At 37.8% G+C, this 72089-nt stretch overlaps 2 protein-coding genes across 4 annotated transcripts; one reads left to right on the top strand and one right to left on the bottom strand.

The window, feature by feature from the left end:
- Positions 1-20752: 20752 nt before the first annotated feature.
- TSPAN13 (tetraspanin 13) lies at positions 20753-49732 on the top strand. Its single transcript, XM_037836837.1, has 6 exons — positions 20753-21033; positions 43176-43343; positions 44036-44116; positions 44667-44780; positions 46458-46571; positions 48848-49732. The coding sequence occupies exons 1-6, from the start codon at positions 20971-20973 to the stop codon at positions 48920-48922; spliced, it is 615 nt and encodes a 204-aa protein (XP_037692765.1). The 5' UTR covers positions 20753-20970; the 3' UTR covers positions 48923-49732.
- Positions 49733-54491: 4759 nt separating this feature from the next.
- AGR2 (anterior gradient 2, protein disulphide isomerase family member) lies at positions 54492-65548 on the bottom strand. Of its 3 annotated transcripts, none has more exons than XM_037836840.1 (8): positions 65384-65548; positions 62629-62774; positions 62305-62368; positions 62128-62180; positions 60796-60869; positions 58628-58691; positions 56346-56429; positions 54492-54791 (listed from the first exon to the last, which is right to left on the bottom strand). In XM_037836840.1, exons 2-8 carry the CDS (start codon positions 62765-62767, stop codon positions 54742-54744), a joined length of 528 nt encoding a protein of 175 aa, XP_037692768.1. In that variant the 5' UTR covers positions 62768-62774; positions 65384-65548; the 3' UTR covers positions 54492-54741. The 3 variants fall into 3 exon arrangements, with proteins under 3 accessions (XP_037692768.1, XP_037692767.1, XP_037692766.1); XM_037836839.1 differs by having other exon boundaries at positions 62629-62779; positions 65366-65547; XM_037836838.1 differs by having other exon boundaries at positions 62629-62779; positions 65384-65545.
- Between the last annotated feature and the right edge of the window lie 6541 nt (positions 65549-72089).

The raw sequence follows: 72089 nt of genomic DNA on the forward strand, positions 1-72089 counted from the left end.
TATTTTAAGAATCTAATGCCACTTCACTTCTTTCATTGCCAAATGTAATATTGAAATTTCTGTGATAATGCAAATGGACTTCAAACCCATTTGAAACTTTTAAAATATCAAGTGTTTCAAAATACCATTGAAGTTTTCATTTGCAAAATAGATTTGTAGCACTGTCACACTTCAGCTAACCTAAACCACACTAATAGTGCACATCATCAGCCACACATGGAGTGAAGACTCAAAATATAGGGTGTCTCAAAAGTCTTAGTGCAGTTTAAGATTTAATAATTTCAGAAGTATAAATGCTTCAGAATTCCCAAAAACTCATTTGAAAATTTATTCAAACTTTTTTTACTTTTATGCCATTTTGAAATGTTTAAATAACACATTTAATTTTAATCTTCTTAGTCAATGTCTGCATTTCAGATGAACTGAAACAAAAAATTAAAAATTTATTTTTCAAATATCCCCAAACCAAATAAGTATAGAGAAATTTAAATAGTGTCTTCTAAATGATGCCTATTTTGCAAGTTTGCAGCATTTATGCCATTTACGTTATTAAAACTTAAAACTGAACCAAGACTTTGAGTATACCATGCAGTATGTAAAAACAGAGGTTCAGATTTGTTGTTTGGAGTTGCACCTGGCCAGAGCACATACTGGGCCTCTTGCCTCCACATTCCCAAACAGCCACTCGACTTGCTCCTTGCACACCTAGAATGCAACTCCTTCAACACCAACCTGGGCCCCTACCCATAACGGGCAGCTTCACCTCTGTAGCTGGCTGCTGTGGTAGAAGTCCAGATGGTAAATCACATCTTGGACACCCTTAGGGCATTGAAGAGGAGCAATGAGTGCCCAGATCACTCTTTTGGGGGATCACAGGCAAGTCCTTAGACTCTGCTCCATCCAGGAGCCCCTGAGGCTGCTGCTCGGACCTGGAGGCCACCGTCCTGGAGACTCCAACACCATCAGAGCCTACATGGTCATGTAGAAGCTGCAGATGTCCTTTTGCATTAGATAACTGAGTCTTCTTCCTTTGGGTTTGATTAATACTCGCCTTTTAATAATCTGTATGATCAGCCTAATTGTTCTCTTGTGAGCTGGTAAAACTTTCAGAGCTTCAGACTTCTTTGGACTTTCGAGTATTCAGAACTTTTGATCTCGTCAGAGAGCATACTAGCTGGCAGCTTTCTGTAAAGGCTAATGGACACAAACCCAAAGAAGTAAAGTCCTAATAGCATATTGAATCTACCCTGAGATATTATGTGCCAGTGGGTCCAAATCTGTAAAATGTTACACTCTAGTTCTTTCTAAATCATATGAATATCCTTAGTGGTAACACAAATAATTGAGTAGTGACTTTTAATTAAGTCTCTGTAGTGAAAGCTGCTTTACACAAAATTAAATTCTTTTTAAATAGCTAATTTAGAAGCCACTTTTTAACACTGGAAGCGCCACACCAGGAAATGGAACAAATTGCTAATTTGGTTTGGCAAGTTGTTCTCAGATCCAGACACTTAGGTTCAGTTTCTTTTCATAAATGAATGTTCCTTTTTGTTTAAAAAGCCCAAAATCTGTGTTGGAGAGGGTGTGGGAATGTCAAATGGTACATAACCTTGAGAAACAGTTTGGCAGTTCTTCAGAAAGCTAATTATAGAACTACCATATGACCCGGCAATCCCGCTTCTAGGTATATAACCCAAGGAATTGAAAGCAGGGACTTGATCAGATATTTGCACACTAATGTTCATAGTGACATTATTCACAATTGCCAAAAGATGGAAGCAACCCAAGTGTCCATGAACCAATAAATGGATAAAGAAAATGTGGTATATACATACAATGAAGATATTCAACTGTCAAAAGGCATGAAGTTCTGATAAATGAGACAACATGGATATACCTTAACAGTATTATGCTGAGTAAAATAAGCCAGACACATAAGGACAAACATTGTATGATCTCATACATAAGAAATAATAAGAATATGCAAGTTCATACAGTCAGAAACCAGACTACAGGTTCTGGGACCAAGAGGGGGTGAGGAAAGGGAGTTAATTGGTATAGAGTTTCTGATTGGGGTGATGGAAAAGTTTTGGTAATGGATGGTGGTGATGGTGTACAATATGTGAACGTAATGAACACCACTGAATTGTATATTTCAAAGTGAATAAAATGGGAAATTTTAGATTGTATATATGTTACCAGGATTAAAAAACGAAAAAGAACCCATAGCATTGTACACCTCAAAGAGTGAACCGTAATATTAATTATGGACTATAGTTAACAGTATAATTATAAAAAGATTGTTTAATCAATTCTAACAGAGTTACCACACTAAGGCAAAATGTTAATAACAGGGAAAACTGTGTGTGGGAGGAGGTATATAGGAACTCTGTACTTTCAGCATGATTTTTCTGTAAATCTACATCTGCTCTCACACACAAAAAAGCTCAATCTTATTTATTTCAATATTACCAATGCCTCTCATAGAAGAAAGTTATCAAGTGTGAAAAATTAGAGGACATAATATATTATATAATATTTCATAATAATGTAAAAAAGTAATATAGCCTATGAATGCTTGGAAGCTAAATAATATGTTTCATATTCTTATCTAAGCTTTATTGATATTAAAGGTAATTAGGTAAATAGGGTTTCCAAATTAAGTATGAAGCCCAAACAGTTTTGCTGGTTGTCTGAAGTCATTTCCTTAAAAATTTCTGTTACAGTATTGGAAATAATTATTATAAAATGTCACATTTGTAAGCATCCTAAAACTTGATCAGAAATTGCTTTTAGAGACAGATAAATATAACAAATGCTATTAATATGTAGTGTTATACTGTGTTCTAAAATGCTACAATTCTGAGAATCTCCACTCAGTCCTAATTTAAAAATCTGATAATTAAAATCTATAGTAATCAAATGAATATAGAGGCTTCTGTAAAAGTGATTAGGCAAATATAATTTTCATTTAAGTAATTAGACCTAATTCCCTATAGCCAAATAATCAATTTCATTTTTATCTTCAAAACAATCCTGTATGGTAGAACTATTACTAATATGATTTTTACAGTTGATGAACCAGTTTAGTAAAGCTAAGAATCCAACTTTATACAGATAATAAATCATAGAAGTCTGACTTCCAGGCCTGGGCACTTAAGAACATGCTATACTACCTGTAAAGAAAAAGTGTAAGTTTGAAAACATAAATTCTAATAAGATTTTCTTCTTTCTCATTGTTTTAATTTAAAGAAAGCTTAAAAAAGGAATGTATCTTTGGAATTTATCATCTCTAACAGTTAAGGCTGATTCTTTGAAGTGTGTAATTTTATTGAAATATATTTAAATAAAATAACTCGGCGAGATTTTTTTTCTCAAGTAGACTTCTAAAGGAAAAATTTAAACTTGTTGCGGGGATTCTTATTTTTTGTGGATTCTTAAATACACCATTACTTAGAATCTGTTCTTTAATTTTGCCATGTAGTCTTTTGAGAATTGTATAAAAGGGAACTAAAATGTGCATATAAATTGCTATTTTTATGACTGATACAATAGAATATCGGTACCATCTTAAAACAGAATCTCTAGTAGTATCTTCTGTTTAAGATCTGCTATCTTTCTTTACCAATTGTCATTGCAATGAACTCTTCTGCCCTTGTTTATCCAGGACTTTACCATAATTATTACTTTTCCACAAATGATTCCCAAGTCCCCTTTTGTTAATATTATATCGATTTTCATTATAAAAGTTTATTAATCTCTCACCAGGCTTGTTGTCACAATAGAATGAGATGATGCAAATTATTTCATATTTGCAAGATTGTGCAAGTTATTTACCCTCTCACAAGGTGTTAGTCACATTTATATGAGCTAATGCGTATAATGTGCTTAGCACATTGTCAGGCAGGTAGTAAGTACTCACTGAATATTAGTTGTTAAAAAACAATAATAAAAATAACAAGATGAGATTCTTTTAATAATGAGTAAAGAGATTTGTGTTGTAATAATAGGCCATTTAACATGAACACACTGATGTCATTTATAAGAGAATAAAATGTGGTAAATAAATCTTTCACCTATGCTTATAAAGAAATGGCTTGTTACTTTACCTATTCATCAGTAGGAATAACCCAGAAACTTAAGCCAAGTGACCCTGACTGCTCTTGGAGGGCTTGGGGAAGTGATGGTTCCAGGAATGCTGTCGGACTTGGTGTCTACAGGTATTTAATGACGTTGAGTGGTCCTCCGGGGCTGCCCTGGGACACAAGAATTGGATTGTAAGCTGTGGATGACTCTATTGGCTGGCTGTCCTGGGAGTTTTTCCTATGCAATATTTGCTGACTGCGGGTACTACCTAACTTAAAATGTGCAGCTCCTCATGCAGATGGTTGAGCTCATGATATCAGATGCCTGGAAGGATGAGGGTTATGAGTACTTCTGCTGGGTGATTTCTTCTGAAATCCCCAGCCATATCCTTGGTGGGTTCCGGAGCCCAGCTAATTGTGTATGTGCCAAATGCCCAAACCAGAGATACAGGAAATTTTGCCTGTGTTATCTCCCTTTATGGTTCTATGTACTACAATTTCACTCTTTTTTATTGTCATAAAAAAAAGGTAGATTTTTCTTTGGTGATAAGATGATTGGATGAAAGCCAAAAAAATAAAAGAGTAGATTGTTCTTTGATGAGCTTATCTGGCACATATACTTAGACCAGAAAAAGACTGCCAGAAGCATTTTATATTCCTATGAGTAGCCTCTGAAGCAGAGGTGACCCAACTTGTCAATATAATAGACAGTTGCTAACATAATCCATCTGGGAAATTGTAAAGATACTCTGGATTAGACATCTCCTCAAGAAGAGAGATTTATTAATGTTGCTAGACCAAGGGTGTAATGGCTGAGATATGTCAGTGATTGGAAATCTTCAGTTCTGTTGACATCAGTGGATGACTGAAGTGGTGTTCTAAGCTGTCCTGCCTCCCCCAGTGCTCATGTCTCATGATCCTCATCACACCCTATGCCAAAGTCCATGACTACAATCAACCAAGTACATTCTTTCATAGAGGAAGATAATCTTGAGATATAGAACTACCTCTAACAAATGTAGACTCGGTAGAAGGACACAGGTGATTAGGAAACCTCAGTACTACACCTTCACAGGTAGGAACCTACTTGAATTTTGTTGTAATCTTGATTTCCTCATTCTCAGCTCCTTCCTGTGAGGAAAAAAGCTTGGAATCATGAGAATCCAGCAAACCCCATGGATAAAGATACCTTGGAAATAGGAAGCTCACACTTTAATCCTTTGTTAACAAATATTTACCGTTGGATTACAGGGAGACCCACAGCATGTCCCACTTGCCTAGCTAAAATTTCTCAGTGTTGAAAAACAAAAACAAAAATTTACAATGAAGAAAATCAGAGCAAGACAATCAACAATGGAACAATTTGAAGGTTTAGGTAACTTGTGAAGAATTAATATTCAAAAGTCTTAAAGAAGGTGTGACCATGGAAGATGATACTAAACAAAGAAAGTTATGTGAAAAAGAACAATGCTATTTCAGTACTTTATACCATCTCTTTTCAAATGCAAACATATCAGATGCTGGGGCATCTTTTACTCATTCTAAAGAAAAGGTAGATGGTCTCAGACCTTAGCATGACTTCACCTCATCTCTTCCTGTGTCAGCACAACAGAAAGAATCATTTCCCTCCAGGAGAGTTGCTATGGCCAGGCCTTCAGAGCCCTCTAAAAATTTGAGTTGTGAGAAGTAATTATCAGTGAATTAGCATTTCAAAGATTATAGATAATAGACCTCTGATGTCTTTCTGGGCCCACAGAGCTGTCACCAGGCTAATAGTTAGATACTCCCTGATCTTTGTCCTTTCTTCTTTCCTTTCTCTTTCCTTATGTTCTGTTAATTAGCTTGTCTCCAATTTTAGGAATATGCTGTTTCTTTTCCCTAAATGGTTTATTCTATGTTTGTCTGTCTTTTGCTATTTTCTCTGCCTGTCCTCCTGTAACTCTCATTAAGTACTTAACTCTAATTAAGTAAATATTCATTGAGCTTTTGACTTCATATTAGCCCTGTGTTAAATTCTGGGTATTTAACAGAAAATAAAAGAAATATGATCCCTGCTCTCATATGTGTATATCATGCTTGAATTTTCTCTTTCCTTCAGTCTGTTAACTTTTTCTTTCTTTTTCTTTCTATTTCTTCCTTAGTATGGAAATAAATTTTTTAAAGACCACTTATATAGTGAAACTTTTCCTTCTATTTTAATGCCTTTTTCAAAAATCAAAGTAAAACGGTACTTCAAACTAACTAAAGCAGGGCCTAAGATATTACCCAGTTATCAAGCACATTAATAAGTCACGGCAAAATTTATTGTTATTCACATCAGGTGGAATAAATAAAGATTATACTTAGCCTCATGCCATGTCAGGTCAAATTTTGCTACACTTAGCACAGAGCGTTATAACAGTTTTATGATTTTACATGGATTTTTTATTTTAAAATTAGGTCAAAGGAATTTGGACTGACCTCTTATTTTCCTGGTTTATTGTAGGCAACCTCAGAAATTTTTGTTAAATAAAATTCCATCTCCTTTATTGTCCTGTAACACCTAAAATCAAATCAAAGTATGTGCATCAGCACCATGATATATTGGCCAAATTTTATGACAATGTCCAACTAATTTTTTTTCCTTCCTAATATAATTTTTGTTTGCTAATGATAATTTTTATTTAAAGTAAAATTAAGTCCTTGCATAAATAATGATGCCATACTGATGTTTACATGGGCCTTTTTATATCCTTGCATTAAAAGTAAGGTATTGATATATTGGTCCAAATTACCACTGAATCTGTGTCTGCATGCTTGAGGGGCAAGAACAAAACTGAGACTGTTTTACATCCCAGTCCAGGTAATTTTTGCCTGGGTCAATCCGAGGAATTAAAGTGTAGGCAGTTTATACATAACACTTTTTAAAGTAATGTTTGCCTTTTGAATATTGCTGCATATGACAGACACTAAGGGGGAATATTTGAGTAATTTGAAAGAAGAAAAAAAAAGAACGAGTTATGGTTCCAACCAGCTCTTGAAGAGCTTCGGTTGGCACAGCCCCAAGACCAAAGAACACACTAGTCACAGAGTGAGACATGAGTTTTATTAGGACCTATGAATAGGGAAGATTCTTCCTAGTGGCAGCTGCTGGAAAATGGAATTCAGCACTCCCCAAGGGCAGGGAGTGCAGGGGCAGCTTATTGGGGTTTAGGACAAAGACATTCCATAAGGTATGAGAGCAGAATTTCAGTAGGGTCTCCTGAAACAGGGGTCTGGAGGTTTGTTATCAACAGTGATGGGGGGGGGGGGTTAATGCTTTGTTATGATACTATCTGTAAATACTTTCTTCCCTGAGGAGGTCTGATGACCTTCAACTTCTGTCCCAGTCATGCAGGCTGCTACATGCTGCAGGGCCTTATTCCCTATTAGGGAGGGGGAGCCCAGGCCCTGGGTTTCCACAGCTATTCTTAGCAAGAGCTAAGAAGAGAAAGGAAACATATCAGAGCTGAGTTAGAGAGTTTATTTTATTCAATGAAACTCTTTACAGTGCTTCCAGTAGAATCATCAATTTTAAATCATTTAAGATCACCAATGCATGTGCTGTCATGTGAACTTGATTTTATCCAGACCTTTAAAAAAATTTCATTGGTCCCCTCACTGCATGTAGTTGAACTTCTTGTAAATGTTGCAAATCTGCACCAGTATTTTTGAAATTTGTTTTTAATCTGTTACAATGTCTTTGGCTGCACACAACAGAATACAGGGCTCAACAGCCTTGTGAAAAAATATGTCAGCTCACCTGTCTGGAAGTTTAGAGAAAGGGCAGGGCTTCATGGGTGGCTAAATCTCAGTGGCTCAGTCTCCATTTATTTTTCATTCCACTGACTGTGCCTCCTTGTTTATGTTATCATCATCCTCAGGCTGGTTTCCCTGCTTTCCATCTGCCTACCAAGAGAGGAGAATTTTGTTCCAATATTTCAATTAAGACTCTTGAGAGTCAGCTTAATTCAATCACATAGTTTATATGTCTACCCTTAAATCAAAGACTGTGACCAAAAGAACAATACTAAGTCACCCAAGACTCATCCTTTTAGATAGGGAAGGATCAGTTTCCTTAGAGTTACGTGTGCTGCTTGGGAAAATGGTGTGTACTTTTTGAGCGGGAGAAAGTAGGGAGAGGAATTGGATACTGGATAGGTGACCAACCTGTAATGTGCACTAAAGGCAAAAATATGTTTGTTACATAAAATTGTAAATAAGTAATCTACTATACAACATAAATTGTACAATAAATAATCTACTACACAACATACAAGTTAGGGAAAGCTCAGGGTGCACCTGCTTTGCATATGCACCTCTGGTTCTCAGGAAGACTTCCCAGCCCCTTGCAGTAATTTCTTCAGAAAATGAGCTGTGAGGAGGAGGGACTGGGGCATTTAAGAACAGGTGCAAGTTCTCCATGCTCCTTCATCCTGTGATATGACAACCTTAGGGGCTTCATGTTGAGGTGTTCACATCATTAGCTATAGAACTTTCTGCAACCTGAATTGCTGAGTGGACAATGTTGAGCAGAATGTCCTTCCATTCCCCAACAGAAACAGCAAATATAACCTTTGGTTTCATCAATTCATGGGATTTCCACCTCATTACCTAGCCTTTCCTCGTTAGATTATTATGTCGTATCATTATATCATACCTGGGATCATTTGAGGACTCTTGAAAGTTTCAAGTGCTTTACTCTAATATTTATAACGTAATATTCATGTTGATATGGGGTTGACCACTGGCTTACAGAAACATTTTGTCTTTATGGTCCAATCTCAGTCTCTTTCAGGACCACAAGTTTTTTGTTTTTTTTTTTTTTTTGGAAAATCAGGGTTCATTCAATTCACTGAATGCTTGTGTATTAGTCAAGGTTCTCTAGGGAAACAGAACCTATTATAGGAACTGGCTCACATGACTGTGAAGATGGGTAAGACCGATTTCCATAAGACAAGCTGCAAGCCAGGAATCCTCCAATGAAGATTTTGGATGAATTCCCCAGGAGAAGCTGGCTGGCTAAAGTAGAGATGGAAATTCTTCCTTCTGCTGCTGAAATTATCAATTCTCCTTTTAAGGCCTTCAACTGATTGGATGAGACTTCTCTCATTGTTGAAGGCAATCTCCTCAGTTGACTGTAGATGTAATCAGCTATAGATGCAATCAACTTACTGATAGTTTAAATCCACAAAATATCCTCAGAGTAGCAATCAGGCCAGTGCTTGGTTAACTAAACAACTGGACACTATGACTTAGCCAAGTTGACACATGAACCTAATCATCACAGCCTAAAATTTCCTGCATCCTAGGAGAGAATAAAACACTAAACCATACAAACATGTTTCCTCCTTTCATGGAACTATATTTTAAAGGAGGCTAGTAGAGAGAAAATTAAAAAGACCTGATGAAACATATGCTAAAAATCATGTTGGAGTTGGTAGAAAGTGTGATGGGAGTAACTCAGATGTGTTCTGTGAGAAGGACAGTGGTGTTCACCAGTTATTCCAGTCAATGGACTCTGTGCAGAAATTCCATAGATCACTTCTGCCTGGAGATTTTAAGAGCAAATATGTGTTTCCAGGCTCTCTCCCCATGATGTGATAAGATGGATGGATTTCTGGGTCACCATATGGAAGACAGCTGTTTTGACTTTCACTTTTTCATGTTTGAGAAACCTTTGTATTGTTACAACCATGAGATTTCAGGGTCAAATTTTTATTGCAGCATAGTCTACCATATCTAACTAATACAAATGCCTAACTCAGACCTAAGAGTTAGAAAGGCCCAGAAGGAAACTAACACCAAGTAATTAAAAATAGTTAAGTGTGATTGATTAAAAAGAATGTGAAGGTCAGTGAAAAGAATTGGGTCAAAAGATAGGTATGATGCAGGCTTTGAAAAGCCTTGCAAACCATGTTAAGTAATTTGGCAAATGGCAAAGAGCCAGTGAGGTTCCAGACCTGTGATGAGTGCGCCATTTTGTACGCTCAGCCCTCTTGGGACTTCAGATGACTTCAACCCCTACCTCCATCTGACTGCAACAGGAGACCAGGCAACACACAGAACCATGAGAGATGTTAATAAATTGTTGTTTTAAGCCTCCATGTTTTGGGTGGTTTGCCTGCTAGCTATAGATAATCAGAATAGAATCACTGCAGTGTAACAAAGATGACCACAAAACCTTTGTCATAATTCCCATTAAGAGATCAGGCCTGTTTCCTCTCCCTTTGAATTTGGGCTGACCTGAGATTTCTCTGACCAATGGAGTACAGCAGAAGTGATACTGGGCCAGCTCCGAGTGCTGTCTTTCAAGAGGCTGGACAGCTTCCACCTTGTCTCTTGGAGCACTGAGCTGCTGTGGAAGAAGCGTAACAATTCTGCTGGAGAGACCAATGGAGAGGTCCTGAGACCATATGGAGAAGGAAAAGGGCCCAGCTGAATCCCAGCATGTGAGGCTGGACCCTTCAGACCAGCCTGGCCACCACTTGAGTATCACCGAGTGACCTTGTCAAAACCATATGGAGCAGAAGAATTGGCCAGCTGAGCCTTGCCCAATTTCCTAATCTACAAAATAGTGAAATAAAATAGAATACTTGTTATTTTACGCTACTAAATTTTGGGGTAATTGTTATGCAGAAATAGATGATGGGGTCAAGGAGTTTCCCCCCAATTTATATAATATTACATATAATGAATTATGAATGTAAGTTGTAAAACAGATAAATGTTAACCTAAATTATTGATAATGAAACATTTTTCAATCCACTATCCTAGAGGAAATAGTGAGTTTCTTTTCTATCCTCTCTGTGAAAAATATTACAACACTGTTGTCATATAAAGAGGAGATTAAAGGATAAGCAGCTAAAAATAGTAAGAAAATAGTATGATAGAGTTGTGTCAGGCAGTTAATAAAAACTGTATGGTATTTTTCAGGATTTTATGAGATTTGTGGTATTTGTCATTTATTTGAACATCTGCAACTTTTTGTGTTTTCTTTTTCCATTTTAAATTAACATTGACTTTTGTACATAATTGTGGTTTTTGTAATTTGGTGTTCTTTTTCTTAAAGAGCACCTCCACATTTTCAGAACATTAGGTCAAAGAATTCTACAAACTTCCAAAAAGAAAGAAAAAAAATACAAATTATCAACAAAGTATCAGAATCAGAATGGCTTTGGGCTTTTCAATAGCACTGGAAACTAAAATAAAATAGAGAAAAGCCTTCACCTTTCTGGGTAGTAACAATTTCCAAACTAGAGTTCAATACAGTGTGAACCCCTCAATCAAATATGAGAATGGAATGACAATACTTTCCAACTGAGGTATAAGGTCTCAAAAAATTTACAATGTACCTTATCTCAGGAAGTAATAAAGAATGTGCTCTCTTACATTTGAACTTGTGTAAACAGGATATGACTCACTCTGACAAATTTTATTTCCAAAAACTACGTCTCTTTGCCCTAAACTGTATCTGGTAGACTGAGACAAGAAATATCATGAAGACACAACTGCCACTTTCAACAGTAACAGCCAATATTCAAAGTCCTCTGATATGAAATGTCAAAGATCATCTTGTTGGCTACATTCCTGACAGTTACCATTAAAAAGAAAAATCTGCACAAGAAAATAAATTTGAAAAATAAACAAATAGTTTTTTTTCCCATAGTAACATTGTTTATATGATATACAACTCAGATTTATGGTGCATTAGGCTGTAAATATTTCTCTCTCTCCTTCCCGCTCTTTTACAGTTTAACCAAAAAGTAAGCACTTGTGTACATTGCCTACACCCCTGAAAGCTCCTCTTGCCCGTTCTTGATCAATGTTTCCACCTCACTCCCCAGTATATGGATATTCTGACCTGTATGGTTATCACTCTGTCACTTTAATTTATAGCTTTATCCCTTAACGTGCAATCCTAAACATGTCCATCAAAATGATTTTGAACTTTATATAAATGGCATTCACACGATAATGCATTCTTTCATTTTTGGTTTCTTTTACTCAACTCCCTGTTGGAAAGACTCATCCATATTGTTGAGGTAACCATATGTTCATTTTAGTTTCAAGAGCTAAGCTGGAGAGAGCTGAACTGTGGTGTCCAGGAGGTCAGTTAAGACCAGGCAAACTGCAAGTAACAATTAAGACTTCACTCACTTGACTGCCATAGTATAAACAAGGGGCCAGAACAAAGGTGCTGGCTCCCCCAGTGTTCCTTTTCCCCCACTGAACTGCAGCCATGCTAGGATCGGATGTATCAGTGCAGGTGGGGGGATCACCTCCCTGCCCAGGAAGCCCTGAACAAAAGGCTCCTGCCATTTTATGGACCTGGGGGCCCTGGGATCTGGGGAGAGGGCAAAGGGCTAGGAGTGAAAAATGCTGAATCCTGGGTCAGAGTGGAGCAAAGGGTCTTCAAGGCCTCCCGGTAAGGTGGTCTCAGCAGAAGTAACTGAGAAAGGCCTTGGCCGAAGGTCTCTCTATAAGGAGGCCTTAGAGTGGGCTGCCAGGCTGGCAAGGCAGGTGTGCAACAGCAGGGCCAGCCTGGGAGGCTGAGTCCTTGACTGCAGCTCTCCCCAGAGGCTGCAGTGCCTGGCTGTGCACCAAGACTAGTTTGGGGAGGGCAGCTTTCCCCGATGAGGGTTGACCCTGAAAATTCGCACAAAGGATTTTGGTCTGGAGCCAGACACCTCACACAGATTTCCATTATGAAAATATACGATGATTTAGTTATCCATTCCTACTATTGTTGGATATTTTGAGTTGTTTCCAGTTTGGGGGATTACCAGTGCACAAGAGGCTGTGTTAGACTGTATCAATCTCACTTTTAGAAACTGTAAATTGTTAATAGGTGAAATTGTTTATTTTATAAAAAAAATAAGAACTTTTAGTCTCCCCTATAAATGTCAGGTTTCCTTCCATTTCCTCAAATTTAATGACAATTTATCTAAATGAACTCAGCTGACTGACCACCTTAATTTGACTTTTTCTGGTTCATTGTTATCTATTGCTCTCTGATATATGTGTATAAATTAAGGCAGTATTAAGAGCTTTCAGGTTAAAACAAAATAATGTAAATGTTGAATTGGCTACTGGACAAAATAATTACCGCACATATTGATCCATAATATTCAAAATGGAAAGAGATTCAGGCCTCAGAATTCAAATAAGGTTGATTTCCAGAAAGCTCTTTAGATGTGATGGAATATGAAAAATATCATCAGTTCACTCTCAATTATAATCTTATTGGTGCACTGTTAATATAGTGAGTAAAGAAAAGTTGGAAGGGAGAATGAGGAGAAAAGGCAAAGAGGAAGTTGATTATCCCTTCATCCCTTCATTAAAACTGATTGTAGAGTTAATTTAAAAAAAAAAAAAAGAAAAAAAATACACAGAGCCCCCTTGAGGAGCTGGTGGAGAATTCAGGGTTGTTGGGCTTCCCCACCTGGATGGTTGCTGATGTGCTCAGAGACATAGGGGACCGGTGGTTTGATGGTCTGAGCCCTCTACCATGGGACTTGCCCTTGGCAAGACTGTTGCTGCAAAGGAGATGCTAGGCCTGCCTAGAATTGTGCCTAAGAGCCTCCTCCTGAATGCCTCTTTGTTGCTCAGATGTGGCACTCTCTCTCTAGCTAAGCCAGCTTGGCAGGTGAAATCACTGCCCTCCCCCCTACATGTTATCTGACACTCAGGGGAGTGAATCTCCCTGGCAACGTGGAATATGACTCCCAGGGAGGAATCTGGACCCGGCATTGTGGGATGGAGAACATCTTCTTGACCAAAAGGGGGATGTGAAAGGAAATGAAATAAATTGCTGTGGCTTAGAGATTCCAAAAGGAGCTGAAAGGTCACTCTGCTGGGCACTCTTACCGATAACACTTTTTAGGTTCTAATGACTTGCAGTAGCTAGCAGTAAATACCTGAAACTATCAAACTACAACCCAGAACCCATGAATCTTGAAGATGATTGTATAAAAATGTAGCTTATGAGGGGTGACAATGTGATTGGAAAAGCCGTATGGACCACACTCCCCTTTGTCCAGTGTATGGATGAATGAGTAGAAAAACAGGGGCAAAAAAACAAATCAAAACAAAAAAAGGCCTCCAGTGTTCTTTTTTACTTTAATAGTTCTTTTTCACTTTAATTTTTATTCTTATTATTTTTGTGTGTGTGGTAATGAAAATGTTCAAAAATTAATTTTGGTGATGAACGCACAAGAATATAATGGTACTGTGAACAACTGAATGTACGCTTTGTATGACTGCATGGTATGTGAATATATCTCAATAAAAATGAATTAAAAAAACAAAAATAAACATTATGCAAATAAAAAATGGCTGATGAGTTTGCTGTAAAAAAAAAAAAATCTGATTGTCCTTCTCATTAAAGTCAGCTGATCAGTGGTCAGGCTTGATTTGTCCAAACACTAAGCTGGATCTTTGCCCTTCAAGCCCTGGAATTATGTGTAATGCTGTGATAGCTGAATTTGTCACTAAACACAGCCACTTAAGAATTTAGATTTTAGTGCCAGTATCATATGACAAGATAGTCATATATATGTATATGTTTTATACGTATATATGTATATGTTTTAGCCTGTGAGTATCATGTGGAAAAAAGAAAGACTAAAGAAGCATTTACATACAACAACTGGCTGGTAAAAGCAAGAAAAATCTTCAAGTTCAATTTGTGGTTGGAAGAAAAACATTTTCCTAAATTGGATTATGATTTTTAAGTCCTTTGGCATGAATAGTGAAACATCCTGCATAGCAAAAGAGAGGCTGAATATTATTGCAGGAAGGTTCAAACATGTTGCATTTAATTGCTAAAGTCTGGCAAGACATCAAAAAGAATAGGATAACACAGAGAAAATGGAGCGAGAGATAGAGTCGGAAGGAGAGAGGCTGCTGTTGATGAGTTTCTTTGTCTCATTGTTGGCCAAGAAACTCCCTGCTCATGCTTCATTCAATCTGGAAGGTCTCAAATCATTTCAAAGGAAAGTTTTCACAGTTCTTTCTTTTATTTGCCTTGGAGACAGAAGAGTATCAGAGGAATAACAGACAAAAAAAAAGTCATAAAAATTCTATTTGTTGTTAGAAATAGTTTAGATTGGATCAATTCCATTGCAATGTTAAAACCATTGACAGTCATTTTAAAAATGACACAATTTATTTAGTAATTATATTTTATTATCTAAGGAAATATTACACTGGAGCTTAGCTATAACAAGGTACATATAGCTGATGTGAGTTAATATTTATTCTATCACTGACATTTTATGTGATTATAAATTGTGTATGAACAACTTTATGTTTATCTAATTTTATGCTTATATTTCTGAGCAGGCCAGAAAGTCTTTTGGTAGTTAACAGTACTGTAAAATAGCTTAGGAGTAATTTTGCTTAGGATTTATTGCATAACCATCAATCCTAGTGTTGACCTTAAGCTTGAATAATAAAAAAAAAGAATTTAACAAACAATTAAGAAAAATGTTAACCTAAATCTAAACATCAAAGTTTTAAAATAAGGGTCATTAGAATCTGAAAAGAATTACTCAGATGAGGTCAGAGAATTTCCTTCCCTGATAAATGGAGGAGGACTGCAAAATTGAAAACTGTTTTGAAATGCGACTAGAGAAATATTTTTAAGATATAAGGGGAAAATGTAAAGTCAGAATTATTTTTCTAGAAGATGCACCTCTCAGATCTCCTATTGTGGAGCGCATAATTGAAGCTGACCCCAATGTGACACTCTGAATCCCATCATAATGTTTGTGTTGAGGCCTAGATTCTCACAGACTGGATTTTTAGGCAGGTTTGTTCCAGGACTCCCTTTTGGCCATGCTGAACCTTTCATTAAACTGCATTGCTGCCCAGGACCCTTCTGTGTTAGTTCGAATCTGTTATGTACCCCAGAAAAGGCCATGTTCTTTTAATCCATCCTGTGGGTGCAGACCTATTATGGGTGGGACCTTTTGGTTAGGTTATTTCCATTGAGATGTGGCCCACCCCACTCACAGTGGGTCTTAATCCTTTTACTGGAGTCCTTTATGAGAGGATAAAGACAGAAAAAGCCAGAGAGCACAGAGGAAAAAGGCCCAGAGAAGGTAAGAGAGGACTCACAGAGGAAGCCACTGGAACCAGAAGCTGAAAGCAACGAATCAGGGAGAGAAGGACTAGCAGACGCTGGCCATGTGCCTTCCCATGTGACAGAGGTGTCCCAGATGCTGGCAGCCTCTATTCAGAGTTCAGATATCATCGTGTTGATGCCTTGAGTTGGGCATTTGCATGGTCTAAGAACTGTAAATTGTAAGTTAATAAATCCCCACTGTAAAAGCCAACCCATTTCTGGTATATTGCATTCCGGCAGCTTTAGCAAACAGAAACACCTACTTTCCTCCCTCCCTCCCTTCTTTCCTTTCTCCGTCACAGAAGTTAGACCTACACTGTGGTCTGTTAGCTCTCCCAGCCTCACAGATATTTTCCCCCAATAAATCTCTTACATGTCTAATAGAGTCTGGGCATGTGCTTCTTGGAGGAGCTGGTTGCTCTGACTCAAAGAACCAAAGAAATAGTTTTAAGAAGGAGGAAAAGAAAGAAAAAAAATAAATTTCTAAACTATTAGAAATTTATGACATATTAAGATTTACTCAGGGATTAAAAAGTTATGTCTAAAACTGATAAGATTTAGGTTGTCTTTCTTATTCCTATTTAGAAACTTTTTAAAACAGTTTGCTTAGGACACCCAATTTAAAAAAAATAAATTTCCATTATCCATTGAATTGATTTGGTGGATAAATACAAATTGGATAAAGACAAATTTACTTCATGAAAATAAAATTTCATTTTCTGCTTAACACAGTATATAGTCACTTAGCACCAACATAACTCCAAGATGAAATACAGTCAATGTTCCATTCTTTTTCTCACTTAAAAAAAAAGGCAACTTGTCATCAGAGCAGCAATATGGAATGACACGGAGAAAAAGGTTATTACCTGTGGCAAATTTTATTTTCCAAAGATGGCCACTAAAATATTTCCCACCCTATATGCTCTTCTGCAATGTAGACTTACAGACCTCCTATCAAGAAGTGGGTTCTGTGCCCCTCCCTCTGAATCTGGGCAGACTTGTGATTACTTTGACCAGTTAAAAATGGCAGAGGTGATGCTTCTTCAATCTGTGGGCTGATATCTCTTACCGACTTTGGAAAATTCTTGACCATTTTCTCTTTACATATTTCTTCTGCTTTATTTTCTTTCTTTCTCTCCTTCTGGAAATCCAGGAACACACATATGAATGCTGGATTTTTTTCTTATATCAGATGTTCAGATCCACTTTTTTTCACCCTTCATTTATTTGTGTTTCAGTTTGCGTAATTTCTATTGACCTATCATCACATTCACTTTTTTCCTTTTTTGGTGTACAGCTGATAGCACATTTTTTTTCACCTCTGATTTTATTTTATTTTTTAATTTCTGGCATTTTCATTGTTTCTAATAATTTAGATCTTTCAGCTCAAATTCCCCATATGTTCTTCTATGTTTAACACTAAATCCTTTAACACATTTATCATATTTATTTTTCAGTGTCTGTCTGATTATTCTAACATCTAGGTCATCTCTGGGTCTGTTTCTATTAACCACTTCTTTTGACCATAGGTCCTATTTTCTTTCTTTTTTTTTTTTTAAGAATATAAAATTTATAAAAGTGCCTCATGCAACTGTAGGTATGCACAAAGGTCCTATTTTCTTGATGCTTCAGTTCTTTCATAAGTATTTATTGTGTGTACAATAGTGAGTATACAAGAAAAATATTTACTCCCAGAAAATGACACACCCCTTCATTCTGTCAGGCTACTAGTATGGGTGCCTGAGACAGTCCCAACTGTAGCTGAGGTGGGTCAGGATTTGTTGCAGGTTTAATTAGACTTAGCTCATCACTGGCTTCAAATATTTTGAGAGCATGATCAAGACTTTCTTTCTGTAGGAAGGAGGTCTGCACATAGAGATCTCTGTGCTTTATAGCCTAACCACCGGGTTTCTGAACCTTGAGAGATCTCTGTGCTTTGCAACCTGCCTGTTATCTTTCGGTTTGCCGGGGAGTATTCTTTGCTCTCTGGTCCTGTTTTTGGCTTTCGGTACTTTCGGAGATCTCTCCCTATCCTGGTGTCCTATCCCAGCCTTTGGAGGGCTTCTGCAGTAAGCCTTAGATTTTTCTCTTCTGTCACTCCCCTAGCCTTTGGCAACTGCTGCCTTGAATTAGGTAAAGGCTGGATTGCTTTGTAGGGATTTTCTTAGCTTTCCTGTCCTGCCCCCAGCTTTTAGTGAAGCACTTGGGGAAGGCCTTGCACTTGGGGAAGGCCCGTGAACCTTGGGGTGGTGGAGGAAGACGGGGAGGCTCAACTCTCTTGTCTGCCCACAGCCTATGGCTGTATCTGAGCATACAAGATGTATTTCTATATTAGATGGTCAATAAAGTGGTAATGAATTAAACAGGTGAAGATGGTGCACTGTACCAAGTGCAGACCCATAGGATAGAGCTGGCAAGTGGGTACAGACTCCCTATGAAGGTAGGGCTCCTTGGATTCTAAACTGTCACATCAGTCTACATATGGGCATTAAAAGATTGTTAAATGCTCTGTTAGTTTCTCCTTACCCCACTTCTTAATACAGCCACTCCAGAAGGGATAAAAAGAACTGTATTTTTTTTTTTCCTTCTTAAGAAGGTCTTGTCACTTTCTAGATTTTAGTTCCTTTAGATATCATTTTTTGTAGCTTTCCTAGCCTTTTCTCATTAGGTTGGGAGCAAAATGGTCTGTTGTAAATTTCTCCATCCAAATCAGAAGCAGAAATCCTACCATATCCATTTGTATCCTTATCGTTGTCTTGCCCTATTGGCAGTAGTTCCTCTGTTTTCTCTATCAAAGACCACAGCTCCTATCACACAGCCCTCCTACAATGACAGCGTATACCTAGCTTCAGTAACTGCTCCTTCAAATTGCCCCTTCAGGCCTAGAGGTAATTATAACTTCCTTCTCTCCCTAGCTCTGAGGTGCTTTACCATCCTTTGTTGGTTTCCTTTAACGTTGTCCAAACTTTTGAAAATTCATTAAATGCTTCCCAATTTGAATGAGCCACCTCCTTCCTGCTGAGCCCCTGACAGATGGTGGTACTTTTCTAAGAAAAACAAAGAGATTTAACCCCTTATGGAGATAATAGAAAGTATTAAGAAAAAGACAAAGAAAGAGTTGTCATAGTTGGTTGAACAATGGCAGAAGTGGTGGCAACGTTGGTGACACAGAGGAATGGGAAGAGGATGCAGGTCTCCCCACCAATTATCTCTTCTTTAATCAATCCCTCTGCCTTTAAAATAGAAAACTGAGCACCAAAGTATTGTTTGGGTTTGAGGGTCACTTTCCTGATTAATTTTTGGGACACTTTTGGATGTACATAAAAAGTTGATATGGAATTCATAGCTAAAGAATCAATGGGGCACTGTTAGTGTGGTGGAATGGGGGAAGTAAGGAGGGATAGGAAGATGGAGCAATAACTTGCAAGAAGACATTATTTTAATTAGCTGTAATGCTTTATTTAATAGACATTCAGCATTTGCAATTGCATAATTTACACTTTAGGAGCCCTTAGGTTTGATCTGAGCACTGCAAATTGGAAAAATCTCTTCATATGAATCTTTTTTGGTAGGAGGTACTAGGATATAAATGAACCTTTGTCAGCTTAGCTTAGTGCCTGGTATACAGTAGGTACTTAAAAAATGTTAGCTCTGCTAATCCTCGCTTACATTTATTGAGCCCACATCCTTTGCTAGGCACCATGCAAACTGCTTAACATGCTATGAATATCACAGTTTACAGGTGAGGAATCTGAGGATACAAGATGCATTTCTATATTAGACAGTCAATAAAGTGGTAATGAATTAAACAGAGGTGAAGATGGTGTTGTATAAAGATTTTCACAGTTCTTATTTGTAGAAAAAATAAGCTTATGGAAATTCAGGACTGGAAGGAAAAAAAGAAATCTCTCTGGATTTTCTTTTGCATGCATGTATTGAAAAGCTTATCAGTATTTGAAAATCCCCAAAGAATATCTTTCTGACCCAACACAACTAACAATGTAGGTCATGTTCCTTACCTATTTTCTAAGGTGCAAAGATTTTATTCTCTCCTTTTTTTCTTTCACGTCTTTTCTCCCTCTAATTTTCTCCCCTTATTTCATTCTCTCTTTTAAATCTTTCTCATAATTCATTCATTCATTCGTTCATTCATTCATTCATTCTAACAAGGTCAGATACTTAATTTAAAAATGTTATTCAAAATGGTGCCACGTCATTCGCCGGGGCCCAAACCCGGCGAATTTCTTCCTGCCAACGTGGATCTCGGACAATCCCAGCCCTCTTCTCCTCACCTGCTCCCGGGGAGACGACACCCAGCTCGCTGTCACACGCTCAGGCCTCCGGCCCCTCCCTCACGACCTCGGCCCCCCCCCCCTCGCCCCGTGGCCGCCCCGCCCTTCCCGGATCCCCGCCGGCTGAGCGCATTTATTTGCATATTTCTACCTTTGTTCCCTGCCTGCGGCCAATCAGCGCGCCGGGCGAGGCAGGGGGGGACTGGGCGGGGCTCGGGCTCCTGCTCTGGCTGCAGCGGCCGCAGGTTCCTGAGCGGGTCCAAGCCGCCGCGGGCGCGCCGCGCACTGCAGCCCCAGCCGCCGCCGTCAGCCGGCGCCCCCCCACCCCGGGTCCGCCTTCCTGCTCCGCCTGGGCCGGGCCCTAAAGGCAAGGACAAAGAGGCTGCCTGGGAGCCTCCGCAGGAGCGGAATTTACCTGCAGCTGCCGGGAACTACAGGCTCCAAGATGGTTTGCGGAGGCTTCGCGTGTTCCAAGAACTGCTTGTTCGCTCTCAACCTGCTCTACACGGTGAGTATCCCGAACCTGCTCCTCTCCGCCCCGGGGGTTTTGCACCTGCTGGGGCGCTCCTTGTTTCCCTGCGTGGCCAGCGAGTCAGTGGCTTCACCCCCGTGCCCCACTCTCGCCGCCCCCCGCTTGTCTCCCCACGCTCTGCGCGACCCCTGGTCTCGCCATCTGTCCCCGCCGGGGGCTGGGAGCTTGTCGTGGTCTCTTCCTTTCCCTCATTGTGAAGCTGCCGTCTTTCTGGCTCGCTGGCCGCGTCTGCCACATTACTCCACCCCGTCCCCTCACCCAACGCCTTTTTTTTAGTCGTTTGACCAGACCTTCCCACTTTCGCATCCCGGTTTTCTCTGCTCCTCGCTCCTCGCTCCTCGCTTCTAAACCTATCCGGGGCGGATCCCGCCTCGGGTTTGAGGACAGTTTTGCAACTGAAAAGGCAGCATATGGATCTTGTGTATTTCGGATAGCTCTACGTGCTCTCGTGATTTAATTGAGGCCACAGATTAGGTTCACAGGATATCCTCAGTTTCCGAAGTTTGTTTAGTGCTTACATAAAGGGATGTCTTGGGGGGAGGGATCAGATTTGCTCATACTTGATGCTTTTTCCCTGTGTCTCCTCTCTTGTCAATATCCTAACTCCATTTTAAGCCAAGTCCTTCAGTAAATAAGCAAGCTTCCACCCAAATCGTTTCTTCCCCACCCAGCCAGCTTTGGCCTCTTAGTTTTAACGTTGCAGGCTAATCTTTGTGGTTTTGAGTCTCAATTTGACGTTTATTGACTGCCTAACACATCCCCGGTTTTACATACACGATTTTAGTTCATCATTCTGACAACCATCCGAGGCAAGGTGCGTTATCTAAAATTTATACATAAGGTAACAGACCAAAAAGGGTTTTAATAAGTTTACATAGCTGCTAGCTGGGGAGGCAGGAGTGGAACTCAGGATTTGGAATCCAGATCTTTACATAGGCTACCCCAACAGGGCGGAAGAAACTTACTCTCACCATCATCCCTCGGTAACAGTCCTGCCCCCTTCTATAAATACACCTGGCGCTTTCCAGCACCCACCCTGAAAACAAACCCAGCTCCCCTGCATTAGCAGAGCTAGGCCATCTGTGCAAGCTTAGGTTACATCCCTTGGAATGCAGAGGCTGCTTTGTGGTCGCCCACTGAGGAAAGGCCGGGTCATTTTACCATCACTGTTCCTTTGTATGTGAACACGACTGCAAAGCTCTGAGGGCAATAGAGTGTGTTTTTCCTCCTAGTTAGTGGGAATCTAATCAATATGGTCACTAGTGGTAGTTTTGGGGGGGAAACAATCCTAGAACACCTGGTGATTCCACTCCTTGTAATTGGAGATCCACATTAAGTGTCAGATCAGAATCCACCTTTGTCTTACTTGAGGCATGCTTATCACATTCATTGCTTAGTAAGTAAATGCTGACCAGTTCTCCAGGTATTTTCTTTTATTGATATTCATATCCTGCTTAGAACTTCAAATTCCTAATTTTCTGCCCTGACTTTGGTCCCCCTCCCCCCCATCATTGATTTAGTCATCTTTTCACCAGTCTTACTGCTTACACACAGTTTAATATCTACTTTTCATGCTTACTTGACTGAGGGGCTTTATATAAAGTAATGCACAATATTTTTTTAAAAGACCAGTTATTTTTAAATCTATTTCTACTGCTTCCAAGATACATAATTTCTATTTCTATTTACTGTGTTTCAAGGAAAGCCAGGAGAAGGAAAGGTGATTCTAATTGGAACATATTAAGACAACTCAATATCCATTCTAAATTATTGACCTTTAAAGTATATTCTATTGATTTTAATAGCTATGCAGTAAAATAATCAATTTCAAATTCATGGGACTATAAAAATAGTTAGTCCTCTATAATCATAGACTTTTTAGATAAAGGGATGTTTCTTAAAATGCATTAGTGGCTACGTGTTTTATATTTTGTGAACAGGCTTAAATAGGGTCAGCAGTTTAAATTGGAAGCAAATAACAGGTAAAAGTTGGGCAAGGTCTAGACTAAGTCTAGATGCTGAAAATATATACCACAGCTATTATTAAGATTCTGTATCTTCCCTGTTCTTTCTCTGCATTTTAAGGTGGGAACTGTGAGAAAGTTGAGGGCTGGAATCGAGGTCAAGACCTGGGAGATATTTCTTTTTAAGGCATGAACAGAAGGACCCTTTGTATATTCCAGTCTCCTCTGGTCACTGCCAAAAAAGTGCTCGAAGCTGCAGAATTAGGTCTGCAGTCATTTCTAAAGGTTTTAGTAAAATGAGGATAACTTGGGAAGGGCAGGTGTAAAGGCTGTGGACCACTTTAAGGATCATCACTGTTGCCTTGAAGCATTTTCTTGAGGAGCTTAGGACTCAGCTGAATTGACCAAGTGGTCAAATGACCTGCTAATCCTCCTGAGATCAGTAGCGGAGGCTTCATCATCAGTCCAAAAAGCATGTCATTAAATCATGTTGGAAGGAACATTACCAGACTATCTCTAGGCCAAAGGTTACAGCCTATTTCTTTTTTGTTGCTTTATAGTGTGGTTGTTTTGATTAATAGGATCCATAGTACTGGACAACCTGAAGTTAGTGTTGTGTGTATAATCAGTTTGTACATATGGGAAGAAAGGAGGGAGCTACAGTCTCTTCATCAACTTTCATGATGTTGTAAGAGAGAGAATTTGCTTCAGAACTCCTTACATTTGAAGAAACTTTATTTTATTGAGTGCCTGCTGTGTGCCAGTCACTGTTCTTGGTTCCAGGAATAAAGCAGTGAATCAAACAGGCCTTTAAAATCAATATGCCTCTATGAAGTCTATTTTTATTTACTACCTTTTCTACAGATGAACTCAAGGCCTTCATTGAGCCAAAAAATATTTGCCTACTGTGTGCACTCAGTTGAGAGCTGTGGCAAATACATACAAAGCCAAATACCCTGTGAAGACAGGATCTAGTTGGGAGATGGGCGGGCAAGTGAAATGTTATATGAGGGATAGACTGACTTTAGGTGCTATAAAAGTTTAGAACTGAGGGAGATCTTTGTGGGTTAGAGAAGTTGGAGGGGAATGAAGAAGGTATGATTGAACTAGGAAAATGCAGAAATAGTGTGTGGGTCTTTTTGATACCATTTAGGATAGAAATACAAATTAAAACAATTTTTTAGAACGTGGCTTGGTTTTAATGGTCTATTTTAAATCAATATTTTCAGTGGAAAGTGTTTTGATAAATAATGAAAACCAATTTTTAAAAGTTTAGTTAGTAATTTTAAAAAATTTTAAATAGTTTTAAAATTAGGAATTTTTGGAAATATGAAATAAATATTATTAAAATATAATGTAATATTTTGAAACTTTATAATACATCTTCTTTTACCTCTTAACCAGAGAAGAAAACTCTGTTAAAAAAAAAAAAAAAAAAGAATTTGACTTTCTTAAACAGAACCAACTGAAAAAATGACAAAAAAAAGTCTTTACCAGCACTTTTAAGAATTGCACTGTCAATTTATTTATGTATGTGAATAGTTTTAATGAAGAATTTAAGGAACAGAAGATAACTTGTGGTCTTAAAATGAAGGAAATTTGAGAAGTTGAAGTTTTGTTTCTTTTTCTATGTGAATTCTTCTAAAATCATTATGTATGTATTTGTTTCTATTGATTTTTTGTGTGATTTTTTTTCCCCCCTATATGGTTGGTTGCTTTGGGAGGAGCCCCATGCAGCCTCAAAAATTGAACTGATTTACACTGATTCTAAGATGCATTGATTTACATTTTAACATCTCTGAAATTGGGATGCCTCTTTAAATAGATTAAAATAAGCCATATTTATCAGGTTAAAAAAAAATGCCCCTATAATTAACGAGGAGAAAAAGCATTGGGATTCAGGAAGAAAACAACTTTGAGTACCAACTCTACAATTTTAGAATTGGAATTTAACCTTAGGCAAACCCATTCCTTTAGTTTCTTCATTTATCAATCGGTGATGACATTTCCCATTCTTCCCTCATGGGGTTGTAGTAAGGATAAATGGGAGAATGTGCATATATGCTTTGGATGTACTACAGAAAAAAATTAAGTTGTTATAGCCTCATGTAGCAAAAGTTAAATTATTTCAAATTTCTGAATTACTGACCTGTATGTTGTAATGACAAGATTTTCAACTTATTGGGATTTTTAACACTTACAGGTTGATGTAAAGTCAAACAGATCCTACTGAGGCAAGATTTCATACCCTGAAAAAAAAGAAATAATCGTTCAGTTGTAAGCAATATGACTGAGACACAGAAACTATAAATTTGGAATGATATACTTGTACATATTTTTTTTTTAGTCTTAATGTGGTCATTAAAGTGCTGGAAAACTGTAATTGTGTTCAGTCCCAAACCCCAAATAAATGAAAAACACTGATCCTTCAGCCAAAGAAAAATCTGCATATTGCAATTGCTTTCAAATGATTGCATTGGCTATTTTTTCAAAATTCTGGTCATGATTTTTCAAATTATTCGGGTTTGATATTTTAGTTTGTGGTTAGGTTTGTGGTATTTCTTTGTCTACCCTTGCTGGAACTACTGAATGAGCTTAAAATATTTACGTGACTGCTGATTCTCTACCTGCATCTTGAATTACAAAAATGATTCACTGTTTGTAGAACCTGGAATCCTCATATGACGTTGTTACACTGATATTTATAACCTGCCTTTGTGCCAAATGTGTTCTTAAAATTTCCAAATTTTTGATTTAAAAATAATGGTAACAAAAATGTGCCACTTATGCCATTTCTCACTTAAAATGAGCTTATTGACTTTCACAGAGTTTAACTATGTAATTGATAAAAGCATTTCCAAAGAAATAATTTTCAGGAAAATTTTTCTAACGTCATTCATCCCATATTTTAAAAGTGTGATTAGAACATCTCAGTGGCTTAATTTATATCCAGTTTTAGGTGGCTGAACAGTGGGGTGTTGACTCTTGGAACACTTTTGAGTTACTGGTGAAGGCAGGCTGGGTTTAGTCCCTCTTTCTTCGTATCCCATTATACCAGAATTCATCTCCAAACCATCTTACCCCTCTAAAAGGAATAATTCAAATCCATTTGTAAGAATGGATGAACATTTTAGGAGAATAAACCCAAATTATTTTGCATGCCATTGAAGTTCTTTCACCATCTGCTAACCTCCCACGTGCCTTACTTTACATATTTCAATCACATAGGATTCCCCACACGTCTTGCCTTTTTTGCCTTTCTGTCTTCGCTGATCCTCTGTCCATGACCTTGAATGTCCTTCTCTGTCTTTGGAAAGTTACTGAATAAAGCCTTTTATTCTATAGTCAAAATGAATTGTATCCTTTTAAATTTTCACTTGGGAATCTTAATCCTTAAGTGCCATCTGAGACTAATTGAATCAGAATTCAGGGTGAGGGTTTGACATGTAATTTTTTAAAGATCCCTCCGTAATTCTGAATTGCTGTGAGAGTTGAGACCAATGCCATGAGATTTGGTTTTACTTTGTCTTTGCCATTGACCGTATCAATGCTACATTTTGTGGATGGGTGAGTGCCAATTTGGGGAGTAAAATAAGGCTTTTGGTATGAGTTGTGATGCTAAACAGACACCTAAGTGGAGAGGTTCAGTAGCACTTAGACAAACAACACTGGAATTCAGGGGAGAGGATGGGAACTGGAGATTTGAATTAAGGAGGCCTCAACATAGAGAATGGAACTTAAAGAGTTGAGACTGGATGAAATCACCAAGTGAGGGGAGCTAGAGAAGGGAAGGTGTGCATGGATTGAGTCAGGGGCACTTTTACATTACGAGGTTCAAGAGAGGAGGAGGAGCCAGTCGAGGAGCCCGAAAAGCAACGGCGGGTCAGATAGGAGGCAAACCCTGTACGAGCAGGTGTGGTAGAAGCCAAGTGCGGACTTTCGAGGAGAGGGGATCTAATATCTGTGTCAAGTGCTGCTGGTGAGTGAGATGAGGACTAAGAATTGATCCTTGCATTTAGCAATGAAGGAGTCATTGAAGAGAGCAGTTACCCTTTTATTTCTTTTGTTTTTCTTACAGTAGACTATAAGCTCCTTAATAGTAAAGGCCGGGACCCAGTTTTTCCTCTTTTCCTAAGTGCCCAGGACGGCCCTGGTATATGTTTGGTATTTAGTTAACTGAATGAAGCAATCAGTGCAGGGCTGTTCTGCTCATTGCTAGTGACTTGGCTCTGCCCATAATTCTGCATCATGCTTCCCAGAACTGCTCCAAAGAAGGAAAAGGTAGGGTGGGATTGGAACTTTGTTGCCAGCTGTGGGTGCCTCTTCAAACTAGTTAACCTTGGAAAATGACAAGCCAGGTTCCCTTACTTTTGATTCATTTTATGTAATTTCTTTCCAGGAGGTGTTAAATACTGTGGATTTTGTGCCTAATATGTATAAAAGTAATCTGCTTGGCATGGTGGAGAACATAAAGAAGAAAAATATATGACAGGAGCACTCCCGGCTTCCCTGTGTCATTTAAAGAATGAAAATAAAACAACCAAACAACTGAGGTTTTGGTTTAACACTAATTGTCTGGATAATTAGCAATATCTAGATTATTTGTAAGGTTTTAATATTTCCATCCAGATGTTTGGCATCATAGAAACATATGCTTGATTGACTGTGAATTGCTCTTCAGTTTTCCACATTAATCAGAAGTTCAGAAGAGAGTTCATTGTTCAAGTGCGGTTCCTCACTGTGAATGTTAAAGCACACAGAGGAAGCTAGTCTGGGGCCTTTGTTTCCTTCACATGTCTATGAATGCCTTATTAAATAATTTTCTTGGTGCAGGGCTTCTTTATTTAATCACTGTTTTAAATTTGTTTGCCCTCCACTTGCATTAATAACTTCTCTCTTGCTTTAGTGCTGAAAAATATTTGTGAATCATTTAAGTTGAAAATCCAATCTAGCTTTTAAAAATATTCTAAATTCATTTTTCATTCTCAAGGCAGTTCACTCACCTTGGTAGAATTTTGATGCTTAAAATATATAACTGTTTTAGAAATATTTGTCTTTCTTGTAATTTTGTTTTTGATATGTGATGGCCATTTGATAAAGGAATGAAAACCCCTTTTACATATGTTACATAGAGAAAGAAAAATCTGGATTGTCAACAGTTTGTGCCTGGTGCTGGGGATACTACAGTGAACAATGTCAACACATGCCTTGATTGTATGGAGCCTCCTGTGTAGAGGGCTGTTGAAGAAAATTCAAAATATGTTGGACACAGGAAATAGTGGCTAATAAATTACCTCCAGGGGTAATGAGGGCCACTCACATCTTGGGATTTGTCAGCTCACTAGTTTGGACTTTATGTAAAGTTAGAAAGAGAGGATAGCAAATATGGAAATGACCTGATCTGATTGGCTTTTTTAAAAAATACAGTTTAATTGAGATATAGTCACACACCCTACAGTCATACACAGTGTACAGTTATTCACAGCACCATCATACAGTTGTGCATTCATCACCAGAATCAATTTTTGAAACTTTTCCTTACTCCAAATTAAAAATAAAAGCAAAAAAGAACACCTAAGTCTTTCTATCACCTCCATCACACCCTACTCTTCATCTAATTTTTGTCCCCATTTTTCCACTCATCTGTCCATATACTGGATAAAGGGAGTGCAAACTACATGGTTTTCATAGTCACACAGTCACACTATGCAACCCATATAGTTATACAGTCGGCTTCAAGAATCAAGGTCACTGGGTTGCAGTTTGATAGCCTCAGGTATTTCCCTTTAGCCATTCCAACACACTAAAGACTAAAAGGTGATATCTATATAGCCCATAGGAATACATTCCAGAGTGTTTTCTTGACTCTTTGTAATCTCTTAGCCACTGGAACCCTACTTTGCTTCATCTCTCTTCCCCCTTTTGGTCAAAAAGATCCTCTCAATCTCGCAGTGCTGGGTCCATGCTCATCTCCAGGAGTCCTTTCCTGCGTTGCCAGGGGTATTCACACCTCTGGGAGTCGTGTCCCATGTAGGAGTGAGGGTAGCGAGTTCACTTGCTATGTGGGCTTAGTGAGAGAGGGGGCCACATCTGAGCAAAAAGAGGCTGGGTGGGGGAGGGGGAACTCCTGGGCACAATTATAAGTGGGCTTAGCTTCTCCCTTGCAGCAACTAGCCTCGCAGGGGAAGGCTCCCAGATCGAGGACTCGGCCCACTAAGGTGGCAGTCCTCAATATTTGCGAGAAAATCAGCAACAGCCCAGGTGGGAAGTCCAACACTTCCGCATTTCTCCCCAGCTCCTTGGGGGTTTGGGGCACAAATACACTTACACTCTCTGCCCTTGTCACTCTGGGATGTGTTGGGATTTCACCCCAGCCTGTACAAACTCACCAAATCCCACCTCCCATTCACCACTCCCTGTACCTATGGTGTTCAAACAAACTGATTGTACAAGTTAGATTATGTAGTGAGCTACAGAAAATATAGATCCTACACCAGATAAACATCTGATTGGCTTTAAAAGATAAAAGAAAGACCACCATATCAGTTAGAAATAGAGTTCAGCTGCCACTGCTTAAAATTGTAAGGTTTATTGGTTTCATGTAACAGGAAGTCCAGAGCAGATGCACAGTATAAGCATGTTCTCAAGGACCCAGGTTCCATCCATTTTTCCACTCCACCATCCTTGGCATGAGGCTTTCTTCCTTTATGACCACCAAAATTATACCTGAAACCCCAGGCATCACAATTTATTCCATGGCAGAAGATCTAAAATGCTTCCCCTTGAAAAGCTTTATGTTATTTTTTTAATGTTTTAATTGTGATATTATTGATATACAATAAGCTGCACATATTTAAAGTGTTCAACTTGATGAGTTTTGACTTGTGTCTTTTTCTCCTCCTCCTCCTCCTTCTCTTTCTTTTTTGGAATCCTCAGTTCTTTGCTCTTGAGGCCTCCAACTGATTGGATAAGGCCCACCCATATTATTGAGGGTAATCTCCTTTATTTAAAGTCATCTGATTGTAGATGCTCATCACATTTACAAAATACCTCTATAGCAACATCTAGGCTAGTGTTTCAACAAACAACTGGACACCATAACCTAGCCAAGTTGATGCATAATATCAACCATCACAGCAGGCAACAATTGACCGGCTGGAGTTATAAATTTGGATATTAGCAGCAAATAGATGGTAAACCTAGGGAGGATGTTTGCAGAAAGAAGATAGCCTGGAACAGTTCTCTTGCTCATTAATTCCCTTCTTGTTTTGACCACATAGTAGGAGAGTTCTAGGGACATCTTTTCAGCTGAAAAAGCATGCTCATGTTTTTTAAGGCCATTGAAAAGGCAAAGGATTTTAAGGTTGATCTGGGTAGGAAAGATGGTCCAGTGGTGAAGGTGGACAGGGTCAGTGCAAGTTTGCAAAAAACTGGCAAGATGGAGCTTATCTTAACCAGGATTCTTTATGATTGCCGATGAACTTAAAGGAATGTTTTGACTTATATAATCGGGACATCCCAATAGTTGGATCCTTGGGTGTGACTGGATCAAGGTGCTCAGAAAAGGGCAGAGCTCTCTTGCTGCTTCTGCACATCTCAGCTCAGCTTGCCTCTGCTTAGATTCTTTTTGAAGCTGGATCTTTCCATGTGCAAGAGAGTCACTGGCAAAATCAACTTTGTGCTTGTAGCTAGCTATGTCAGAGGATCTCATTTCTTTTTCTTCCAGTATCCCTGTACCAGATCATATGGGAATATGGATTGACATTTTTGGTTTAGGGATGCATCCTTTAGACAGCAGGTTGGGCAAACATGATTGGTAGGCTTGATTCTGTGTCTCTGCTGCTGCTGGTGGTTGGAAGGGGCCACTGAGGCACTATGATTAAGGATCTCACAGAGACACGTGCTGGATTGCGAAACCAGCATGTGTCTATTACACAGGTCATTCCCCCTCTGGGGAGCAATTCATCTGGTTCTTCTACTCTTAACTTTAGGATATTCTAGCATTTCCTTTAGCGCTTGAAAGACTTAATATAGTAGTTTAATATTTCAATGTCCACTTATGTTAGCTTTGTGAGGAGGATTATGCACAAAATATTTTTTCTTTGTTCTTTAATAACATGTGTGTCTAAAATGTGCATAAACACAGTTGATTAGTTTTTAAGATTTTTTTTTTTTTTTTTTTTTTTTTTTTTTTTTTTTTTGCTGGAGTAATCTCAGAGATTAAAAACTTTACCCCAAGTAGAATTTCTTGCTTCCCACTAAGGTGATGGCAGCACACCTTGTGGGCATGCTTGTGTGTGAATGTGGGCATATGTGACACAATATCTGGGTTGAATAAAAGAAAAATAGAAAGCACAGAATCAGTGAGCTAGCATTTGATGCTTAACTGTCGGAAAGGTCCTGTGGGTAGAGGACTTCATCATTGTTTTACACATCACTGTGCAGATAGGTCTTATAGGGAGTACATTAAAGAGAAGCAATTCAAAAACATGTCATTCTGACTACAAAGGAAGAACTACAGTTTCTTATACATTATAATGTTGTCCTTATGTTACATCTCAATTTTTAAAATTATTTGACTATATTGCTAGGCACTATGATGTAGTCATTCATATAGGAAGACAAGAAAATATGCCAAGAGTAAAGCGGAGTTCCAGGCATAGCTCTGCCACTGTGTGTCATTGGATGTGTAACTTTCTATTCTGATTTCCTCACCTATAAAATGAAAGGAATAGATTAAGATCATTAGCCAAGTACCTTGTACCTTGGTGTTCTATGATTTCACACTGTCTCATGAGCCTTGGTTGGGAATACTATGTTTACCTTTATCAGATTCTATTCCTGCACCACTGCCTCCTTCTGGGATTTGCTTGAGGAAGCGATGCTGGTTTTAGACACTTCTATAATCTAGCTTTGCCTTTCATGTTATGGCTCTTTTAATCATAAGGTTTATATGGTTAGCTTTTCTTTGTTTTAAAGAGATAACAGGAAAGGTTGGTGTTTCCTGCTAGTAAAAACCTTGCTATCAATGAGTTAACATATCCATAATCTTTTTTATCAGCATTCTGTCATCTCAAGGAAGGAAACTGTTTGTTATAGGTCTAAATTTACTTTCCATTACAATTAGTTTCATAAGGAAACTGTTATTATAATTGAACAAAGGATTCTTGCAGTTCCTTTGTCTACCAAGTTCTAGTGACAGACTTATGCTGTGGAATTGTGCAGTTAGAATGAATTTTATTTGAATTAATAATTTTGGAACACTAGTTTGGAAAACTATATAATCCCACTCTCCTGAAAATTACAGCTCAATCTTAGCACACTTGTACCAGTACTCAGATATCAGTTGTTTCACTATTATCTTTAAAAGGCTCTGTTTTATTAAAAGCTAAAGAAACTTTGAAGATCAGATCTAATTTGAGGCATATTGAAGTCTTTAGGTATCATTTACAATTTAAAAAGTTAATTGTGAATATTTGGGAGATTTGTGTTACAGTGTGTTGGAACACAAGTCACACACAAAAACATTTACATTGTTTTCAATTTTCAAATTGAAAAATGTAACTTTTATTTTGGAGAGTTTACAGGAAAATTCACTCAAATAAGTTTGTATTTGGCCAGTTTCATTATTCTAGTAATAAGTGTAAATTTTATTTTGGATTGGACAGTTAAGTCCATGTTCTCTTCTACCTTCTAGAATAGCCCTTACCAATGAGAAGATGCCTTTGCCTGTGCCTACGTTGTGCTTGGGATTTGGGTACCTGAGGGGGTGTCTTGGTCCCCACCTGAGGCCACCAGAATATGATAGACCTAGGATGTGCTTTCTGTTATAAAGGTGTGGACAGTCAACAAATGATTGCCTCTTTTTTTCCCCCCCTAAATGTGAGCATATTGTAGGAGGGAGTATAGACAGTACTTGAGGGTATCCAGATGTGAATGAACTTGAAATATTTGTGAAACCAATGAGGTGACTATCTTGATTTAAGTAGCTGTATTTGGGGAATAATGGGAACTAAGAATGGATGAGGAAAATCAGATCAATTTATAGAAGAAAGTAAAAGTGAGGAATTTAGAACTGAGGTCCTAGTTAATCAGGGGGCTGTAAAATTTTCAAGGCTAGTTTTAATTAGGATATATTTCATATGCATGGAAAATAATGTGGTAGACGCCTACAAGCTAACGAGCAAGATTTAATGGATGCCAGTTTTTTCCATGACTTGTTTCAAGAAGTTAATGTTGCAACACAGCTAAAGACTCACTCTCCAGTCCTTCAGCTATTTTTTTCTGCTCAAAAATAGTCACTATCCTCAAGTTGTCACCTCTCATTTCCATGCATTTTTGTGTGTTTATGACAATTTCACACATTAATCATAAAGAATCTAGTGTTTTTTGTTTGAAAATCTACAGAATATTGTTTTATCTATCTTTGTACAGTTTGCTTTATTCTGTTATACTTTTGAAATCTATTGATTTAATATGTATATAGCTCAAGATCAGTTTGTATTCCACTGTGTGACCACACCACAGTTTATGAATTCCCTATAGTGATGGTGTTTGAGACTGATTTCAATTTTTTACTATTACAAACAAGGTTGAGGCAAAATCCTGCTACATGTCTAGATGGGGACATAGGTGTTTCTCTTGGGTGTTAACCTAGAAGTAGAATTGCTGGATTAGTAAGGGATGCACATCTTTAATTTCACTGGATGCTGCCAAATTATTCTTTAACATGGCCATACAATTTACTTTTCTACTTGTGTCCAAGTTCTAGATTCCTCATCCTTTGTCTCACCAGGTTTAATCTTTGCCATTCCAATGTATGTAAGATAGTATCTCATTGTTCTACTTTTTGTTTTCCTGATTTCATGTGTTGATTGACCTTTGGAATTCTTCATTAAATTGCCTCTTAGTATCTTTTTACCATTTTTCAATTGTGCTTTTTTGTCTTTTTAACATTGATTCATAGGCGTTCTTTAATATATATGTATTCTGGAAATATTTTTTCCTAGTCCTATGCTTATCCTACATTTGTCTGGGGTTTTTTGTTGTTATTGATCTTAAACATTTTAATGTGTCCTATAGTGAGATAGGTAAGAATACAGAATCTGCCACCAGACAAGCTGGGTTCATATCCCAGCTTTTACCCCTTCCTTCCCATGAAATCTTGGGCAAGATACTTAACCTCTCTGTGCACTACTATTTCCATTTGGAAAATGGAGGCAATAGTAGTAGTGCCTACCTCCTGAGGTTGTTTTCAAGATTAAAATAATTAATGTGAAGGACTTAGAACAGTTGCTTTTACAAAGTAAATGCCATATCAGTGTTATTTTTTACTATTGTTCTTATGGTTTAGGCTTTTTTGGGCCTTAAGAAATTGCCTTTAGGCACAGTCATGAAAATGCTTTTCTGTATTTTTCTCCTAAAAGTTTTCCTTGCTTCTTATATTTAAGGTATAATCTAGGGTGTGAGGTAGGGACAAATGCTTGTCCTTCTTCCAAATGGGTAAATACTTGCACAGGGCTGTTCTCTACTTGTTGCACAGGGTTGTTCTCTACTTGTTCTCTACTTCCCTGGTGTTTCTCTACTGCTTTTGGATTCCATAATTCTGAAAGGCCATATGCTGTCGGGTTATTTAGGCCTGTGTCAACTACTTGGTTTTAATTACTGAAACATTATAAGTTCTCATATTTGTTAGGATGATTTTCTACTTCTTTAGCTCTTTTAATTTTATTTATACATTTAATTTTGCTTATTTTTAAAAAAATGAAGCGCATCCAAAAGATGTACAGTCTGGCTCAAGCTTTGCAGAGCATGGTGCAAACAATGGCAGAGTTCTGGACAGTTAGATTTAACCACGGACAAAGATTGCTTTGCCACCCGCAGATTCTTCTGCAAAGTGCTGGTGATAGTACAGCAGGGCTGAGGAAAAATGCAATAGACACAGACCTTTCTTCTTTATCTTCTTAAAAATGTTCCTCGCCTTTCTGGGACATTTATTCTTCCATATAGATTAAGGGATCATTGTGTAGAGTTCTCCCCAAAACCCTTGAGATTTTGATGAGAATTACATTGAGTTCATAGGTTAAATTTGAGATATCTCTTCACTTAATTAAATATTTTTCATTTTCTTCAATACGTTTTCCAGTTTTCTTCATGAAAGTCTTATACTACTTTTTGTTAGATTTGTTTGTAGGTACCTTATGTCTTGGAGGCCTGTTGCAAATTGTATTCTAAGAAAATACATTTTCTTTTAGTTGTTTTTACTGTATCAGCATGCTGTTGATTTTTGTATACTGATTCTGTTTCTAGCAACTTTGTTGATTCTTATCATTTTAATAATTTGTGGATTCTCTTCAGTTTCCTCTGTAGATAACCCTATTAATTTGTGAATTATAACAGCTGTGGGTTTCCAAATCAGGGGTGGGGGGATGGGAGTGGGAGGTGGCTCTCCTTTTCCATTTTTATTTTCCCCCTTATTCAATTGCCTAAGACCTCCACAGCAATCCTGAATAGAAAGGGGTGAGAGCCAGAACCCTTGTCTTACTTCTGATTTTTAAAGGAAATGTTTTTCATGCTTTGTCATTGAATATGATTTTTGCTTTGAGTTTTTGATGGGTATTCTTTATCAGTTAAGGGAATTTGGGGTGATTTACTCTTGTTCCTTTTCTTAAAAAATAATATTGCTGGGGTGTTTTTATTTTTTTTCTCTTTAATGAGCCTTCATTTATCCTTTCTACTATATATGTTTATTTTCCCTTCTTTAATATCTCCACTGTCTTTCTCCTGTCTTTGGGTTTGCTCTTTTTGCATCTTTTCAAGCCTGCATTTAAAAAATATGGTTTAGTTCTTTCATCTTGTTTTTATTTCTTTTAAAAATTTTTAGTCAATTTAAACATTAATTTTAGTCTCATTCAAATCTAGTATGTCAAGTTCTTGGAGGCTATAATCCTTCTTTTACTGTGTCTGTTTCATCTCTTTCATGGTTGATTTTTTTTTTTTCCTGTTTTGTAAGTTTTGATCGGAAGTAAGGTTCTCCCTTACTCCCAACCCCCCTTGGGAGTTTTATGAGGGCTGGGATTTGGAATTGTGCCTCCCAAGTAGTTTTGTATATGCTTCTGAAGTCTTCCTTCCCCAAATACCATCTCTCCTGTGCTCAGCTTTTATATGAATTGCTTGGCTTGAAGTTCCCTGCAGGCCTGGGGTAGTGGAGTGGGGTAGTGGGCTTGGCCTGGTGTTTCTCTTTCTTGTGGAAGACATTTTGAAGAGACTCAAAAATCTTTGCTGTCTTCCTGATATGTTTTAATTTTACTATAGCTCCTATACAATGGGGATGTAGCTTTTTGGAGGTTCTGACTATGTAAGGGTCTCAGTTCTACCGTGTCACCTGAATGGTTTAAAACCGAAGTACCTCTCCTTCAGGTACTGTTCTGATTCAGAAACTCCTTCACCTCTTTTGGGCCTCTGTGGTATAATTTGCGTGTTTACATTCTAGCTTTCAGTTCTCCCTTCATTTCTGGCCTATGGGGATTTCCCATAGTTTTTGCTGTGCTCAGCTATACATTTAAAAAAAAATCGTTACTATCTTATTCAAGGTTTTTAAAGTATATATAGCTGGAAGGATTCTGTGTTAACTCAGTTGCCCATGTTTCCAGAACCCTCTGTGGTAGCCTGAATAACAGCATTTCCAAAGATGTCCATGTCCTAATCCAAGAACCTGTGAATATGTTACCTTACATAGCAAAAGGGACTTTGCAGGTGTGATTAAATTAAGAATCTTGAGATGGGGAGAATATTCTGGGTTATCCCAGTGGACCTAGTATAAAAACAAAGGTCCTTATAAGAGGGAGGCAGAGTAGTCTGAGGAGATCTTGTGCTGGAAGCAAGGGTTGGAGCCAGAGAGATTTAAAAATGCTGCACTGCCAACTTTAAAGATGGAGGAAGGGCTCACCAGCCAAGGAGAGCAGGAGGCTTCTAGAAGCTGAAGAAGGTAAGGAAATGGAGTCTCGCCTGGAGCTTCCAAAGAGGAACCTGCTGACACCTTGGTTTTTACCTGTTAAGACCCACGTTAGACTTCTCACCTCCAGAACTATAAGAGAATAAATTTGTGTTGTTTTAAGCCACTGAGTTTGTGGTAATCTGTTAAAACAGCAATGGGAAACGAATTCACCCTCTTAGTTGTTTTTGAGGGAGGAGTTCCTGATAGTAGTAAAGGGGATGGAGAGAAAACTATCCCAGAGACACAGCAGAATCAATTAGTGAGGAATGCTGTTGACACCGAGTTAATGTAGAAAGAAGCAGCCTCTTTCTGACTCCACCCGAATGAAAAAAAAAACACACAAGCACAGATACTTGTGAAATGTTATAGATAATGTTCTCAATAATAGCATAATGCCTGGTCTGAGAATGAGGGCTTCATATAGAAATTATAAAGTGCCCCCCACCCCCCTTGGGGGTAACAGTTATTTTTTAAAGTGGAAAAATTTCTTCTTATAGAACCTAAAATTTGGCAGCTGAGTGAGCAGAGAACAGTTATCTTATTTTGCTGAAACACTGCTGCTGTGAATAAAGGAATGAAGTTATTTCAGGATATTTGTTTTTCCCATTGCTTTGCTTTGTTTTGGTTGGAAATGTATTTTTATTTGAAAAATAAAATAACTTTAAAATGAAAAAATAAAGGATTTGTTTTGCTGCGAGAGTGCTGCTACAGGGTAGGCATTCTGTTGGTGGTAAAACCTCAGACAGACAGCTTTCTTTAGCAGTCAGATGTCTGAGATGTCTGACTCCAGATGTGTGAAATGTTCTGTATTGATTTCCTAGAGCTGTAGAAAAATTACCACAAACTTGGTGGCTTAAAAACAACAGAAATTTATTCTCTCCTAGTTCTGTAGGCCAGAAGTCAGAAATAAAGGTGTTGGCAGGGCAGCGCTCCGTCCAGAGGCTCTGGGGTTGGGGGTTGGGGGTGGGAGAATCCGTTCCTTGCCCCTTTTAGCTTCTGTTGGCAGTCCTTAGCCTCGGGCTGCATCCACCCAATCTCTTCTGCTGCCTTCACATCACCACATCACTTTCTCCTTTGAGTGTGTCTCTCTAGACTCCATCTGCATCTTTCTTATAAGGACACGTGTGATGGCATTTAGGAGCCACCCAGATAATCCAAGATGAGCTCCTCCTCTTGATTTAATGTCTTTTGCCATAGAAGGTCATGTTCCCAGGTTCTGAGGATTGGGAAGTAAATCTATCTTTAGGGGGGCATTTTTTTCACCCTACCATATGCTCCTTTACTGTTTCTTTGCAGTCTTTGGCTTCTTCTATTGCTTTGGATTACTGGATTATTTTTTAGTACTCTGAACCACCTTTTAAAATTTCTGATATAGCAAGCAATTATTTGTTGCATTGTAATTTTAAATTTTCTTCTATGCTAACTTGTGAAGCAGGGGTCAGCCAACTGCAGTCCATGGGCCAACTCCATCCTGTTTCCTCCTTTTGTGTGGCCTACTAGCTAAGAATGGTTTTACATTTATAAATGGTTGAAAAAGAATCAAAGGAAGAATCATATTTGTCAACAATGAAAATTATATGAAATTCAAATGCCAGTGTCCATAAACAAAATGAAATTGGAATACAGCCACACTCACTCATTTACCTACTGCCTATCACTGCTTTCACTTTACAATGACAGAGTTGAGTAGTTGGGCTGGAGACCATATGGCCCACAAAGCCAAAAATATTTACAATCTGGCCCTTTACAGAAAAAGTTTGCTGACCTCTGTTCTAATGGGAGTGTGTTTTTCTCTGGCTCTTCGCACGTAGCACTAAATGTTTGTTGATGAATACATAAACATTTAATTTGTGGTAAGAATAGCACTCATATAGCAAGGATTTGGTATGACTTCCAAAAAGTTTCTTTAAAACTGTGAGGTTTGAAGAATTTTATGCATCCATTTATTCATGTTTCTGATCTTTTTGGTTCCAAGGCTCACAGAAAGAAATATAGAGTGCTACCCCTGCCCCTGATTTAATTGAATTAGGAAACAAGCATGCAATCTTTTCGTAGGACTGCTGTAGCACAATATCACAAACTGGGTAGCTGCAGAAATTTATTGTTGCACGGTTCTGGAGGCTAGACGTCTGAAATCAAGGTGTCAGCAGGGCCATGCTTTGTCTGAAACTTGGAGGGGACAAATCCTTCCTCTCCTCTTTCCCGCTTTAGGTAGTTTGCTGGCAATCCTTGGCATTCCTTGGCTTACAGATGCAACACTTGAATCTCTTCCTCCGTCATCTCGTGGCTTTCTCCCCTGTGTGTCTGTCTGTGTGTCCACATTCCCTTCTTCTTATAAGGACGCTGTCTATTGGGTTAAGACCCAGTCCAGTCCAGTTTGGCCTCAACTAATCACATTTTCAAAGAACCTTCTTCCAAAAAATGTCACATTCACAGGACCAGGGGTTAGACTTGAACATCTCTTTCTGGGGGACATGATTCAGCCCATAACAAAGCATCCCATGCAGGACTTGATGTTGGAAAGTTACTCTCATATATTGCAAGTGTTGACCTTCAGCATTTGGTGTCAAGATGCAGTCTGGGTGTTAGGTGTAGCCTTTCTTGCCTGGAGGAGGAGAGGCCTGTCTCGGGCCTCTTGCAGACTCTTCCTTCTCACTTCTTTCAGACTTCTGGTTTTTACAGCGTGTGAAAGGAAATGTGTTATATTTAGGTACTATAGGGTCAGAAATAAAGCTAACTTGTGAAGGGGCAGAAGACTTTTGCTCAATCCAAGATTGTTTGAAGTTGTTAGAAGATTGTGAGTGAGAATGATAAAAAATGAAACAGGAGCAAAATGGACCTGCTGATAAGAAACAGTTGAGAAAACAGAGTGACTAGACAATTTGTGGGTGGCAAAATTTGTGAGGATTTTCCTCTTTCCTTTTCCCTCTGAAAACAAAACTTTCCTGTGTGTACTAACTTCAATAGAGAAAACCAAGTCCAGATAACTCCAGAACTAGGGTCTGTTATGTCACAGATGGTCTCTTTTATGTTTTGCTTCATTAAAATAAATGGATAAAAGTACAAATAGATACAGTATTTGTCAGTGTTTAATATTTGGCTTGTATCTCTACATATGTAAGAAGTTTACATACCAGTACATTTTAGGTTTGGATCTAATAAACCCTGATTAACACATAAAAAATTACATATTTAATAGAAAAAAATCCATTTACATAAATACGATTTATTTTTATATTTCTAAATAAAATTAACAGGACTCTAAATGGTGCTAGAAAGCATATTTTATATATTTTTGTTCCTCTCAACAGGGTGTTATGCTGTCACATTGTTTCTGGAAATGGTTGACCCTCAACCTCGGTTGAATTGAAGATACTGTCTCCTTCCTGCTCCACACCCCCTCCCCCCATCTCCAGCCCTTTCCCTTAATACCCGGTTAAGTTACATCTTCCATCAGCTAATTACAATCTTTATCGTGACACACTAGTTATTTGTTATAGTAAAGAAGGAATTGTAACTGAGTTTTACAGATAATGGTCATTTTTGAGGACAGTGTTCTCTCTCTCCACTTGTTTTCTATTTCTATGTTCTATATATAAATTTATAACTATATAAATGTAAATAATTGGAATATAAAAATTTCTTCAGAATGCCATTTCACTCTAATAAGTAGTTAAAATCTCATGTTTTCTTTTCAGCCTGCTAAAAGTTTTAATGGATTATATATAATATATATATGAATGCAAATAGAATATATGCTATATAAAGCAATTTATTTTAGCAACAATTCAGTGAGTAAAGTGGGTCCTTATTCTCAAGTTGCTCAGTCTCCTAAGAGAGACAGCCTTTAAAACAGTGTGAGTACCACAATGAGATACCATCCTACACCAATTAGAATGGCTGCCATTAAGCAAACAGGAAACTACAAATGCTGGAGGGGATGTGGAGAAATTGGAACTTTTATTCATTGTTGGTGGGACTGTATAGTGGTTCAGCCACTCTGGAAGTCAGTCTGGCAGTTCCTTAGAAAACTAGATATAGAGTTACCCTTCGATCCAGCAATTGCACTTCTCAGTATATACCTGGAAGATCGGAAAGCAGTGACACGAACAGATATCTGCACGCCAATGTTCATAGCAGCATTATTCACAATTGCCAAGAGATGGAAACAACCCAAATGTCCTTCAACAGATGAGTGGATAAATAAAATGTGGTATATACACATGATGGAATGCTACGTGGCTGTAAGAACGAACGATGTCGTGAAACATATGACAACATGGATGAACCTTAAAGACATAATGCTGAGTGAAATAAGCCAGGCACAAGAAGAGAAATATATGCTACTACTAATGTGAACATTGAAAAATGTAAAATAAACGGTTTATAATGTAGAATGTAGGGGAACTAGCGATAGAGAGCAATTAATGAAGGGGGAATGATAACCCAATAAGAACAGATAAGCTATTGTGGGTAAATTTAACGTTCTGGGAATGCCCAGGAATGACAATGGTATGTTAATTTCTGGTGGGTATGATAGGACCAAGTTCACAGAAATGTTGCTGCATTAAGTTATTTTCTTGGGGCAGAGTAGGAACATGTTGGAAGTAGTTACTTTAGGTTAGTTGTCTTTTTCTTACTCCCTTGTGATGATTTGTTTGAAATGTTTGTTTATTGTATGTTTTTTTAAAAAATTTTTTATATAGTTAACAGTTAGTTTAAAAAAAAAGTTAATTTAAAAAAACAAAACTATTTAAAAAAAATGTAGAGCCCCCCTGAGGAGCTGGTGGAGAATGCAGAGTGTTGGACTTCCCCACATCTGATGGTTGCTGATGTGCTCAAAGATATAGGGGACTGGTGGTTTGATGGGCTGAGCCCTCTACCACAGGATTTGCCCTTGGCAAGACTGTTGCTGCAAAGGAGAGGCTAGGCCTCCCTATAATTGTGCCTGACAGCCTCCTCCCAAATGCCTCTTTGCTCAGATGTGGCCCTCTCTCTCTAGCTAAGCCAACTTGAAAGGTGAAATCACTGCCCTCCCCCTTACGTGGGATCTGATACCCAGGGGTATAAATCTCCCTGGCAAAGAGGAATATGACTCCCGGGGAGGAATCTAGACCCGGCATCGTGGGATGGAGAACATCTTGAACAAAAGGGGGATGTGAAAGGAAATGAAATAAGCTTCAGTGGCAGAGAGATTGCAAAAGGAGCTGAGAGATCACTGATGGGCACTATTACTGATAACCCTTTTTAGGTTCGAATGACTTGGAATAGCTAGCAGTAAATACCTGAAACTATCAGACTACAACCCAGAACCCTTGAATCCTGAAGATGATTGTATAAAAATGTAGCTTATGAGGGGTAACAATGTGATTGGGAAAGCTATATGGACCACACTCCCCTTTGTCCAGTGTATGGATGGATGAGTAGAAAAATGGGGGAAGAAAAAAAAAAGGCACCCAGTGTTGTTTTTTACTTTAATTGTTCTTTTTCACTTTAATTATTATTATTATTTTTGTGTATGTGGTAATGAAAATGTTCAAAAATTAATTTTGGTGATGAATGCACAACTATATAATGGTACTGTGAACAACTGAATGTATGCTTTGTTTTGTATGACTGCATGGTATGTGAATATATCTCAATAAAATTGAATTAAAAAAAAAACACATTGTGAGTGTGACGAGGACAATAGGATCATATTCAAGGAACAGAGGTTGCCCAAAGAAGGGAGGGATTATGAATTCATTCTGTCAAGGATAAGAAAGATCACAGAGAAGACTACAGTCTAATTGGGCTTTGGAGGAAAGAAGTGATTTCTGTGTGAAGAAATTAATGTGTTAGAGTGAGATGTCTTGGCATCTAGAATTGTTACATATGCTGTTACTTCAAAATTTAAGTGGCATGCGTTTATGCTTAATAAGCCAGATGATCTCTGAGGCTTCATATTTTATAAATGGTTGTTTTAAAAGCATGACCTAAGGATTAATGCAGTTTGTTAAAACAATACCATTTACTGAGATATTGTGTCTATTCTAGTATTCAGTATTAGCTATTATTTGTAAGATACTAAGCTGTTACTTGGAAAATAGTCTTGAAATGATATAAATTGATGTTCCCTCCCCCCTTTCCCTCCCCTCCAACCTTTGATTCTCTTGCAGTTGGTTAGTCTGTTGCTAATTGGAATCGCCACGTGGGGCATTGGCTTCGGGCTAATTTCCAGTCTCCGGGTGGTGGGCGTGGTCATTGCCGTGGGCATCTTCTTGTTCCTGATTGCGTTAGTGGGGCTGATTGGAGCTGTAAAACACCATCAGGTGTTGCTATTTTTTGTATCCTTTTTATTAAGTGGGAATTTATCAGCATTGGGTTTGAGTCCTTGCTTGTTATTGATTGCTAATTTATAGCTACAATTAACTTAAAATTATATTAGGAAATTAAATGCCAGACAGCAACCCCCTAACAAGCCATATGTGTATATTCTAAATGTAGAAACGTCTCTTGGAGTAAAATTATTGTATGTTTTTTATATATTCTTGCTCTTTTCTTGTCACATCACAAAGAAGGTATGCTGCAAGTTCAATATAGTCTTATTTACATATTGCAAATTCAGAGTTACAGTGTATTGCTTCAGTGACTTCTAGGGACATTACAGATTATTAGTATTCGGTTGAAAATTTCACAGTGTTTTTTGATTTTTAGATTTAATCTTAGAGTTTATATGCATTTATTTATACTTATTTTTTGTATATTTTGTATATATATTATATATATTTAAGATGTTTATTCTAAATAAAGTCCTAGTATATCTTTTACTTAATTACGATTATTGTATTTTTCTATGAATTTTATATCTAAGTGCATTATCAAAATAATAATTCCTGTATATGTATTCCTTTTGAATTTTCTGTCTTTTGTTCTGTTTTCTGAATGAATTACTTCTAGTGCATTCTAAAGTTATCAGCACCCCTGTTTTATGTTATTTTAAAAGTATTTAGAAATAACCTTAACTTATAACTCTCAGTACATGATTATTCTCTTACTTGTATTTATTGTTCAGTTTTCTGTATCCTGTGCTTGTTTAGCCCTGAACCAGGAGCAACAGGTAAGCAAAGGCTTTTCCCTTCTACTTTATTATACCAAGAAGTATGAATATGGTGATGGTGGGGGCAAAGGTAATTTCTTCTTGCTCAGAATGTCATTTTCACTCTGAATAACTAAAATCCTTGTATTGTTTTCATCTTGCTAAAAGATGTTTACCCAGTCTTCTCTCACCCTTTGCAAGGAAACATTTGTTCCAGAACGTATGTGTTTCCCTTGTAGCAGTTACTCTTTTCAAGGTCTAATTTGTACAGGAATATGGATCTCTGTCTTAGGGGAATGGTTGTAAAGTTTGTCCTGATAAAGTAAGAATTATACTTTTGAAGCAAAGTGCTTCTTTTAAATTGCACATAGAAAGAATTTTTTCATTCTTGGGATAGAAATAATGCCTTAATTTTTGTTACAGATTGAGGGATGAGCCTTTGAAAAGTTTTAATGACTATATAAAGAATATTTTATTTTAGGTACACTCAGTTCTAAAAATTACAGACTCTAGCTTTATACATTTTATGCAGAGATGACACATTTTAACATATATATTGAATACATTCTAGGGTCAGCTTCTTGAAGTTGGGTGGAACAATACAGCAAGTGCTCGAAATGACATCCAGAGAAATTTAAACTGCTGTGGGTTCCGAAGTTTTAATCCAAATGACACCTGTCTGGCTGTAAGTACAAAGTATAATTTTATTTTTTTTAGGGGGGGGAAATGTATTGCATCCAGATGAATAATGATTAGCTGAAAAAATTGATTTTCTGAGGCTGAATTGTATTTAAAAGCTGCCTACATTGTATATTTGCCTGCTTTCAAATACTCACCCTTGAGACTGCTGAGTATTCCATGGTCCTGCCGGACACAGATGCTTTTCATCCATTGCCCCTAATTCCATCTCCCACTCCTCTTAGAACAAGTTGTGAAAGAGAGATGATAGCAAATCAGTTTTAGAGATTCAGGAGAGGTGTGAACTTTGTATCAGAGGTGGTAGGAGGAGAGTGATCTGTACTAAACTGGGCTTTTTTTTTTTTTTTAATACAGAAGTTGTAGGTTTATAGAAATATCATACAGAAAGTACAGAGTTCCTGTATCCCCCTCTCTCCACATACATCATACACACAAACAATGTTGATGAAACAACATTTTTATAATTATACTATTAACTACAGCCCGTAGATTACATTAGGGTTCACTGTGTTTTACAGTTTTATGGTTTTCAAAAACCTTTATTCTGGTAACATATATACCAATTAAAATTTCCCCTTTAACTACCTTCAGATATACAATTCAGTGGTGTTAGTTACATTCACGTTGTTGTGTTACCACCACCACCACTGGGCTTCTTAGCTGGTTAAACACCCCCAGGATGGAAGACACATAGAACTATCTTTTTTCCTTTCTCCCTTCTCCCCATCACATCTTCATCCCATTTCTGTTTAGGAGCTGACCTAGCGATGGGCCAGTTAGAAACCTCCAGCCACCCCACACCAGGCCCCTTACCTCCAAGATCCAACCCGCTTCTTTGTGAGGTTGGGCTCAGGCCTGGCTCTCTGGGGAGGTCCACACGTGTTTATGTTTTGGGAAACTACTACCAGCACCTCTCTGGACCCTAAGCTGGTTTCCCCTCAATGACCTCTCTTTTGTGGGGTTAATTTTTCCTCATAGGTGCCTGTATTAGTTATCTATTGCTCTGTAACAGAATTAATACAAACTTAGCAGCTTAAAACACCACCACCCATTTATCATCTCACAGCTTCCACGGATGAGGAGCTCAAGTATGTGTTAACTGGGTCCTCGGCTCAGGGTCTCACCAGGCTGACATCAGGGTGTCAGCTGGGACTGTGATCTCATCTGAGGCCAGGAATCTTGTTCCAAGCTAACTGGTTATTGGCAGAATTCAGTGCTTTGTGGTTGTATGACTGAAGTCCCCACTTTCTTGCAGGATGTCACCTGGGGGTTTCTTTCAGCATCTAGAGGCTGCTCTAAGGTCCTAATTAGATGGTCCTCCCAGAACACGGCAGCATCAAGGGAGCATGAGAATCTCTCTCTCTCTGGTCTGCTGAAACTGAGTCTTATATAATGAAGTGTAATCATAGGAGTGACGAACCCATCATGTTCACAAGTCCTGCCTACACCCAATGGGTGGGATTATACAGAGCATGCACACCGGGGATATCTGGTTGCCGTCTTAGAATTCTGCCAACCACAGGGCCAGAGGTGCTAACTATAAGAGCCAAGGCCCCAAATAAAATATACCAGATACTAATGTTTCATTTTGTTTTTTTGCAGCTTTTATAGACTGTTTGTAAATGGACTTTGAAATAAAAGTTCTTTTCTTTAATTGATATAGAGCTGTGCTAAAAGTGGTCACCCGTGCTTACTCTGTGCTCCAATAATAGGAGAATATGCTGGAGAGGTTTTGAGATTTGTTGGCGGCATTGGCCTCTTCTTCAGTTTTACGGAGGTACGTGAAAATAACAAGATTTTTTCTCCTCTGTCACAGGGATCCCTGTGAAATAGCAACAGAGGGCATAGTACTTTACCTTAGCCTGGCACTAATTTTTGGAATGAATCAGTGGCTATTTTTGTTGAGAAATAGCATTGTTACAGGAAGAGCCCTGGGCTTAGAATCAGAAGACCTGTTACCTTGTGACAGAGGGTGAAATGCTTGATCTGTTTTCTTTCATGTAAAATTTAATGAATAAATAAAATGAGGAGACTGCATTGTCTCTAGGGTCTGTGGGTCTGTTCTAGTTCTAGAGCTTTATGTTAAATTATAAATTTTAATTGACTTTTAGAGTAGGTAAGACATTCACATTGTTTAACATATATATTAATATGTAATATATAAAGCACACAAATATTTATATATAAAGATGTTCTTTGAAAAATTGCCTTCCAACCCATTTCCTATTTTTCCCTGTTCCTAGAATTCCAAAGCCTACAGGTAACCACCATTATTAATTTTCTATGCATATAATATATATTTATGTCATATTAGTATATGTTATATTAATACATTTATATATAACAATGTCTCTAAGCAAAAACACACATTATTTGATAATTTTTAAGGAATGCTGAATTCCTTCCTTACTGTCTCTAAAATTCTCATTTATCTGTGGACATTTTTTAATACTTCTGAGTTGGCAATATGTATCAAAACTAAATTTTTTTTCTTTAACTCATAAGTTCCACTTAAGCTGTTTTATTTTGTGGAGATAATATTATAACTACTTAAAATGAATATACAAAAATGTTGATTGTTTGTAACAGCACACCTTTGGACCAGCTTGTGTTCTTCAGTAATGAACAGGTTAAACTAAAGTATATTACATAAGAGCAAATGGATAAGGAATGGATTCAGGAGCTGTACTGTTTGGGTTAAAAACCTTACTCCACTGTTTATTAACTCTGTGACCTTGGACAAGTTGCTAAACCTTTCTGTGCTTCTGTTTCCTCACCTGTAAAATGAAGATAATGATAGTTCCTGTCTTGTGGGTAAGATTAAATTAGTCTTTGTGAACTATATAGGATAGCATACAGCACATAGTACTCTTTCTGTGTTTGTTAAATAAATTATTTTTCCTTCTCTATTAGACAGACTCCAAATGGATTGTTGTGGTCAATGGAGAAAATTTGGGACTTAGCAAAATTCCCTAGAAGTAATTAAAGTGCTCACGGGTGGCTATGAAGTCAAATAAAAAAAAATTCAGATTAAAAGTCAGCACAGATTCATTCCATTAAATTTGTGTGTATTTTCATTCTTGGAAGATAGAATTTTTGATTATTTAACATAAAGTGATTTCGAAGTAGCAGAAACAGAATACATTTCTTAATAAAAACATAGGCTATATTGGTTAACCTTTTAGTGAACTCTATGTGGACAATGGCACAATAACAGCTTGGCATTTTTCTAAAATTACAGGGTCCACATGCCCCTTAGAGAGGTAGGAACTATATACTTTTTAAATAATCTATGTTAGCAAATGTGCTTATTGCAGGATTTTTGATATTGCTTATTTTTTAATAAACCCAGGTGTTTTTTTTCTGAATTATCAAAACTATTTTTGCTATTCAGCTATCCAGTGTTTATAGTAGTTTCCTCTTCCTGCTGTAATCATTTACCACACATTTAATGGCTTAAAGCAACACAAATTATCTATAGTTCTGGAATCAGAAGTCTCAATAGGGTTTGCAGGGACTCCATTCTTTCCAGAGGCTCTAGGGGAGAATATGTTTCCTTGCATTTTCAGCTTTCAGAGGCCACCTAATTCCTTAACTTGTGGCCCTTTCCTCCTTCCTCACAGCTAGCAGTGTAGCATCTTCTTTCTCTGACTCTGCTTCTGTCATCCTGCCACCTTTCCTCTGTGTCTCTGACTTGGACCCTTCTGTCTCCTTCATAAGGACTCTTCTGATTACATCACAAGCCCACCTGCATAATCCAAGATAATCTCCCCACCTCAGAACCCTTTTTAAGTCCCACCTGCAGAGCCCCTTTGTCATGTAAGTTAACATATTTTCAGCTTCATGGGATCAGAGTGTGGACATCTTTTGGTGGCCATTATCATGTCTACAACAGTGTTCATGTTAATTTTTTCTTAGGGTCATTTAGTTTTCAGAAAGAAAAAGAAATCTCTCCCTTTGGAACAAATAATGCAAAGTGCTTCAGAGATTGCAGAGTTATAACTGTGACTTTCTCTTCTTTTTTTTTTTTTTTTTTTTTCTTCCCTGTTGCAGATCCTGGGCGTTTGGTTGACCTACAGATACCGGAACCAGAAAGACCCTCGCGCTAATCCTAGTGCATTTCTTTGAAAAAAAACAATGAAAATCTTTCATATTCTGATCATGTTCAATTTATCTAAATTTAAATTAAGCTATTTTATTTTGCCCATTTAAGGAAATAGTATCTGAAAAGTGACATTGACAGTGGAATTATATATTTCTACTCTTATGTTTCTCTAAATGTTTTTGTTTTTCCATTGCTAAAACAACTCTGAAACTTGTGTTCCCCTCTAAACTTCAGTAGTACCTGCAGTCTACCGTGTACATGGCGTCTGGCACTGTCCACTGTGGCCTTTCTTAGCATTTGTATCTGCAGAGAAACTTTGTATGGCACTACTGTGTTGATCATATTGTGCATCTAAATGTACATCTCACTGGGATAATTGTATGTAGTACTGTACTGTGTAGGTAGTTCTTACTGGGAAAGAGTTGAGATTTATTAAAGCCGGAACATTTGGAAGTCTATTATGTTCAGTTCAGTATGGGAAATCCAACCTCCTTTAGGAAAGATGTGTTGTGGTGAAAATTGTTACTATCAAGTGATAATTTAGTTCTAGTAGTCTTTTAGGATTACATTAATGCATTGTAGAAATAGCTAGATCTTTAGGAAAGTGTTTGCTTTAGTTTTTGGACTTTTACAGGTAAGTGGAAAGAAGTGGTCATGAAATTTCATTTACCTTTTGCATTCAAAATGGAATGAATTTGAGTAATTCAGAAAGTGTACCTATATAATCTTGATTATCCTTTTGTAATAATTTGAAGTCCAAAAGACTGCATTTTTAAACAAGTTACTATTAATGTGTTGGCCAATGTAATAAAAATATATTTGATTATCCGAAATACCTTTTTCATGAAATTTCTCAGTATTGTGACAAGTTGTAAAAGCAACTTGTCAAATTCAAACATGTTTGAATATTATTGCTCCATAATTTGAAATTGAAATAGTATTGTGGTTCTGTATATTATATTAAAAAAATTAAAGGATGGAAATCTTTGGATTCTCTTTGACTGACTTAGAACTGGGTATAGTTATCTTAGTGTATAGTCAGGCCATGGAAATGAACTTCCAGCACTAATGTCTATTGGTAGTCATCCCCATATCCTTTCTTGAAATCTTTTAGTGTTTAATATCATCACCATAGTAAGCAAGGTTCTTTAAAAGAGATGCCACCTCTATTTATGTAGGAAAAAAAACAACTAAGTTCTTTCCCATCACCAAAATTTCCTAATTTCTTGTCTTGCATTCTATGCAGTATGTGATATTTTATTCATAATAGTCTTGATAGGTTTTAGACTAGCTAAGTGTTATATTTACTTTTCCAGGAAACCGATTTGTGACAATTCCTGTGCTGTCATATTGAGCTTTAGGGCAACCCAAAAGATGTTCCCACTTTTACCATAAGATGAGAGTATAGGTGATGTGAAGGAAGTGAGATTTTAGAATTCTGTCTCCCTTTAAGAATTCTGTATTGTCTGTTTGCTTTGTTAAATTTTGAAGTTCTCATACGATTCTAGAATCCCCTAATATAATGCTTTTCTTGGTATAAGTGAACATAAGTGGAAAAGTCCAGAGAACTAGCCTTGGTTTGTGTTCTAATTGCAGAGGTCTTATTTGGGTCAACCCAATTAAAAATCAGGGTCCAGGAAGGATGCATCTTTAGAGCTATTAAACTATAGGATTGTAAGAATGAGTAATAACTGATGAGTAGCCCTGGGAAAAAAATACATATTTTGAAGCAAGAGGGGCAGCTCAGTCAAATTAATCTGGGCTTTCTGTTCTCTCAGGCAGATCTGAAGGTGATTGGTTATTACCTAACCCCTTCTATGAGATTTCCTGTGATCTTTGCATGATCTGGGTGCAGACAGACTCGTGGCTTCTATTCCACTGAGTGTCATAAAGCACACTGGAAAGGCTCTTCATAGGTCTATTCTGAATCCTTGATGGACATGCTGGTCAGCCTGCAGGGAGGTCAGGCTGATCAGGGTTACGGGAGGGTCTCTTCCTGTGTGCACAGAAGAGCTGCCCACAAACATGGCATGGGGGGTGGGGGGAGGCGAGTCAGACCAGGGTTGAATTGCGGCAGATGGTTGTAAGGCAAATGGAAGACCCTAGAGCTTCTTTCATCTAAACCTAGCATTTCTGTATAAAAAAAGCTATGCTACTTTAAAGAGATTTCTTCTCTTTTTCTCTGTTTACTTATTCCATTTAGAGGACTGTTCCTTAGAATATTTGCCCCATCGGCCTTGATGTTAAAGGTGAAATTTCAACTAGAGAATAGAATGCTAATACAAAGAAAAGAATGTTAGGCTCGTGTTTCCAAAACCTGAGCTCATGTAGATTAAATTCATCTCAGATACTCTGTTACTTATGTAAGAGTACATTTGGTATGAAAACCAGTTTTGCATGTTCCCTAAGTAATAAGCTGCTGAATGGAACCTTTCAGAGAAGGAAAGGAAACCAGAAGAAGTGTGACTTTTAGTTCTTAGTTTCCTTAAGCAAAAAACTCCTCCTGCAATTTTTCTACATATTTGTTTACCTTGTTTAAGTTTATTCAATATTTTGAAAACACACTAAGTAAATACTTGAAACTATTTCATTCTTTAGCTGTCTAAAAATGTTAGAATCATATTTTCACACAGTATTTCACAGGAGAAAAACGCTTTCAGGCATTGTGATTGGAAAATAACATTAACAGGTGAATTATTTTATTTCAGTAGGAATGACAACAAAGTTAAGTGCTAACTTTTCCACATTTTTGGATAGGTAAGGGGATTTGCATAAAGTTGTTCTAGGCTTGGGTATGTTTGGGGACTAGCAGATAATTTTTACACCGTGTTCTCTATGTCAAATGCAATTACAATATGTGTTATTGGTAATTGTGTCTAAACAACCCTAAGGGAAGCAACCAGCACTCCCCCTCATGCGCCACCTCACCAATAAGCTGAGAGTAAGAGAGTAAGGGGGAGGTGGCAGGACGACAACAGAGCCCTTTGTGCTGAAGTTCTTGAATGACAGATCACAGTCAGGTGACTATAATCACTGAAGTATTTTTGAGACGGTAGGAAAGGTAAAATCAGACCTCCCCTACTTAACTTCCTGACTTGACCTCAGGACAGTCAACCCGTTGGAATTCATGTAATGAGGCTTAAGGGGGCACCTATGAGTTAAAATAGATGTCAAAGAATGGGCTTTGACTTCACTTGGGTAAACCTATTTTTTCTTACTTTTGAGATTTTGCTTTTTACGTGCAGTTGAGGTTGCAGCTTGTTAAGTCCCTTTTTGATAAGGTAGGCTGACTTGACTTGGGCTTTCGAGTCTGTCTCCTTAGTGAGGTCTAGAAGAAAGTTCTACTCTTGCCTTACAGCTTTTTCTGTTGGTTGCTTGGACCTCATTCTCACCAGAGATTGCTAAATATAAGGGAATCTGAGTAGTTAGGATTACCCAAATGCATGGGAAAAAATGAAGGTAGACAGTCATAAATGATCATTTGAAGAAAACTACAGTTCTAAAATAGGTAAAATCGGTTTAATCAGGCATGTTGGTCATCTGTGTAAATGACTTTCATGGATGTTTTATGACAATGGAACTTCTGTTGAGCTGTTTGAAATAACGCTCTGGTCTTAGAGTACTCCTCCACTTCCTATAGTAAGAGAAATATCAGGATATGCTTTCACTTGACATTTATTTAAACACAAATGAAAGGTTGTAAGATGGCAGTAAAGGGAGTTGGTAAAAAAATAACAGACATTACTAATATTTCTGTGAGCTTAAAACAAACATTTTCATGTTTGCATATTCAGTACTATTTTTAACCTGTGTGTGTCCACGTTTCCTTTAGATGCAATCACAGCATGGACATTCTTAAATTCTTTTTCATTTAGACTTTTTCTCTTTCTCCCTAATGTTCATTATCTTTTTGTCTGACAACATATTGTACTTTATGTTAATATACTATGTAACCATTATATTTGGAGGTTGCCAGTTTTGTTTTTTATTTGTTTAATAATGTTGCCATTGGCATCTTTACAGAACTCTGTTTCTGTCAAATGATTTCCCTGGGATAACTACTCAGAAATGGACGAGACTGGGTCAGAGTCAAGCAATGTCATTTTATGCTTGTTCTGTGTTGCTTTCATGCTTTTCTTAGAAAAGCATTTTCCTTGAAACTTTTGACATTTGATTTCCCAAAGATTTATTTGAGTTTTTAAAATTATATGTTAAATTAACATTTGTCATTCAATAAATTTTAAGGAAATAATAATCTTATTTTCACATCAACCCAGTGGAAAAAATAAACATTGTTTTGCCTCTACTATAGAAAAAACTTGAATCATTTTAGTAGTCATTCAAAATGCTTGTGTATAGAAGTAAAACCTCGTTTTTCCTCCTACTGACCCTCAGAGACCTATCTAAATGGAATGTTTCCCTTTCCAGCAGATATCCACATGATGGAAAGATTACCTACTTATGGGAAGGGAGTTGATTCCCTCTGATGGTATCTTTGCTGGGAATTTGTATGTCATTCTATCAACAATATATTCACAGCACCTACTAGTACAGAGCACTTTGACAGTCACTGTGAGAGACAGAAAAGTACATAAAATATATTTTCAACCTTGGAAAAAATAATGCCAAAGGATCTATTCAAAAAAGCATCTATCAAAAAGAAAGAAAGAAAACCAACCACGAAACAGTTAAGACCAGGAATAGATGAACAATATGCAAAGTACTTTAAGACCACAGCTATTCTCAGGCCAAAGAAGTCAGTGGGGGCTGGGCAAAAAGGAAATTGCATATGACAGTAAGTGTGAGATTAAATATGTAATGAAGGGATACTGTTCTCATTTTTTTAGGCAGAATATATGGTCAAAAGTAGCTAAAGCCACTCTTCTACCTTACACCACACGCTCTCACCATTTTTCCAAATGTCATTAGTGACCTCCGGCCTCTGCCCCATCGACATGGTATCACTGACGTTTATTCTTCTCGCAGCCAGTCACGTTCTGGTGAGGAAAGGGCAACACTGGGACCCCCCACCTAGTCCAATTCAAACTTAATTTATCACAAGCCAGGACTCGAGAACCTTTATGGACCAAAGCTATGGCAAGGTCAATTCACAGGGTTTCTTTTCAGGTTGTGTGCAGATGTGCGTTGGATGGTTTTTCCCTCACATTAGTTTTCTGGAGTAGAAGGCTACCTGCCAGAGGCTTTCCCTGAGAGCACGCTGTTTTGCTGGGCAAAATACATTAAAGGTAACTAAAATTGAATTATTACTAAATTAAAGGGTATACATAGCAGTTCCAGGCCAGGGTGGGGACGGGATGTCTCTCGGTAGGTATCTGGGTTTTTTTGCATTCCTTTCTACATATTCCTTCACAACTAACGTATATGCTATTTGATTCTCTGATGCTTAAGCTCATATCTATTTTTAGTGATCCAGTGAGAACCTGTAGGCAGTGAGATAACTTTATCTTTAATCTTCATTGATTGAATTAGTTTTGGTTTGTCCCTTGAGTGTTTTGTATGTGTCTGACAGCCCTATTTGGTAAATGAACTAAATAACTTTTCTGTGAGAAATCAAGTTGGAAAAAACATAACTTCAGTTTGAACTTTCCCAAAAGGATTTATTTTTTAAAAAATCATGGGTCACTATGGCAGTATACAATATTGTTTTCATACAGGTATATTTGTAACCAAATGAAAAAAAAAGCTATCATAACATTAAGGCATAATCTAAGCAGAATGTAGATCAGTGCTTCTGTATTCTCCAAAGTCTTCTAAGATCTCCTCTGATTTCCAAATCTCAAGGCCTAACACAGAGGGAAGTTTTTGCAGATTTTATTTTTCTTTACAATTCAGTCTTCAGCAATTTGAGTGCTTTCTTCATGTTGTCGTAAACTAATGGAGGAAAATTGTAAGAGTGAAGATGTCACCAGTAACTATATTAATATTTATAGTCAAACCCCAAACACGGTACTCCATTTATTCTTTAATGGGGTGTTTTTTTTCATAGGGTAAATAGTTGGTAATCTTATGGTAAATGCGTTTTTTTCCCTCCTAAAATGATTTGAAATGGCTTTTGTTACAATTCAGGTCTCTAGCATGTTCTTTACTTCCCAAATCTTCCTTTTTCACTCTCCACTTTGAAAAGTAGCCCTTTATAAATTCCAATGACAGAAAATAATTTTGGCTAATTTAGAAGTAAATTTTAAATCATGTGAGAAATATTTGTTAGTAGATGTTTGCAGCTACACAAGTTATTTTGGAAGGAGGTGGAATATAATAATAAATGATAGCAAACCAAGTGCTTTACACATAGGAACCTCCTTTAATCGTCATAAAAATTCGATTAGTATTTCATTTTATAGAACAGGCACAGTGAGGTTGAGTAGCTTGCTCAAGGTAACACAGTTAATATGTGATGGTGCCCAAATTCTGGATCACTATTCTTTCTTCAGCAGTTCATGAAAAGGAGGTATGTGATCTATTAGCTCATGTGATGGAAGGCACCAAGCAGCTGCTACCTTCTGCAAGTATTTATTACATGCCTGTTCTACCAGGCACTGAGATTGAATCTGTGCAGGTTACCAGCCTTTAAAGAGTCCAAAGTCTTAAGATACATGCTATTTTCTAGAGAATGGCAAACAATTGTGCTCCCTCTGATCCTCCCAGCAGCTGCTGCAGACATTGCTAACTAATAATGATAGTCTTTCCTGCTTCCCAGACACAACCTCATATTCTTTCCCAAACATTATGTTCTAGGTCAGCATTGCCGCATAGAACTTCCTGTGATGATGGAAGAATTCAGGGCCTGTGTGCTGAGCACAGAGATGTAATGTAGTTAGTGTGATTGAGGAAATACATTTTTAAATTTAATTTTATTTAAATAGCTACATGTGGTTAATGACTACCACAGGCAGCCACTACTAATTGATCAGAATTGGTTCCTAGGATGAAATCTAATTTTATTCCCAGAAGGATTAATCAGATGTCACATTTAGGAACAGCCTCCTATTTAAGTACCTTGTCTGCCTTAAGTCTCCAACAGTTTTTTCCTTCATTTTTCCTATTGATCTTCAAAATGGAACTTGAATACAATTTAATTCAACTTCAAGAAACTAAACTAGGTTATTTCACTTTTGTTATTTAGTATGCAGATTACCACAACTATTGCACTCTTTTTTTTTTTTTTTTTTTGTAGAAGGAATTACTAAGAGAAAATAGGAAAGGCAGTTAATATTATGTAAGGTCATAGAATTCTTTTGGAAAGAAGATACCTAATCTAAATAATAAAATAATTCATCTTGTGAGCTCTTTGATCTCAGAAAACAGAGGTCGAGTGTGAGTGTGCTTTGCCCGAGGGCACAGGTCTAGTTAGGGTCAAACTGGTTTCCCGTGTCCCAGAGCAGAGCTTTCTGTCACTTCAGCATGTTCAAAGGAGGTAACACTTACGTAGAGCTGTATCTGAAGGTTCATAAGCATAGAGTCGATTTGAATATCTCCCAGTGATGTCTGCTCTAACTGTCAGGGACGGGTCTGCAAAGACAAAACAAAAGGGAATGGAATGCTTTGTTTCCATGTAGCCCCCCATTACGTGAGGAAGCCTGTGCAGGCATTTCCTGTGAAAGGAACACAGCGTGTGTCCCACCAGATCAGAATTCTACTCCATCCGCTCAGCTACCCAGTAGCCAAAGCATTCAACAGCTGCACATTGCCATTTGTGAAAAAGGTCATGAACTTTGCTGTTCTCCTATCTATAGCAGCCTGAAAACAGAATGATAGGTATTTCTGGTGTGGTGTTCTGTTTTTCGGTGAAAACATCGGCATCCTCTAATTACAGAAATATTATAAATTCTTGAAATGTATATTGTAGTTGAAAAGTGTTACCAAGAACAACCTAGATGATTAGATACCCACATCTGAGACTTTTTTTTCACAAAAGTTTTTTTTTTTTTTAAATGACTGGAAGAATGCAAACCCCTAGGAACAGCAAAGGGCAAAGAAGCTTGTAGTGCCGCTCTTTCTTTTCTACTTTACTGCTAATCATCTGCATTTTAAATATAGAGATGGAATAGTCTTCTTAGATATACATATATTCTTCTGGTTCTAAATCCAGTTTTTCATGCTTTACATTTAACATTGTTATCTAATTAATGAGAAAAAAAGTATTTAAAAATAAGGTGCATCCAAAGGGGAGTTACCAGGACATGAAGGGGTCTGGAAACCTTGCCTTGAGAGAGATGATGGGAGGAGCCTGACGGGTGTCCTGAAAATTGATGATAGCTACAGGTGAGGACCATCTGCATGCAAAGTTGATGCACTTGAGTGCACAACCTTTCATTTCAGAATGTGGGAGCAGGACTAACAGACATGCATTATGATAAGCAGATATTCATTTCTTCCACAAATACTGAAGACCTACTCTATTGCTACCGGACCCGAGGTTTATCACCCTGGCTTCACATTGGAATCACCTGGAGAGCTTTAAAAACTACGGACACCTGAGTCCCACCCCCAGCGGTTCTGATTTAATTGGTTTGAGGTGTGGCTTGGGCAGCAGCTTAAAAATCCTCCAGGTGATTCTAACGTGCAGCCAGAGCAGAGAACTGCCAAGCCAGAGCAAGACGCCGTGCCTCGTGGTTGTTCTTTGGACTGAAGGTATGGAATGTGGGTTAAAATTCTCGCAGACAAAAATACTGTAAAAAGAATTCTTGTACAGGGTGAGGCCAGGTGACTTTTAAGGTCCCATTCAATTTAAGGATTCTAAATGTTCTGAATTGTGACAAATGTATAAAATAAGGGCTCTAGTTCAGACTTCCTCATTTGTTTCCTTTCACTTGGTTTTCTCTCCTGCTATAACAATTTAATGTAAACTTTGGTGAATGACATAGGTGGACCACTTAGCTGGGGTGAGTTCTGCTGGATGTAATTAGTGATTGTTTTTAAATCAGTGTGACTTTTCAAACTCACTTCATTCATCCAGTCATTCAACAAGTATTTATTGAGAACATTATATGTGCCACGCTGGGAAGGTGTTGAGCAGAAATATACAGCCCTTGCCCTCACAGAGGTTGTATTCTTGTGGTTGAAATATGTGCTAAATCATCACCCAATGCAGGCAAAATTATAATTGAGGAAGGTGCTATCAATGAGAGGAATGTGGTGCTATAAGAGCGTATGGTGAGGATTTGACCAGGTCAGTGAGTGGGGAGCTAACTGGGTGACATGGGGGTGAGGAGAGAGAAGCAGGAAAAGCCTGCCAGCGGAAGAAACAGCTATGGGGACTATCAGTGGCAGGAGAGAGCATGACTCCTTTGTTTTCTTGTTTTGGTTTGTTTTCCAGCTCATATTTCTAACTTCCCTAAAATTACTTATCAAAGATGTCAGAAAGAAATTCCAACACGTAAGGTGAAACTGCCTAATTACAAATAAATATTTGCAGACCCTATGTATTCAGGACAATTATAAACAGCAGGATGCTTCCCCCTCAAAAGTATTTGTGGCAGAAAATGAAAAAATTAGCAGGTGAGAAAAAATGGTACCCATGAAAATAGATAGATGCTCACATTTTCTAATGAGAACATGTTATGAAACTCAAAGGTTATACCCCTTGCTAGAGCTTAATAGTGACATTGATTATGGTGGAGCAGGGGTTAGAGTGGGGAGAACCCAGGACAGAATGTGGTAGTGCATGGGTGATCTTCAGGGTGTTTCATCGCCTCATCTTCACTTACCAACAAACATAATCCTGGGTACATACTGGCCGTCTGGTGAAAGGTGCTTGTCAATTGTTTCATACTAAGATTAAAACAAAATAGCAGCATTTAGTTTGTCTATTCAATTATTTTCAAGCTTGTTAATTTAAAAAAATGTGTCCATTACTGGGCCAGGTGCCTTCAGATACCTTAAAGCACATTTTCTACATTGAGTTTCTAATTTAATTGGAGAGACAAGTTACATGCCTGAATTAATAAATAAGAGCAGAATGTGAAGTGAAGGGCTGAATGTATGTGACAGACAAAGAACAAAAATGTTTATGAAGGGAGAATTTCAAGGGAGCTATAGTCATCAGGGATGAGATCTTGGATGAGGCAGAGAGGAGACAGACTGATGAAAAAAGCAGAAGTCATTTTTGGAGAAATTATTGAGAGAAACACAGGACATTTGACAAACATTCACCTACATTTATCATTTCTTTCTGCAGCATTTTATTTATCAAGATGTAGCACTTGTTTTTAATGAATGCAGAGTCTATTGGGAGATATAGACAAGAAAGCTAGTATTGAGGACCTGGTGGGTGAGATGTTATGACAGGATAAGCAGGTGCAGGGGGTGCCCAGAGCAGGACACTGAGCAGTCTGCAGACTCAAGGGGGACTTTTTGAAGAGAGTAATGAACAATCTTAAAAAATCAGAAAACCAGTAGGAATAAATTCCGTGGAAAGGGAGAAGGCCACTCCAGGCAGAGGGAAGAGCTTGTGGAAAGGCACCGAGAGGAAAGGCATGGTACTTTCTGGCATGTCCAGTTGTTTGGGAAGGACTGAGGTGTGGGGGATGCATGAGGGGAGTGCTGAGAGAAGGTGGATGGCCTTGCATGCCATGCCACAGTGTTTTCAATTGTTCAGAAATAGATGAGAGCCACAGAAGGGATGTTAGAGGTACGAATGTCCCAACCTGGTCTTTGCAGCAAATACCCTGAGAGCTACGTGGTAATTAGAAGGAGTTTATCTTGTGGGCAGGGAGCCATGTAGTAACACAGCAGTATACCAGGCAAAAGTGAAGAGTCTTACACTAAATTAGTGGGCCTGAGTTCATAGGGAAGAGTCCAATAGCAGGGATATTTAGAAGTTACAAGCACAGGGCTTCTTGGATGATTGGCTCTTGGGGTGAATGGAAGAGTCTACTCTAGAATAGGGCCACTTTGAATGAAATAGAGATTAGAGAAAGAAGTGCCATTTGAAAAGCGTGTGGCAAGGCGGTAAATTCAGTGTTAAATATGTTGAGTTTAAGTCAATTATGGAATATCTGGAACATGGTTGGATACACAAGCTTTGTTGTTGAGTGCTTGGGTAAGATGTGGGAATTCTGAATGTGAAGGTATTGATTTAAGGCCGGGTGTAGATAGTCACTAAGACAGAGTATGAATTCTAAAGAGAAGTGGTTCAAGGACAGATTCACAGACTCACCAGCATTAAGGGAGGAAGAAGGAAGAGGAGCCTGTGGAAGGTGGGGGAGGAAGCAGAACTGCTGGGGCAGACTGTTCTTTGAGGAGCCACGCTGTGAAGAGGAAGGGGGAGTGGGAGCCTGGGAGAGAAAGGGAGTGAGGAAGTGAAAAGACAACTTGAGATATTTGGTTAACTAGAATTGTTTTTGTTTGTTTTTACAAGGTAGGACCTGTTTGTATACTGAGTAGAAGGAACTTGCAAAGCAAGGAAGTTTGAGAATCAGGAGCGGTGGTGGCAGTGAAGTAAGATGGGTGTGAGGATAAAGCACACAGGGCTTGATTAGATTTGGACAGCCAGAGAGCTGACTTCCACAGAGAGAGGGAACAAGGAGTAAGAATGAGTGTGGATCTGCCAGAACCGGAGGAGGGGCACAGGCTATTTGCATACAGAAACATTTTGCAACACGCAAAAGCCTTCCAATTATTACAGCACTAGAAAAAATCCTGACCATGGGTGTGTTTTTCAGAAAACCTAAAGTTGTTAGTTATAAATAAAAACATAGACATACAAGATAGATTGGGGAGAGAAAAGATAATTTATTTTACTAATCTATGAGATGGGATATTTGGACCTGATCCCAGTTAATGCACTATGACTATGAGGTGTATGAAAAATGAATCATGCCTTTCAGATCACGAGCATAGGAGAAATGTCAGCAATGATGAAAAGTGAACTTACAATTAGATTGAGGAGGATAAACTGCTCTGCCAATTTCTGGATTTCTTTGTTTTCAGCAAATGCTTTCTTTAAAGCTATAACATAACAAAAGCTCATTAAGCACCCATATCGTCATTGGTTAAAGCATTGTTCTCTATTATATTTTAAGTTGATGAAATTTTTAAAGCAACATTCTACTTTGCCCTTTCAGAAAATGATCAGTGAATGATATCTATGCCATTGACTCTCTTCACTCTTTTTCATTCACACATTCATTCATTCATTCATTTACTTATCCTTTCTTTTTCAGTCCATATTTATTGAGTGGCTCTGTGTGATAGGCACTGTTCTAGGCAATGGGGATAGAGCAGTGAAAACAAAAAAAACAATGTGCTTTCTTGTGGAATTCAACTACTTGTGTGGGACACAGACCATAGACAGGTAAGCAAATAATTTCAGGTGGATATATGTTTTCTGAAGGAAATGAAGTGAGGTAAGGGATTTGTGAGCTGTGGGGTCCTCAGGGAAGACCCCTTTGAGGGGGGGACTTGGTGTGAGGTAGATCCATTCTAAGGTCGTGGGGTAGGTCACCCCGGGCAGAGGGAACTGCAAGGGCAGTAGCCCTGAGGAGAGCCTGGGTGTCTGAGGAACATCCGCAGGCCAGGACGGATGGTGTGGAGAGAGCAAGGGGAGAGAGCCAAGGAGGGAAGGACAGCCAGGGGCCGGACCAGGTAGGCCATGGTCAGGAACTTGGATTTAATTTTACCTGTGATGAGAAGCCACCTAACTCACAAGTGATAGAATCTGATTTATGTTTTCAGCCTCATTCTGGCTTCTTTGCAGAGACTTAACTATAGGTAGGCCAGTTAGGTGGTTGGGACAGTATTGTCGGCAAGATGTGATGTTGGCTTGGACCAGGGCAGTGGCAGTGCGGCAATAGGAAGTGGCTGGATTTTAGCAGGACCAGCTATCTAATATATACTAGAGCTCCTTGTTCAAATGTTAAGGATTTTAAGATAACGATGGCAGAGCATTAAACCAAGTGTGGGCCGTTCTAAGTGTGTGGCCCTTAGTTTAGGGATAGTTAGTTTTAGGATATATTTTAAAGGTAAAGCCAACAGTAAAGGCTGACTCCTAAGAGCCTGGTTTTCAAATATGCACTAATGGTTAATAAAAAACAAAAACAAAAACCATGAAATTATCTGAAGTTACTTTAAAATCTGTTTTTACTACATAAAATGTTCTTCTTTATTCAACTGAGCTAGGTGCTAAGCATACAAATATGAGTCATTCAATTCTTGCATTTAAAGCTAAATGCCTATAAAAGAAACCATATTTTCATGAATTAATTACCTTGGCTGTGTGGGCATTCATCCAAGTGATGAATAATCATCAAAGGTTTGTTGCTTTATAAAAGAGACAAAGAGATTGAATAATTTTTAATGAGGTAGGATTTCACGTACAGCTAAATATCACTAGATGGTGCTCTTGAGAGCTTTTAAGAGAGTTCTGTATAACTCTTGTCTTTACCTTGTTTTGGATTTGTATAAAGCTTCTTCGTATGTCTGAGTCCAGATGAGTTGATCACCCCAACCTAGAACAAAATGAACCGGTATATTTGAAACTAGTGTAATTTCAAACCCAAAGCTGTTGAAAAGCAATGATAACGTCTAGGATAAATATACATGTGCTACAAAAGAAGAAAAACCTCTGGTGAAAGAGATAATTATAAACTATAATAACTGTAAAAACCTATGAACCAAAATATGGTCAGCACACAAGTCTCAGTGTCAAGATTTAGGAAATCTTTTCTGGTTAAGTAGCACTTGAAGCCAACAAGAAGCTGATGCCTACCTCTGGAGAGAGTCTGGGGTAATTTGAGATGAGGGTCCTTTGTGTCCTTTTTAGCTCCAGGTTTTACTGTAGTATCTTTGGCCAGGGTATAGGAGACAGCCACAAGGAGCAAGAATGCTGATACTGAAATCTTCTCCATAGCAAATCTGATCTGCCAATAAAAGCCAATAAAACAAAAAAGGATTAGCAGACTTCAGTGTCTTCAGATTGTCACAACACTGGGGTATAACAGGAACTGAGGCTCTGCTGAGACTGACCACATGCTGATGATTTCCCTAAGAATATGCACAGTATGTCTGTCTGTCAACCCGTCTGTCTGTAAACCCATCTCTAAATAGATATAGATATATAGCTATAGATCTATATAGAGATAGCTAGATATAGATATACTTTAAGGTATATATATTGATATATGCATATACTCATATAGCTAGGGGAATTTACATTTAAATTTATATTGAAAAAATAGCACTGGAAGGCACCTTAGAGGTGCCTCCTCTTGTCTTCAATTTATAGATGAAGAATCAATCTGAAGTTCAGAGAGGTGAATGACTTGTGAGATGGGTCTAGAACTAAGGCTTCTAGATCTTACAGTTTGGCAGTGTTTGCCGCCATTTTCCTGCCCTGAAACAATTACCCTACACACATACGCTGCTTTAACCTTCAGTTAAATTGAGGACGTTGCAGATGAAGAATAAGGACTAAGTAAACTGACTGCTTGTTTCATTTAGAACCTGTCAACATTGCCACTTAACTGAAAACTCTCTCCTCACAGCATCTCCCTAGTGTACTTCTACTCAAACTCTATATTAACTCTGAATTGAGTAAAATATGTCAAGCAAGTTCTTCCAAGTGATATGATTCTTTGATTCTCCATGTGGGTCTGACTAGGTAGATGGTTGTATCTATCTAATGCACAAAAATATTCTATGGGATTCATGACGGAGAATAAACCCATCTGTTAAATTCTTTTTTTCTTTTCACAGTTAATTCTTAGGAAAAATTACATTTTTGCTGAAGCAGATGCCCATGATCAGGGAAGTGAATGGCAAGATAAGTTCCCTGAGTGAGGGAGTGAGCTAGCTAGCATAGTGAGTTGCACAGACAAGTCACTAAGGTTCTCTGGGTGGCGTAACATGTGAGGCTGGAAACTTGGGATTCTGGTAAAGCTAAAACTGAAATTGGTTAAAAAGAAATATGAAACAACAGCACTGAACTATGAGATTGGTCTCGATTTTGAATTAAATCAAACTCTGCAAAGGAAACAAGATGAACTATCATTGCTTAGTGTTTTTAAAGGAGCAAGTTCCTCATGATCCAAGAGATTGAGTGGGACCTTTACTAAGCGTTAGCTGGTTATAAAAAAAAGTCCTTGCTAAGTTACCAAATCCGAATGACACCTTGTATTAAACTGACCAACTATTATCCAAGTCACCATATGTGGCCACACAATGTCTTATTAAAAAAAAGGTATAAACAAAAAGCAGAGACACTTTCTTCATTTACTATACTCATAAATATGTGAAATGCCAGTATCATTTTTTGTCTTCTGGTATTCTATAGAAACAACTCAAGTGTACTACAGTTCAATGCTACCCAGCTTACTTAGTTTGAAGACTTCCTTTTATGTTAAAAAAAAAAAAAAAAAATCAGGAACTTCTTTGTAAAAATAATTGTACTTTCAGAATGCTAGTTGATTCAAAATATATCATGACAAATAACTACTTTGAATTTATCAACATTTACTTTTGTATTTTATTTATAACAATAGCATCTATGTATAATTGAGAAAAATAATAAATCGGTGGTGAAGCATTTTATTTATTCAGTTCTTATTATGACAGTTCTTGTGCCATGGCTATTAGGACCCCTTGCAACAGCTTTACAGGTTGAAACTTGATATATTATCTGTGTTTTATGGCAGGATGACTCAAAGAAGCCTAATGTAACTCCTGCTGTACAAACACCCTACTCTAAAGTAACTTTCTGAGTTTTACTCTACCAAGTTTTCATAATCAAAATATAATGCTCTGCAAACTTCTTACATCAATGTCCTTAAAACAGGATGCTAATCATGGAAGATATTGATAATTTTGAACATGCAGACACCCTGTATAAAACCAGTACTCTTTTCTGGTTGCTATATCCCTGGTCTTCCTATCTTTAACAAGGAATGAATTTGTAGGAAGTTTCAGTGTCCCTGTTCATAAATGCTTCAGTATAGCAATCAGTTCTCTCTTCGGACAGACATTCCCATTGAAGAAGCAACAAGGACAACTTTACACCAGACAGAGAAAGAAAACTCTTTTCCAATTTGAAATGATACATCCCAAGTGGGCAGTTGAGCTGAGGTCTCACAGTTGAGGGGTCTGTGGCCTTTGGGAGAGAAGCTGAGCATTTGATGTTGACTAAGGACACGTTAACTGAGATGCAAATTCATGGATGAGCTGGCCCTTTCCCAGGTTTAAAACCTCGTAAACCACTCTTAAACCTCCTGCTTCCTAAAGAAGAAAGCATTACTTTGAACCAGCTCAGGAACACAACACTGCATCTCTAGCCAAAGAAAGTCCCCGGAAAAGGCTTTGGTGGAAATTCCATTATTCTCTCCCTAAAGTTACTGCTCTTGGAACTACCTTGCTTTTCTCTCCCTGACAATTGCCTGAGACTTTACTCCGCAGTTGAAGGCCAAAGCTCACTCTATCAAGCTCCCTTTCAAAGCCACTGTCAGGAGACTTACCTGGATTTCTCTACTCACCTGCCTTACGTGAGCCAGCCAGGAAGCAGTCCAAGCTTCAGTGTGTGTCCCTGAAGCCGATCTCTATTTATGCACCGAAGCACACCTGAATCCCACCCACTAATCCTGTATTTACATGTTGCTAACTCGGAAACTAAACTTCCTTTTCCCTAGTGGTTGTCTTCCCTGGGTTAAAGTGTTCCTTGTTTTTAATTATTAAAAAGCAAAAGCTGTGCTTTTCAGTATGTTTTTAACTGTGAAAGTGTATTGTAAAAAGCGTTGGAAAAGATGGGCAGAATGCCAAATCCAGACAAGCTTTAAATGAAGACATTTGATTTGCCCCAAGGCTGATTTGTCTTTACGTGATTGGATGGAGTTTGTGGTTTGTAGATTCTTTTTTCCTCCCCCTGGGACAGATTGCCTTTATTTAGTTGAACACATAAGAGATGAATCACAATTCTAGCCTCATACAGTGATATGACCTGCAGTATTCCATTACAGTACAAATTGTTTTCCACAGTATACTTCCCTCTTTCTGGTAAAGAAAATGTACACTCACTATAGGTTTGAAAAAAAAAAAGTACAAATCAAGCACACATATATTTCAAAACTGAGGAAGTTATTGAAAAAAAAAGAATACCTTAACACTATGAGCTCTTAATAGTTCCTGTTGCCTGTATGAAGTAACCTCCCCACAAGGAATTCAAGGATATTTCATGATATTTTCTCATTTAATGGCAAACTTTCCTGTAAGGGATGCAGGAAGCCATCTACCGAGTTTTCAGACCTAGAAACTAAGGTCCGCCACTATATTTTTTTCACTCAAATTGTGCAATTATTAACTAAGGATTTTAAGACTAGAATTCAGACTTCCTGTCAGAAAATTTCAAACCTGTGTCTTGTTAATGAAGTTATGTGCAATCCTTAAAAATTCAAAATGAAGAAATCTTTAACAGAAATTTAACTGAGATGCAAGCCCTAAAAAAATAACTTTGAAATGAGTTATGATCATAATATTTCAAAACATTTTAAGTATCAACATTTTTTCTGATAGAGCCTTAAATTCTCTGGACCAAACAGTGATTTCCAAAATATTGAGTTTTCTTTCAGCTCTAAATGAGTTTATAGACATAATTTCCCTAGGAGTTTGAAAACAGTGATTTGAGCTAAACTCTTAAAACTGGAAAGGTCCTTATCTCACACAGTTGTCCAACTAGCCATTAGAATATTCAATTCAACTCCCTCATTTTGCATGTGAAAAGATGGAACCATCCAAAGATTAAATGACTTGCTGGAGGTCCCACAACTAGTTTGGGGCAGAGCTGGGACAAAAGCCAGGGTCACCTCTCATCCATCACTTGCTGCGAATGAAAAGTGGATGGAATTTGGGGCCACAGGATTCAGAACAATGGTTCCTCACGCTTGTTCACTTGATGATCTCAGAGACATCATTTAACATCTCTGAAATTTTGATTTCCTTATCTACACAATGGGGATAATATTACCATACACAACTTTCGTATTAAATGAGTTAAGGAATGAGAAGCTATTTGGTAATTACAAACATTTCTGATTTGTTATAACTAATTATAATGATGAAATGATTATCCCATCATGCTGACTGTATCTAATTTCATGTCAGCAAAAATCTCAGTATTGAGCATAGTGGCAAGGCATGGCAAGGAAGCAGTAATTACTAGGACATACACTCCCAAACCGTGGTGACTGTGACATCTTTGGAACATGTCTTGGTGCGAAGCAACTAGGCTTTTGCAGATGATATGAGTGTGCCTTGATAGAGATGGATGAGGTTTTTGTGTTTTTTAAAAATATGCTATTAAACTTCATTACATTCAACAGTGATGAATTATGATCTGTCTTGGGGACTTCCCTGATATTTTAAAAATCTGTTCTAGATATTTTTGATTCACTTTTCCCTGGGTGGGGTTTGATAATGTGATAATGTGAAATTTGATGAGTGAAACTAAGATTGGTACCAATGACTCTGAAAATGGCCCTAATTAAGTGGATTTTATACCTTTGTGTTTTAGACACTTATGTCCTTTATAGTTCTGTAGGCCTTTATTCAAGCATATTTTTAAGTGAGTTACTTCCTATTTTGAGTGAAATTTGGAAACTTATAACAATAGTAAGCATTTATTGAGTATCCAGTATGGATTAGATACATCAGGAAATACTCAAATAAAGGAAATATTTTATTTATTCACTTAGTCATTTATTTCTTCAGCAAATATTCATCAAATGTTACGCAGCAAATATTATACCAGTGCTAAATATATAAAGATAAAAAAGACAGGGTCAGTTTATTGAGGTAGCCAGACACATTAGATAATTGAGATTCAGTGTGATAAAACTATGCTATGGGGAAACACAAAGGAGTTTAAGATATTTCCCTGCCCTCAGGCTACTTACAGTCTGATTGAAGTAAGACAGAACCATACTAAAAAAATAACCATTCACATGAGATAGCATGTTTTAAGGGACAGGTGAGTGGCACAGACACCAGGTATTATTTGATAGATTACTATCCCACTAGAATGCTCAATTTTGTGGTAAACGGCAAGGTTTCCAGAAGGAGATAGTGATATGGAATTTGCAAAATATGTTTGTGGGAAAGTAACGGACCAGCCTAGCTGGAGTGAAACTCATCTGGGAAGCTCGCAGATGATACGGTTGGAAAGATATTTGGGCTATTTGTCTGAGACCTTGAATGCCATCCTAAGGAATTTAGACTTCACCCTAAAGAGGAAGGGTTCGGTATGGTTAAGGGGGCAAGCTGTAGCTTCAGATTGCTTTGAGTTTGAATCTAGCTTCATGACTATTAACTCTGCTACCCTAGGCAGGTTACTTAGTCTGAGCATTAGTCATCTCATTTGTAAAGAGGGGATAGCAAGACCAACTTTATAGGGTCTGTAGGAAGATTATTTAAGATGATACTGGTATAGTGAGTAGAATGGCACATAGCATTCTATGTAAGCATTCAAAAATATTAGTTATTACAGAATGTATCACTTGCTTCTCTGTATTATAGTCATTTAGGTCTCAGTCTACTAACTCCTTGACAGAATAATCCCTGTTTGAATCCTCTGGTTACACACATCATTAGTCTTAAACTTTCAACACATATTTATTGGAAAAATTAAGTTGTCATAACAACTTCACCTGGTTTTGTTATTTTTTTTTAATAAGGAAATACATTCAGATGAGTGGGCATAATTAACCCAAAGACACAAAACTGACGAGTAGAGAGGGCCTAAAAAGCCCCCATAATTGTTGACAATGAATCGTTATTTCTTCTAGTCCACCAAGCTGCCCCACTGATGTCAGGACGTAATGTGATAAACCAGTGAGTAAATGTTACTCTCCCAAAACTGCACTATTATGAGACTTATGCAGAGGAAAGTATGAATAACTTTTTTTGTATTCAAGGAGTTTGCCTCTAAAGGAGACTTTTCAAAAACACGTATCTACTGTAAACTAAGTTGATAAACAAATAAGCTCTCCCCAAACTCGAGTTTAGAGAAATAGATACACAAGGATAACTGTTTTGACATACAGGAAGAGTTGATTGCTATTTGAGTTTATGCTTATATCTGAGGATGGCTTTGGTGCACAGAAATAATTATTTCCTGGGTTTTAATTAATAGTGTGTTAAAATTATATGTTAAAACCTAGATCTTCCTAAATCTACATGTTTAAGTTTAAGATATACAAATTTTATGTATCTGTATAAAGTATACTAAAATATACTTTATTTATGAAAACAGTTAACTGGTAAACCCTATTTTACTTGTTTCATGATTAAGGTCAATTTCAATAGGTTAAGTTCAATAGATTAAACAGCCTTTTATAAACTTTGTTAATGAAATGCCCTTAAATATTTTAACTACATTTACAAATTTAATACCAGTATATCCTATTCTCTTAAACATTTTAAATGCACAATAGGGCAGATGTGCAAACATAACTGGCAAAACCTTTCTAAGCACTTTAGTAACTCTTATAATCCATAAATAAATTTATTTGATAGTAATTCAAGCTCTATTAACATTTGAATATTGTTCACAAACAATCAAATATCAAATACTTTTCAAATTAAATTCCCATTTCTAGGAACATTATTAGGTAATATAAGGAAATATATTCTCTTAAATCTTATAAATACTTTAAATAGCAAACACATAAAGGTTATTCTGACAATTTAAAAACATTTTTTAAACTTAACATAAAAGTCTTAATACTATGGATTTGTTCCATTCTTATTTCTATTCCTTGCAGGGGTTAGCAAAGGAGGAAGGAGTTTTACCCCTTTGGTGAATCAAGGTTTGTGGGTTTAAAGTTTGGGACCATGATATGGGTCAATGGCTGAAAACCAGACATTGATATGTAATATTTAATATCATGCAATTAGATATGCCTCACATGGGAAAGTGTAGAACAGAAAGCTAAGCACAAACCTTGGCTGGCAATAATCATCCGTTTTGGAGGGCAAGGAAAAGGGGTGCTTGCAAAGCACAAAAGAAGTAGAGGGAAAAGTATGGGGGCATTCATGACAGTGCCATGCCCTGAATATGTAAGCCTAGAGGGAAGTACAAAGCACAGGTGGACAACCAGCATCAAATGCAGGTGAGAGAGTTTCAGAATAGAGAAGATTACCAGTAGACTTCAGAGTTTGAATAGTTTTGAAAGCTGTCTGACTTGTAACCAGACACTTGGAGAATGTATCTGATTCTATAAAAATCAGTTGCCTTATCCTACAACCAAGAGATTTGCTAGAAGCCCTCGTGTGGCTGGGGGGTAAAATGATCCTGCAAGCAAGGCTATGGGGCAGGAACTGAAGCCAGGGCCCAAGGGGAGAGTGTGATAGGGACTCAGAGGTCCCTGACAGAGCTGAGGCAAGTAGAGGCTGGAGCTACGGGGAGGGGCAGTGGTCCCCCAAATGGGCTAAGAAAGAACACACCAGGAGTTCACAAGCAGCTGAGACCAGAACACCAAACCAGCTGTTGTAGGTTGAACTGTGAGCCCCCAAAAGATATGCTGACATCCTAACCACAGGACCTATGAATGTGACCTTATTTGGAATTAATGTCTTTATAGCTGTAATTAGTTCATAGTAGATTGGCATGGGCTCTAATCCAACAACTAAAGTCCTTGCAAAGAGAGGACAATTTGAAGACACAAGGCATAGACACACAAGGGAGAAGGCCTTGTGAACACGATGGCAGAGATTGGAGTGAATGCTGCTACAAGCTGAGGAATGCCAAGGATGCCAGCAGACATCAGAAGCTAGGAAGAGGCAAGGGAGGATTTTTACCTAGAGCCTTTAGAGGGAGCGTGGCCTTGCCAACAGTTCAATTTGAAACTTTGAGCCTCTAGACCTGTGTGATATGATAAATTTCTGTTGTTCAAAGCAAAAAAAAAAAAAAAAAAATTTGCATAGACCTAAAAACACACACCCTACACACCAATGAATGCATGTAAAACTAGTAAAAATGAATAAATTCAATGGCTTGTACCAATGTTAAAAAAAAAAAAATCAGTTGCCTTAAATCAAAGTTCATGAATGGTACTTGGGTTGAAATAATGAGAAGCTAAATTCTCTGGTGCAGTGGTATATTACCTTTTGGGGTCATGAATAAGAGGACTACGCTTCCCAGTTTCCCAGGAAGTCTCAACTTTTGCATGTTGCTGGGCTTAATAATTGAAAACATCCCCTTTCACTCCCCAAAGTATGATTTGGACAAAAAATTATATGGTTATATCTATGGTCTATGCAGGAAAAACGCACACACATATAGACACATAATTTTACAGACAATATTTCAGAGAGTCCATTTATATACTGAATCCAATCCAAGGATCCCTTTGAGATGCCCCTAGACCCCAGGTTGAAAAATTTTGCTCTTGTGCTCAAGACTCTGACTAGTCATTCTTATGGAGCCTGCAGCTGTAGAATTTGGCATTTAGCTCTCTCTACTTGTTTTAGAGCATAATCTAATATTTCTCCGTGGCTATCAGAAATTTTTATGCCTTGCACTAAGTTGGGAGGAATCTTAGTCTCATAGCTGAGCAAGTCTTTTGTTTTCCCTGAATAAAGGCCCACAGCATGAAATCCTTATAGATCATGGGGGTCCTTATAAGGAGGAAGGAATAAAAAGTTATTTAAAATGTATAAACAGCCAAAGTGGTTAAGTGATTTCTCCATGAACTCCAATCTTTTTGGAAGATGGGCATTTATAAAGGAAACATTAAAATCATTCTTTTGGAAAGTAAAGTGAATAATCTCAGTAAGTACTTAGAATCTCCCATGGAAGCTAAATGTTACTAATTAGTTGGAAAGGCTAGAAACAGGTCATTTTAAAAATATATCCGTTCTGTAACGATCATAGCCATATACAGAAGGAGGATTTCAAATGCATTAAGGAGACGTGTCCTTAGCAGCTGGAGTCTGACCCTAGAGTCAATATTGTTAGAGGGCAAATACACTCTTTAGGGTGGGGCACTGAACAAGCAGAAATGCTGTCAGAAGCCGTCAGTCCTCCTTCAGCATGGGGGTGCCTGTTTTAAAGCCTAATTCTACTTTCTAAGATAGCTTTACTTTGACTTCAGTTCTATGAAATTCCTTCTGATATTTTTTTTTTACCTTTACTCCTTTAAAACTATACCATTTTTTTCTAAGACACGTAAACAGATTCTCCTGTGGTCT

This window comes from Choloepus didactylus, chromosome 5 (assembly GCF_015220235.1).
Source record: "Choloepus didactylus isolate mChoDid1 chromosome 5, mChoDid1.pri, whole genome shotgun sequence".
NCBI classification, from domain to species: domain Eukaryota; kingdom Metazoa; phylum Chordata; class Mammalia; order Pilosa; family Megalonychidae; genus Choloepus; species Choloepus didactylus.

Excerpts from the sequence above, each read along its gene's own strand:
- TSPAN13 (XM_037836837.1), top strand. The coding sequence starts at position 20,971 with ATGGTTTGCGGAGGCTTCGCGTGTTCCAAGAACTGCTTGTTCGCTCTC. Across the intron at positions 43,344-44,035 it reads ATCAGGTGTTGCTATTTTTT|TACATGATTATTCTCTTACT; the intron begins GTATCCTTTTTA and ends TATAACTCTCAG. Across the intron at positions 46,572-48,847 it reads TCTTCTTCAGTTTTACGGAG|ATCCTGGGCGTTTGGTTGAC; the intron begins GTACGTGAAAAT and ends TCCCTGTTGCAG.
- AGR2 (XM_037836840.1), bottom strand. The coding sequence starts at position 62,767 with ATGGAGAAGATTTCAGTATCAGCATTCTTGCTCCTTGTGGCTGTCTCC. Across the intron at positions 60,870-62,127 it reads TGAATGCCCACACAGCCAAG|CTTTAAAGAAAGCATTTGCT; the intron begins GTAATTAATTCA and ends GTTATGTTATAG. Across the intron at positions 58,692-60,795 it reads TTATCCTCCTCAATCTAATT|TATGAAACAATTGACAAGCA; the intron begins GTAAGTTCACTT and ends TTTTAATCTTAG.